The sequence below is a fragment of the Nicotiana tabacum genome, chromosome 13 (genome assembly GCF_000715075.1).
Source record: "Nicotiana tabacum cultivar K326 chromosome 13, ASM71507v2, whole genome shotgun sequence".
Lineage (NCBI taxonomy): Eukaryota > Viridiplantae > Streptophyta > Magnoliopsida > Solanales > Solanaceae > Nicotiana > Nicotiana tabacum.
This window is the reverse complement of record NC_134092.1, coordinates 115,065,846-115,137,934: the sequence shown is the minus strand read 5'-3', so window position 1 is coordinate 115,137,934 and position 72,089 is coordinate 115,065,846. Positions and strand designations below refer to the sequence as shown.

Here is a 72,089-nt window from a genome sequence, read left to right as displayed (position 1 = left end):
CAAACTAACCTTAGATTGAGAGTAGTGGCAAGCTGAGACAAAGTTCAGAGTCCAACACCAATAGCCAACAATAACTCATAACAATATAATAAAAGTGGTATAAGAAATAACTTAGAGATATAATGCTCAACTCGTTCACAGTTCCAGAAAATAGGCATGATTTTCAAGTATAATAGTGAAAATCCAAATCTTTTTCTGAAATCACCAAAATATGAGTAAATTTGAAAAACTATGATTTTTTTTTCCAAAATCTTTCAACAACATGTAAGTTGTTTCATTATCAAATGGCATGAGAAAAGTACATCTCTATGCGTAAATGTCAATGTGTATGTCAAGTCATGAATGACGCAATATCGTACGACATGAGGAAAATGCATCTCTATGCTTGTATGTCGAGTGTGCATGTCGAATGCAATGCAACACAGTGATAAAACCATATGATACTCTCAAAGTATCAATTCACTCAGTCCTCCCAATCACTCAGTCCTCATAGTCACTACGTCCTCACAGTCACTCAGTTCACCCAATCACTCGGCACTTGCACTTGGCACTCGCACTCAGTAGGTACCTGCGCTCACTCAAATTTTTTAAACAAAAGCCCAAAGTCAACCAAAAATTTAAATTTGGGCCCGCACCTCGGAACCCGACAACACTCACAAAATCCGACAACCCATTCAATTACGAGTCCAACCATACTAGTTTTACTCAAATCTGACTTTGAATCGATGTTCAAAACTCAAAAATTCACTTTATGAAATTTTAGACAAAAACATCCAATTTCTCTTTTGAGATCATCAACCAAATGACAAAAATGATGATAGATTCATGAAATATAATCAAAACCGAGTAGAGAACACTTATCCCAATCCATATGGTGGAAATCCTCTCAAAATCGCTCAAATCCGAGTTTTCTAGCTCAAAAAATGTGGAAAAAAAAAACTGGCCAATACAAATACTAAAGTGGTCGCTAAAAGTCCAAATCTCTCCGCTAAAGGTATCAAATCTGGTCGCTAAAGGTGCACACCAGAACTTGTTTGCACCATCAATTTGTTTTTCACTAAAAAGACTCTTAACTCCCTCATACGAACTCCGAATTCGACGATTCTTGCTCCTATGAGTCACAAATAATAATACGAACCTAATAGTTCAGTCGAAACTCAATTCGGAGCTGATTTTCTCAATGTGATACCAACTTCGCTCGTTAAATAATTAACTCATGCTTCGCAGTAAAAACCCAATCGCGACTTAATAAAATTAGACCAAACATTCCAGATTATTCCTATAAATCATTATCAAATTCTCGGAAGTCTCAAAATCAAATTCCGATCTCTAGAACTAAAAATTGGACCTTTGGATCATTATATGCTTATGCTCAAAAAAATGCCAACACACCAAACACGTTAAAAACCCATCTGTAACTCACCCGAGCCCCACAGGATCCCAACCAAATATATCAACAAGTCCTAAAACATGATACGAACTTGCTCGAGTGATCAAAAGACAAAATAAACATCAAAACTATGAATCACAATGAATTCAAGCTTTATAAAATCAATACTTTTAGTTTTTCAAAAACTAATGGAAAACATGCCTACACAACTCGGAATAACTTCAAATTTTGCACATAAGTCATAAATATTGTTATGAAGCTGCTCGAACTCTCGGAATCCAAATCGGGACCCGGTATCCACAAAAATCTTATTATGGCCAAATTTTGGAATTCAAAGCTTTTCAAAGTTAATAATTTTTCGGAAAATTACGCCAAATCATTTTGGGACCTCCAATTTAAAAATCCGGGCATACGCTTGAGTCCAAAATCACCATATGAAACTAACAGAACCATCAAAAATCCATTCCGGAGTCAAATACTCAAAAGTCAAATTTGGTTAACTCTTCCAACATAAAGCTTCCTAGTTGAGAATCATTCTTCTATACAAATTTCGAATCACCTGAAAAACCAAAACCGACGCTTCACACAAGTCATAATACATCATACAAAGCTACTCGGGACTTCAAATAGCTGAACAGAAAGCAAATGCTCAAAACGATCGGTCGGGTCGTTATAAAAGGATGCTTGTTCGTAATTGTAACTTTGTTCAACTGCCTATAGTCAATGCACATCCGCATGGTACCATCCTTATTCTTCACAAATAGAATCGATGCACCCTAAGGGGACATCACTAGGCCTAATGAACCCCCTTATCAAGAAGCTCATGAAGCTGCTCTTTCAATTCCTTCAACTCTGCTGGTGCCATATGATACGGAGGAATAGAAATGAGTTGAGTGCCCGGCACCAAATCAATACCAAAATCAATGTCCCTGTTTGGGGGGGATGTCCGACAGGTCTGTAGAACATACATTCGAAAAGTCTCGCACTACCGAAACAGAATCAATGGTAGGAATATCAGCACCTACATCCCCCGCAAAAGCCAAATATGACAAACACCCCTTCCCAATCATCCGTTGGTCCTTCATATATGAAATCACCCTACTGGGAACAAATCCAGAGAACCTCTCCACTCTATCTTAGGTAACCCCAGCATCGCTAACGTCACGGTCTTCGCGTGATAATCCAGAATAGCATGACATGGGGACAACCAATCCATGTCCAGAATCATGTCAAAATCAACCATACTAAGCAATAAGAGATCAACTCTAGTCTCTAATCCTCCAATGATCACCACACACGACTGATACACACGGTCCACAATAATAGTAACGCCCACCAACGTAGATACATGAATAGATGAAACTAAGGACTCACGGGGCATATCCAAATAACGAGTAAATTTGGATGATACATACGAATAAGTAGAACCAGGGTCAAATAATGTGGAAGCATCCCTGTGGCATACTAAAACAATATCTGTGATCACTGCGTCTGAAGCAACGACGTCTGTCCTGGAAGGGATAGTATAGCATCGAGAATGATTGTCACCTGATCGGCCTCCCCCTCTAGGGCTAGATATATGAATGATCCGGACGGGCACTGTATGATCCATGGCTAGCTAATGCACCACCATGAATCATATGAGCCATTTGGGAATGACAATAACTGTTGTGGCGAGACTGCCCTCCAGAAGAAGCACCACCGAAACCACCAACCACGAGGCCTATTGGCCTCCCTCTCCTCACGCTCCTGACTACGGACCTGCTCTAGCCGCCAAGCAATATCAACCACCTCGTCGAACCTAGCACCTAATGCAATCTCCCGAGTCATGACAAAGAGTAGCCCATAGTTGAGGCCATCAATGAACCTCTTAATCCTCTCCTTCTCTGTGGGAACCAACTAGATCACGTGACAAGCCAACTCTGAAAATCTCATCTCATACTGGGTGACAGACATACCCTCCTGGCGTAGCTACTCAAACTGCCTACGCAATTCTTCCCTGCGGGTCTGTGGAACAAATTTCTCCAAGAAGAGAACGTAGAACTCATGCCACGTAAGTGGTGCAGCGTCGACTGGCCTGATCAACTCATAGGCCTCCCTCCATCTGAAGGCTACCCCCGACATCTAAAAAGTGGTAAATGAGACTCCACTAGTCTCCATAATACATGTTGTACGAAGAATCCGCTGGCACCTGTCTAAGAAGTCCTGAGCATCCTCTGACTCAGCCCCACTGAATGATGAAGGCCTAAGCCTCCCAAACTGCTCTAGCCTCTACTGCTCATCGTCACTCATCGATGGACCCACCTGGGCCTGAGCAACTACAACCGGTTGGGCTGGTAGTACCCCCGGTGTCTGAAGTCCCTACACCACCTGCTCTAGAGTACGGGCGGTGGGAGTCTGAGCACCTCCCCCATCCTGAGAAGTGGCTGGTGCTGCCTGAACTGAAACCGACTGAGCAAGGCTAGGGCATACAGTCAATATCTAGGCCAAAGCCTCCCGAAGGCCTAAAATCACAAGGGGCACAACTGGTGCCTGAGTTGGTCCTATCGGCTCAACCACATTTGGAATGTGCACCTGAGCTGGAGCAACTGGTGGCTCCACATGTGCTGCTCTGGCTGCTGTACGAGCTGCACCTTGGCCTCTACCGTGGCCCCGGCCTCTCGTGGACCTAGTAGGTGGTACTGGTGTCCGTCCACCCGATACGGTAGCACGCGTCCTCACCATTTGTGAGAGAATAGAATAATAAAAGTTTAGTTTCTCGGAATTAACAAATCTGCACGACAAGAATACAAGAAAGTGAAGTTTTCCTAATGGTTCGGTAGCCTCTCAAATATAAGTACATACGTCTCTGTACCGATTCGCATACTAAACCGGATCATGACTCGTAGGACATATATAACCTAGGCTCTGATAGAAACTTGTCACGACCCAAATCTCAACACGTCATGATGGCGCCTATCACAATACTAGGCAAGCCGACAACCACAATAACTACGCATACTTAAATTGATAATATCATGAAAACAAGTCTAACACTAAAAACTTTCATAAATAGTCGATATGAATAACTGCGACTCGAATACAAAATTCCCAAGATTCAGGTGTCACTGAGTACATGAGCTACTAAATGTCAACACAGTCAAACTTTTAATACAACTGTCTAGAAAGATAGAACAACGTTAAATAGACTAAGAAGAAGTAGATTCGAGGTTTGTGGATGCCAAAGCAGCTACCTCAAAAGTCTCCAAGCAGATGAAGCTCCAACTCTAGCAACCGTCGTGTCCGGATGCACCTGGATCTGCACACGAAGTGCAGAATATAGTATGAGTACAACCGACCCAATGTACTCAATAAGTAACAGTCCAACCTAGGGCTGAAAGCAGTGACGAGCTCAGAAAAAGTACAGTCCTAATCCAGCTAATAACAATACAGATATGACAGGAAAAATGACAGCAATAACTCAGAGAAATCTCATAATTAGTTTGTACACAATACAGAAATGAAGACATACTTTCAAGTTTAACAGTTTAATCTCAACACAGATAAAATATGCCAAGTACGACTGATATGAGGAATGTTACATCTCTATAATTACATGTCAAATGTGCATGTCACATGTAATGCATCATAATGATAACCTCATGTACTCACACTCTTAGAGTACTCAATATGACTGTCTCAACTCTCACTCATCACACTCAATCACTCAGTACTGTACGATACTTGTGCTCAGTGCTAGTATGTCAGACTCCGGAGGGGTGAATCCTGCCCAAGCGCTAATATAAAGCCAATATGGTCTGTTGCGGCATGCAGCCCGATCCTATGATAATAGATAAATCATATAAGGCATGTTGCAACGTGTAACCCGATCCATAATAATAATAAATATATATAAAGCCAAGAAGGCCTGCTGCGCCGTGCAGCCCAATCCACAACCTCACTCACAACACGACTCTCGGGACACAACTTAGTCATCAATCTCTCCTGTCTCTCGGGCTCACAAATCTCATGCCAATCAGCCCAAACAATGATACATTATGTAAGAATAAATAACAACAGAGACTGAGATATAATATGCAAATAATGGATGTAACTGAGTACATAGTTGCAATTTAAGCAAATAATTCAACAGTAGAAATAACCTTTGTGGGTCCTAACAAAATAAGCATATAGTCTAAACACGATTTCTAACATGGATCACAGCTCAATATCTCTAACACACGGAGATTACATGAATAACAAAAAGATTGGGTAACTACATAGTTCCACGGAATTAACCGAGTCACAATGACTACGGTGCACGCCCACATGTCCGTCACCTAGCATGTGTGTCACCTCAACACCAACCACAAAACACGTAGTTTAGGGATTTATACCCTCAGTATCAAGTTTAGAAGTGTTACTTACCTCAAACCGCGCAAACCTTTACTCCAACAAGCCTTTGCCTCATGAATCGGCCTCTGAACGACTCGAATCTAGCCACAAACAACTTAATACAATCAACACAAGCCATAAGAATCAATTCCATGCGATAAAACTAAGTTCTTTAACAAAAGTCAAAAATTCAACTCCGAGCCCACGTCTTGGAATCCAACAAAAATTACCAAATCCGAATACCCATTCAATAACGAGTCCAACAATATCAAAATCACCTAATTCCGACTTCAAATCATCACACAAATCCCCAAATTTTTACTCTTCAGTACATGGGTCAAACCCCCCCAAATTTCACCTCAAAAGCATCAAATCTATAGGGGGAAATCAATGGGTAATCAATATTAATAGATACAAACGACGAAAAGTTGCTTACTTCTTTAAATCTAGTGAAAACCCCTTCAAAAGCCGCCTCGGTCCGAGCTCCCGAAGTCCAAAAATGAGAAAATCCTCAAAACCCTCGATTTTTATATAGTCTGCCAGGCATCTCGCACTTGCGAGCCAAAAATTCTCTTATGAGGAATTGCATCTACGGTCAAAGTTCTGCACCTGTGGGACTCACTTAAGTCCCCGACTAATCGCACCTGCGGGACCGCTTCTTCGCAAACCATTCCGCTCTTGCGGGCCTGCCCTTCAAGCCCACCTTCCGCTTCTGCAACCTCTCTTTCGTATCTGCGACCTCGTAGTGTGGAAATCTTCCTCGCACTTATGCTCCCAGGCCTCCTCCCCAAAACTCGCTCCTGCAACACATCACCCGCACCAGCGGCCACCCCTTCCGCGGGTGCGATGACACCAGACATCAGCTGCTTCAGTAAGCCTCTAAGTCCAAATTTCAATCTGTTAACCATATGAAATTCACCCGAGGCCCCCGAGACCTCAACCGAACATACAAAAAAAATCCTAAAGCATCATACAAACTTAGTCGAGGCCTCAAGTTATATCAAACAACATCAAAAACACGAATCGGACTCCAATTCAAGCCTAATGAAATTAATGGATTTTCAACTTCTATAAACGATGCCGAACCTATCAAACCAACTCTGATTGACCTCAAATTTTGCACACAAGTCAAAAATGACACAACGAACCTATTCTAACTTCTGAAACTAAAACCCGAGCCCGGTAACTGCAAAGTCAACTCTCGGCCAAACTTCCCAACTCTTCAAACTTCAACTTTTCCAACTTTAGTCAATTCAAGCCAAAATCATCTGCGGACTTCCAAATCAATATCCGGACACACTCCTAAGTTTAAAATTATCATACGGAGCTATCAGAACCATCAAAACTCTATTCCAGAGTCATTTATATATAAGTCAACATCCGGTTAACTCTTCCAACTTAGGCTTCCAACCTTGGGACTAAGTATCCCAATTCATACCGAGACATCTCCGGAACCAAACCATTCACCCCGACAAGTCACATAACAACAAACGAGTATAGAATAAGTAATAAATAGGAGAACGAGGCTACAATACTCAAAACGACCGGCTGGGTCGTTACAGAACTTTTTGCCAAGTAATTGGAATTAACTTTGAATGCTAAACCATTATCTAAAGTCCATGTCTTCTCTCTTTTTCAGTTCTTTATCATACTTTTCCTTAAATTGCAATGCTAACTTCAAACTGCATCATTGTAGTTTACAACAATCTCCTCCAATGGAGATAGTTGTACACAAGGAATAAAATAATTCAAAGAACAATAATAGATTAGTTCAAGGGAATTCATCAAGGAAAATTAATCACACTCGTCTAAGGATGTATAGTTTTTGAAAGATGTTATACTAGAACAAATTCGGGATGTTGAAAAAATAAGAAACAATAGCTTGTATGTAAGAAACCATATTAAGAATAGTCGTCACAAAGTAAAAAGAAGACAGAATACAAAATGATTTTGCAATTCTAGCAAGAAAAAAGTGAATCGATGCATTGTTTATACACCAGATTTATATCACAAACTCCAGACCACCTAGATAAAGTTATCAAAAAAATTAATTACCTACAATTAGACCTCTTTATTACATCATCATTATATAACAATTACTCATCATAAAAGTCAAAAAATTCTCGATCTTTCTATAACAACTTTTTACCTACAACAACAACAACCATCTTTATAAGAATATACTTGTTTACCCTCAAAATCGGATAACAATTGAATTTGTAAGTGGTTTTAAGGATACGTGGATTAACTTGACACAAAATAAAAAATCAGATTACAATTGAAATAAATAATGATAAAGTAAATGCAAACCGCACGAATTGAACAGTTTCAGCCTTAGAAGATTAGTCACCCTCGAGCCAAATGCACTTTGATCGATATCAAGACAGAAGAATAATAACTTAAAGAGAATAATAATGTATTGCTTTGGAATACGTGTTATATTGTCCTCAATGAATTATCAGACCCTCATTTATATAGTAGAGGAGTCCTACTTTAGGTACAATTCTATAAAAGGTAACAATCCCTTAATTTGTTGATTGTCGGTGGTTCCTTATTGACACGTGCCGAGATTCCCACTGCAACATCTTACCGGTTATGGAAATTTTGGTCTTCTGTTGCTTATGCTAACTTTGTTTCTTCGAGCTCGTTAGGTGCTAGGGTCGACTCTAGGGTCTCGGACTCAATGTTCTCGAAGACAGGTGTTCTGACCCCGGGTTCTAGTCCGGTGTGACTTGGGGTCGATCTTCAGTCTTGCATTGACATGTTCCCAGCCTGTCCTTTCATGTCATAGGCGAACTCAATCTCAACCATATACAGATAGTACCCTCAATATTTTGAATAGTAGACAACGAGAAATGACATGAGCTTCCGATCCCATTCTTCGACACCACACGACAGAAACGACAAAACCGTCGAAACGTCTCGTCAGTCAAGTCTTGATGGCATTAAATGTTTGTCAGTTGCTGGTCGGTCATCCCTGGATGCGAACCATCATTGAAAATATATATATACCCCTTCTTTTGTTCATTCAAACTTTACATCCAAGCCTTTTGCCCTCGTGTCTAAGAAATTTCAATACTTCCAAAAACTTATATTCTGGTTACGTTGAGATCTTTTATAAAAACTTTCATTCGTCTTCATCTCAAACCATCAAGTGTACTCTTTTAACTTCTTCCTTTTCCTTGATTTTTCTCCATCTTTCAAAGAAATGGCGAAGACTTCAAAATTCGTCCCCCAAAAAGAAACTCCCTCTATCTCGCGGCCGGCTATCGAGGAAGTCGTCTCGTGTACTACTGTTGAGGAACCGATACTGGAACCTCGTCTGAAAATGTTCATCCCCGGGGGGTGCGAGGTTAATGCTGATTTTAAGGTCAAAAATCCATCCTCTGTACCAGCCCGGTGTGAGGAGATCTCGAGGTACATCTGCTCGATCACCGAGGATATTCTCTCCGAAGTAAAAAAGGATTGCAATTAGGTTGACAAACATGTTGTGACCTGACGAAGCCATCACCACCCACGTCGAGGGATTTTTAAGTATTTACACTTATCCCTTCACGCTGGGCCCCTTGGACCCGGTTATCATCAACTTTTCCAAAAGATACGAGGTAACCCTTGGTCAAATTCACCCTTCTTTTTGGAGGATCATAATCCTCCTCCGTTTATTTGTAAGCAAGATCGAAGGGTGCCCTTTCACTATCGACCACCTCATGCATTTATACAATCCCCGACTCTACATGGGGGGACTGATCAAGCTCGCCTGTCGGGCTAGTAAAGCCCCGTTCTCCAGTATCGATGAATATCGGGATCGAGGTTGGCTAGGCCATTTCGTCCGAGTGAGGACCTCAGACTTGATCCCGGCCGAGCACATGTCATTCCCTGAGAAGTGGAACATGTCACGTATGTATAATTTGGCTTCCAAAATTTGATTTATCGCTTTTCTCCTTTATTCTTATTGGTGTTCCATGGTGGTGCAGCTGTTGCTCGGGTCCCGAATGCAATTCCACGACTCAAGGAGTGGGCCGAGGGCATCGTACTACAAAGGCCTTATTCCGAGCATTCGTGGTGCGATCTTTCAAAAGGTTGATGGGAGTACCGTTCCCATGGTGAGATCCCTTTCATGAGTAAATAATACTTGAGTTTCTTTTTTCTTCATTAAGTTCTCACTTGTTTTACTTCTTTTTGCAGGTTTATCCCAGGACGTCACACTGAGGCCTCTATCCGGTGGCAAGAACCTCCTCGACGAGTCCCCTGTTTCGAGATAGGGTGGTGAGAAGAAAAGAAAGAGGGCACTGAGTTATCTGAGCTCGGAGAAGAAGAAACCAAGGCAAAGGAGAGGCAGGATGGACCGTCTGGCCTCAGAAAAAGAGACTACTCAGGCGCAACTTACTTCGGCTGAGTCCCAGCTTCGAGCGGCAAAGGAAACGATCAAGGTGTAGGCTAAAAAGGTTGAGAAGCTACAGTATCAGCTAACTGTAGCCGTCTCTGATCGAGGAAATCTTGCCAAGGAGCTGGAAATGGCCAAGTCGGTGGTCGTTGTTGTTAAAGCCGATGTCGACGAAATGGTGGCCCAATATAAGGCAGATGCCGAGGCGGCCCAGGTCTGAACAAAAGATATCGTCGAGCATGCGAGGCGGCAATCCTGAAGGGAGGCCATCGAGGAGATTCATGCTCGGGGTTTTGACTTGTCGGCCGAAATCGAGAGTGATAAGGGGCTCAAAGCCGAGGCCAAGAGGTTGGCTTATACCGAGGAGGACTTTGAGGGTTCGAGCGGATCCGATGGTGGAGGAGACTACTAAGACCCTGGCGACGAGGCGAGCTCTGGTGAAGACCACGCCGTTTAAGTGCCTTGTACATTTTTTGTATTTTTGTACTTTTGTACTTTTGTACTTTTTGTCAAAGCCATTTGGCCTTTGTAAAGACTGTATATATATAATATAAGGCTTGTTTTTCCCTTCGACAATCTCTGAGTTTTGTTATGTACTTTGCTTTATTATTTATATTTGCAAAGATCGAAATACCTTAGCATGAACTAGTTAGGTCATGCTCGAAGGTTTGAACAGTCCTTGCCTTTGACATTATTTTGTCTAAGGCATTGTGGGGGTTCGGTATGCCCAGAACTTTTCCCCAAGATACTTATAATTTTTTAGATTATAATTTGCCGAGGGTAGCCTTTAGAACCGGTTAAGAAATTTTTCAAGGACTTGTTGTTTATTACGGGTCACGGATGTCTCCGAGCCGTTTTAATATAGCCATACCCTTATTAGCTCGGGTGTTGCCCAATGGGATTGTCACCTCGAGTTATCCGGGCTTGCCTAAGATAACATTCCCCGAATGGGGATGTCCGTAGCTTTTAAGGTTCGGGCGTTGCCTAATAGGTCGTGTGCCCCCCGGCTCCCTTAGCCCGAGTCGTCTGAGTTTTTTTTTGGACGCAGTCCCCGATTGGGAGTGATCATTTGAACTTGGATAAAAGCGGCCCTTGGGTTCGATACCTATAGGGGATCGAATGTAGGAATTTCCTTAAGAGGAAAGAAAAAGGAAATTTTTTTAAGGTACAAGATATTTATCCGTAAGGTAGAGATTTCTTTTTATTCTTGTGCGTAATAGTTACACATGTGTACAAGCTTTGTGTTAGGGCTCGAGTAGTCTATGCGGGCACGGTTCATTTGACCGTTTGGCCATTACAATACATCATATCGATCGATCCGAGAGCATTCAATCATAAAGTTTCTTTCCTTGCTAAAATCATTATCCGAGTGTAATGCCCCCAGTTTTCGGGGCCGATCATAGAGAGGCCTCGAATACTATTGTTGTGATCTTCGATAACGGTTCGTAACCGACCTTCAATTCTAAGTTAGCACGATTTATTGTTGCCTCATTAAAAACCTTGTCAGAAAACCCATTTGGGACAAAACCGGTTCAAGGGAAAAAGAGTGCAACACGTGCTTTCAGGACTAAACGTTATGTAGTTCTTTGACGGTCGCCTGCAAGTGCTAGTTCAAAATGAAAATAAGTAAAAGGAATAAATGGGGTCGTACCTTAGCAGTAATATCGCTTCATGGCCTTGTCGTTTGATTCTTTGGTTGCATATCAGAACCTGAGACTTGGTTCTCCGACTTCGACCGGTATTAGAGCTTTGGCACAGTAAACCATTGAGAATGGGGTGGCCCCGGTACTGGACTTCGAAGTCATACGGTATGCCCATAAGACTTCGGGCAGGATTTCATTCCATTTTCCTTTGCCGTCAGTTAACCTCTTTTTGAGGTTCTGGAGTTTCATTTTGTTAGTCGATTCTGCTTGTCCATTCCCACTAGGGTGATAGGGTGTTGATAGGATCCTTTTGATCTTGTGGTCTTCGAGAAACACTCTTACTTTGCTGCCGATGAATTGTTTCCCGTTGTCGCACACGATCTCAGCCGACATTCCGAACTGGCATATGATGTGATCCCAAATGAAATCGATGACTTCTTTTTCTCTGACCTTCTCCTATGCCTGGGCTTCCACCCACTTAGAAAAATAGTCAGTCATAAATAATATAAATTGAGCCTTACCGGGTGTCCATGAAAGGGGGCCAACGATGTCCATTCCCCACTTCATGAATGGCCAAGGTGACAGAACCGAATACAGTAGCTCCCCGGGTTGATGAATCATCGAAGCATGTCTTTGACATTCATCACATTTTCGTACGAACTCCTTCGCATCTTTTTCCATATTGATCTAGTAGTAGCTGGCTCTGGTTACTTTTCAAACCAATGATTCGGCGCCTGAATGATTTCCACAGGTGCCTTCGTGGATTTTCCTCAAGACGTACTCGGTTTCTCCCGGTCCTAGACATATCGCGAGTGGACCATCGAATGTTCTTCTGAATAGTGTTCCGTCTTCGGACAGAGTAAATCGGGCTACCTTCATACGCAAGGCCCTCGATTCTTTCGGATTCGAGGGAAGTTTTCTGGCCTTAAGATATTCTACATATTTGTTTCTCCAGTCCCAAGTTAGTATCGTTGAGTTAATCTCGGCATGGCCTTCTTCCACTACCGATCTCATGAGTTGTACGACTGCCCCCCGAGTTAAACTTGTCGTCCTTGACCAATGATCCTAAGTTAGCAAGGGCATCGGCCTCACTGTTTTGATCCCGAGGTACATGTTGCAAAGTCCATTCTTTGAACCGATGTAATGTTACCTGCAACTTATCCAGGTACCGTTGCATTCGATCTTCTCTGACCTCGAACGTCCCATTAACTTGGTTCACCACAAGGAGGGAGTCGCACTTGGCTTCGATCACCTCTTCCCCCAAACTTTTGGCTAGTTCGTGACCTGCAATCATGGCCTCATATTCGGCCTCGTTGTTAGTCAATTTCACAGTCCTAATAGATTATCTAACTACATTGCCTGTTGGTGGCTTCAATACGATGCCAAGTCCGGACCCTTTAATTCGGCCACAAAGTCTGCCAAAATTTGAGATTTAATGGAGGTCTGAGGTCGATATTCAATATCGTACCCACTGATTTCCACGGCCCATTTGGCCAACCGGCCCAAGAGCTCGGGCTTATGCATAACATTCTTCAATGGGTAAGTAGTCACGACACATATGGGGTGACACTGGAAGTATGGTTTTAACTTTCTAGAGGCGCTTAGAAAAGTGAGCGCCCTCTTTTCTAGGTGAGGGTAGCTAGTTTCGGCCTCACCTAGGGTCCTGTTAACATAGTAAATTGAAAATTGCGTACCTTTCTCTTCTCGGACCAGGACTCCACTTACCGCTATCTCTGATACTGTCAAGTACAAGTATAGTTGTTTGTCTATCTTCGGCATGTGAAGCAGAGACAGGCTCGATAGATACTTCTTGAGTTCATCCACGGCCTGTTGGCACTCCGGGTCCATGAGAAGTTATTCTTCATTTTCAATAGTGAGAAGAATCGGTGGCTCTTGTCGGAGGACCTCGAGATGAATCGCCTCAGGCGGCTATGCATCCGGTTAATATTTGCACGGCCTTCACGTTGTTCACAACCGTGATATCTTCGACGGCTTTGATTTTGTCGGAATTGATCTCGATTCCCCGGTTAGATACCATGAATCTGAGAAATTTACCTGATCCAACTCCAAACGCGTATTTCTCCAGGTTCAACATCATATTTTATTTCTTCAATATGCTGAAAGTTTCCTGCAAATGTTTTAAATGGTCCTCTACTCGCAGGGACATAACTAACATAGCGTCAATGTAAACCTCCATTGAATTTCCTATTTGTTGCTCGAACATCCGGTTTACTAGGCGTTGGTAAGTGGCACCGGCAATTTTTAACCCGAATGGCATCACATTATAGCAGTATGCGCCGTATTTAGTGATGAAGGAGGTTTTTTCCTTTTCATCTGTATTTGGTTGTACCCGGAGTAGGCATCAAGAAAACCGAGGATCTCGTGGTCGGCAGTGGCATCGATCATGCGATCGATGTTGGGCAAAGGGAAGGAGTCCTTGGGACATGCCTCATTCAAATCCTTATAGTCTACACACATTCTTAATTTATTCCCTTTTTTAGGGACTACCACTACGTTCGCTAACCAATCCGGGTATTTAACCTCCAAAATAGACCCTATTTTAAGGAGTTTAGATACCTCGTCCTTGATGAAAGCATGTTTGACCTCGGACTGGGGTCTCCTCTTTTGCTTGACCGAATGGAACTTCGGGTCCAGGCTTAACTTGTGAGTGGTTATTTCCAGCGGGATCCCTGTTATATCAAGGTGGGACCGTGAGTGCCATGCTATTTACATACCTGGTTAGGATCCCTTTGGGTTGGATTGGATTGTAGATGTCTAGGCCACTTGGTGTCCTTAATACGTCCGATAGTTGATACAATGGCGGCAACATCAACGTTAAAGTTATATTTCGATAACGTCGGTGCTTCCTTAGGCTCGATAAGCATGCCGAAATCATTCTTGCCCATGAGTCCCCGATTACTTTGACCTCGATCACTCCTCCTTTCACTTCTTATGGGGTTTCTCCCGGATCCGTTACCTCTTCGATCTCCATTGTACGGTTGATAATGATCCCTACTTGATCTCGGTTCGCGATCAATGTCTCTCCTAGCTCTATCGACGGCTCTAACAGGATAAACGGACCCCAAAAGGGCCCTTAGTTGATCATCTTCGACTCTGATTTTTAATTGATACCGGTTATGCACGTCGGCCCAAGTAACAGCCAGATATTCTATCAAGTTTTGTTTCAACTGCTGTGAAGTCACCGAGCTCCGAACATTGAGTCCCTGGGTGAAAGCTTGAACGGCCCAATCATCCGCAACTGGGGGTAAGTCAATTCTTTCCATTTGGAATCGGGACACGAACTTTCTGAGCATTTCATTGTCCCTCTGTTTTACTTTGAAGAGGTCTGACTTCCTGGTCTCGACCTTGATAGCCTCGGCGTGTGCTTTCATGAAAGAATCTGCAAGCATAGCAAATGAGTCAATAGAATTAGGAGGTAAGTTGTAATACCATATCATAGCTCCTTTTGACAGGGTCTCTCCGAACTTCTTCAACAAGACAGACTCGATCTCATCAACCTCTAAATCATTCCCTTTGATGGCACTTGTGTAGGAGGTTACATGCTCATTTGGGTCGGTCGCTCCGTTGTACTTAGGAATCTCGGGCATACGGAACTTCTTAGGGATCAGCTTTGGAGCTGCGCTCAGAGGAAAAGGTTTTTCCACGAACTTCTTGGAATCCAGGCCTTTCAATATCGGCGGTGCTCTTGGGATTTGGTCGACCCTGAAATTATAGGTTTCCACCTTTTTGTCATTAGCTTTGATTTTCTTCTCCCATGATTCTACCCGCTTTGTCAGTTCTTCGAGCATCTTTATGATCTCGGAATTAGTCCCCGATTCATTTTCAGTCGACCTTTCAGTGACCGGTTCATCCCTGCTGGTGACTTCCCGGGGTGGATCGGGTTTGACTCTGCTCGGTACACGGCTTTGATTCTGTAACTGATCTATCGCCGCCTGTTGAGCCTGCAACATTTCGAAGATCACCCATAAATTGATCTCGTCTCCTCCAATGCTTTGTGTATTTTGAGTCGCTGATTGGGCTCCACCACAAATGCTATTCTCATGGTCGGTAGGCAGGTTTGTATTGATAGCCACATGTGAATTAGCGTCAATCAGGTCCGCGGCCGAAATTCTGATAAGATCAACAAGCGGTATCTCGTCACCGAACGCTACGTCGTTATTTTCACCATGATGACCAGACTCATTGTCAACATATGGGGGTGCTGATTGAGAGTTTGACATTTTGTGTTTTAACCTGAAATTAGAGACACTTTAAAGAACAAATGTAAAGTAGTGTGTGTTATGGAGATTTATATCAAATAACCACTATTATCCTTAGCCCCACAGTGGGCGCCAAACTGTTTACCCTCAAAATCGGATAACAATTGAATTTGTAAGTGATTTTAAGGATACGTGGATTAACTTGACACAAAATGATAAATCAGATTGCAATTGAAATAAATAATGATAAAGTAAATGCAAGCCACACGAATTGAACAGTTTCAGCCTTAGAAAGTTAGCCACCCTCGAGCCAAATGCACTTCGATCGATATCAAGACAGAAGAATAAGAACTTAAAGAGAATAATAATGTATTGCTTTGGAATGCGTGCTACAATGTCCTCAATGAATTATCAGACCCCCCCTTTATATACTAGAGGAGTCCTAGTGTAGGTACAATTCTATAAAAGGTAAAAATACCTTGATTTGCTGATTGCCGGTTCCTTACTGACACGCGCCGAGATTCTCCGCAACATCTGACAGGTTACGATTATTTCGGTCTTATGTTGCTAATGCTAACAATGTTTCTTCTAGCTCGTTCGGGGCTAGGGTTGACTCCGGGATCTCGGACTCAATGTTCTTGAAGGTAGGTGTTCTGATCCCGGGTTCTAGCCCGGTGTCTTCAGTCTTGCATTGTCATGTTCCAAGCCTGTCCTTTCATATTGTAGGCGAACTCGATCTCGACCGTATACAATATTCTTTGTAAATTACCCCTCCGTAACAGCCACATAAAATTTCTAAGATTACCAATAATAAAACCAGATATTTTTAAAATTTTAATGCACCACATATATTAAAGAATAATATGTTACTTTTATAATTAAAGATTCACTCAATTCCACTAACAAATATGCTTGTATATTTTTATTCTATTGATCAAAAGTTATTATCGTATACATATTTTTTTATTGGATAAAGTTTTCAATTAATTTATTAATAATGTATTAGTATTTTTTTTGGTAATTAAAAATTTTATTTATAACCAAGTAAATATTTATCCAAACTTTAGATCAGTTATCAACAACTGACATGAGTAAATTTTTCATTCTTTCGGTTATAAAACGCTAAGATTATATTTGAATAACTTTTTAAATAAAAATAGAAATAGAGACCTCAAAAAAGCTGAGAAAATCAGCAATCGCTTATCGCCCTGACCCGAAACAAGGCCGTTCAAAATTGCAAATAAGTGAGGAATTGGGAATTGGGATTTTGGATAAACCCTAGATTAGAAATCTCTTCTCCCAGCCAGTCAAAGATTCTCAAACTAATAGCCCGCATTAACAGTCCTTACTTCCGATTCTCTATTCATCTCCGTGAAATTCACGCTCCATTTTCCCAGCGTTTTTTCTCCTCTCATCCGATATAAACTCGATGCAATTTCGTAGGCTCTACACCTCTTTATCAAATTCTAGCCGCGATCCATTTCTCCTCTATCGAAATCTCAAAAACCCTTTTGCTGTTTTTGACCCTAACCCACAATTCCTCTCAACACCAAGAATCTTGAAAAAAAGGCCAATTCTTGTAACCAAACGTTTAGTGTCATCATTTCCTGCTATGGCGGATGCAAGAAGACCCGCCCATGTCCCTATACCACCCCCTGAAACTGCCGATAAGGCTGAATTGTATCGGGCCCTCGAGGCGGCGGTGGGGTCGCCGTTTAGTTCAGGTCCATTGGTACCCGACCCTCATCCTTTGATCATTGTGGTTAGTGGCCCGAGTGGGGTTGGTAAAGATGCGGTGATTAAAAGGCTTAGAGAAGTTAGGGAGAATATGCATTTTGTTGTTACTGCTACGAGCCGGGGTAAAAGGCCCGGTGAAGTTGATGGAAATGATTACTTTTTTGTGAGTAAAGAAGAGTTTATAACAATGATTGAGAGACATGAGTTGTTGGAGTATGCATTGGTGTACGGGGATTATAAGGGTATACCAAAACAGCAAATTAGGGATCAAATGGCTAAAGGATTGGATATAGTGTTGAGAGTTGATATACAAGGGGCAGCGACGTTGAAGAGGATTTTGGGTAAATCTGCGGTGTTTGTGTTTTTAGTGGCGGAGAGTGAAGATGCATTAGTGAAGAGGTTGATTGATAGGAAGACTGAGACTAAAGAGACTTTGCTTGTGAGAATTGCCACGGCTAGGGAGGAAGTGAAGCATATGGAGGAATTTGATTATGTGGTAGTGAATAGAGAAGGGGAGTTGGAGAATTCTGTTAAGTTGATGGAGTCTATTATTGATGCAGAGAAAGCTAAAGTCAGGCAAAGAACTGCGACGATTTAGAGATTGTCTCCCTTCGAGTCATTAATTTGTTTCTTTGATTAAGTTGAGCTAACGTTATTAAAGGTTTTTTTTGTTTCCTATTTCTTCTATGGAATTGTATAACTTTGTCTGGTTGTTGCATTTCCATAGGGGACCATTTCATGCATGGATAACAGATTCTCGATGCAAAGGTTTTCCTTAAGCAAAAATTGTTTAAGTTTGGTACGTGTGTTAATCCTTGTCTAGCTCATTTTTGGTTGAGGCAGAGGAAAGGTTACTTCCTGTCTTTGATCCAAGATATAGTTGTTTGTTATGGTTATCTTTGCATGCTCTTTTTTATTCATGCAACTAGTCTTTTTAATTTGATATTCGTTCATGAGAAACTGTTCTTTGGAGGTGGTGTAAGTTTTGTCCTGAAGGAGATAGGGAAAGAAACAAAGATATTGCTCTTCTTGATTGGCATAGAACAGCCCACATAAGTTTAGGCTCGACATGGATGGCACTCCATACCTAGTTTTCATCATACTACTTATGCAGTTTTATAACATTGCCTTATTTTTCTTTGGCATCATCAGCTTTTCCTATGATTACTGTACCTACTGTCTTACTGTGAACCGGAAACAAGGCGTTTAAGGTGCAGTTTGTTGCATTTAGATGTTACTTTTCTTTTGTCTTATTAAGCCTAGCATATTGCCGTCTTGATTGAGATGATGTATGAAAGAAAGGCAAGATATTTTTTTCTCATCTGCTTAAACCTTGGTGGTAGAGTTACCTGGTACATATGTTGTTGGTAGGTAGCTAGTATCCAATGGAATAGTCCAAGTGCATACAAGCTGGCCTGGACACCACAAAAGAAAAAGAAGAAAAGGCAAGTCGTGCATATGTTAATAATTTCGTCAGTTCACATCTCTGTTCCATTGCTCCATCTGGGCTCTGATGTAATTGTCATCAATATTCATTTTGAGTAGTATAGTATGATCTTACCAATTCCGTTAGCCTATCATTCATTATTCTGCATAAAGATAGAAGATGGTCCTCTTTCTTTGGCTGTTCATTTGAATCCTAAGGGGTCATTTGGTTACCGGGATTAGGATTATAGTCCTGTATTTATCACATGTTCGATTATGAATATTAGCTAATAGCCTAATACCAGTACAAATTTTATACTAAAATGGTGGTATTACTTATCCCATATAGGATGTGGGATAATAATCCCAGGATTATAATCCTGTGATTGTTAATCCCTAGATATCCCACTTTGCAATCAAACGACCCCTAACAATTCTATCAAAAGTTTAATCTGCTCTTTTCCTGCAATTGTTGGGAAGGAAAGATAATCTTATTCTCATGCTGTGTATTTATGAGACTCTCTTTCCATATTCTTGCCAGCTTGGGATGAAAAATAAGGCTAATTATCTCATTATTCCAGACACCATGGGAAGAGTTATAGTTGAATCATTTAGCACTAGAAAGAAAGATGGAGAATTAAGCTAGAGAATAATCAGGTTCAAAGAAAAATTATCTTTTTAACATAAGAAGTCTGATAATTCAAAAGAAGATCGATGTATCAGAAACAAAAATTCAAAAGGTTTTGGTCCCCTTTATGTATTAGTTGAAAAGAAAATCATAGAGTTCTGAAAATTTCACTACAGAACCCAATGGTGCTCTTTTCTCCTAGATCTGTTACTGAGTTTGGTGCCATTGGAGCTAAGTTCCAGAGAGTTTATATGAGCTATATGATCAGAAGAATTCTTGCTGATCTTATATAGTTGTTGAACAACGATCAAGTTGTTTCCGTGTGACTTATAGGTCACGGGTTCGAGCCGTAGAATCAGTCACTGATGCTTGCATCATGATAGGCTATCTACATCACACCCCTTTGGGGTGCGGCCTTTTCTCGGACTCCGCGTGAACACGAGATGCTTTGTGCATCGGGTTGCCCTCTTTTTTTCTTTTTTTTTTAAAATGTGTAAATTTATTGATATGCCATTCTTTACTCAACGTGTGCTATTGTTTCTTACTGTCTATGTTGCTAACTTGCTATGGCCCCTTGCTGCTACTATGATGTCATTATTTAGTAGAGTCATGCTTTGAGTGACATCAAACAAATGGTATATTCTCACGTTTTGCGTTTTGAAGATCAAATCAATGAAAAAGGTATATTATTGAATTTAAAAATCCATTCATTGTGTTGCCTTTTGTTAGCATAAAAGAAATTTTCAAATTCAAGCGGAGAAAAGCCTTTACCTTTTAATGATATTCACTTTTTCGAACAAGAATCGTATATAAAGAAGACTAATGGTAGCTTGTTTGACCAAGCTTAATCAGTTTATTTTAAATAATATTTTTTCAAAATTACTTTTCAAAAAATTACTTTCTTGAAAAGCAATTTGTGTTTGGCTAATTAATTTGAAAAATACTTTTGAGTAGCAATTAATATTTGACCAAGATTTTTAAAAGTGATTCTAAAAGTGTATTATTCTCAAAATGCTTTTCATAAAAGTGCTTTGGGAAAAAGCTACTTTTTTCTTCTTTTTTAAAAAAAAATTGCTATTGCTTCTATTCAAAATATTTTTCCTTTTAAAAGCTTGGTCAAATATTTTAAATTTGGAAAAAAATATTTTTTGCCAAAAAGAAGCTTAAAGGAGTTTTCATAATTTCATATTTTTTATCATAAATAATCGCTAACAAGAATTTGGTTCTTTTGAGAGATACGATCGGGAGGAGCTAATTGGTTTACTTTGTACCGCCCGGAGGTCATATAGATCGGAATCCGGAGCGATAAGAACGAAAGAAATTTCGAAGAAGCTCTTTTAAGAATATTTCTCGCACTTCTTTAATAAATTTTCCTACTTTATTATGTCGAGAGGTATACTACTGATTATCTATGAGAAAAAGGCTTTTAAGAATGAAAAAAATCTTATCTAAGCAGGCTATAAGATTAGTAGTGTTTGTTTTATAATCCAGAAGTTTGATATTTGATAAGGGGAAGCTTCGTCAGGAAGAAATGTCAACTGTGTGATAACTGATAAGGAATTATTATTTGCGTTGTTTAATACCAATGTAGGCAATGTAGCATGCCGAATAAATATTTTAGTTGTTAGCCATAATGCTTGGTAGGGGGGAAGCTTCTTTGTGGAAAAAAGTCAACTTTATACTTATTAATGTGTAAAAATATTAGCGACAAATCTAGAATTAGATGGTACTCTACATTTTGAAAGTTTTTGAGTGAATTCTAAATATACTTAATTTATACTAGTTATTCACACACACATACACGGATGTAGGGTACATGAACCGGGTTGGTTCGACTTTTATCAAAACCAGATCAAACTAACTATATCGGTTTGAATTGGTTCGGTTTTGTTGGGTTTTTCGTTTTTTCGCATTTTTTTATTAAATAAATATTATTTCAATCTTACTTGTTAAAGTTATGGATAAAGTTTTGATAAGTGGACATATGTTTACTAAAAAATGAAAAAATTGACGAACATATGGTTTATTAAACTATTCATATGAGAGAATATTTTTTAGTTAAAACATGATAGTTATTTCCTTAGTCGTCTAATAATAAATTTTTTTGATATATGCTTTCGAGGTAATTTAATAATTAAACATAAAAATTAATATGATATCAAAATAATAATATGTTCTTTTTAATTCTAAATTATTGAAATACCATTTCAAATTCGAAAAAAAAAATCTTTATATACCAATATGGAAGAACAAAGAGATGATTGAAACATTTCAATAACACTTGATAAAAAAGTGATGCAACCCACTATTTAAAATAAATAAAAATAAATGCACTTTATATTTTTATGAAATATTACCTCCCATGAGGGGATCCCAAATATTTCTAGATATTTTTTTTTATAGAAAGTTCTATATAAAGTCTTAAAAGTATATATAAAAATTATATATTTATATGTCGGTTTTGTTCGAACTTTTTTTACTCAACACCAAACCAAATTAAACCGGTTTGGTTTGACTTTTTGGTTTGGACGGTTTTCTGATTCGGTTTTAACATCCCACACAGGTTTCGAGCACGAAATTCTGAACCGTACTGGGAGCTGTTGCTTAAATTAGTGCCATGTTGAACATTGAGCTGTTAGCTATATAACTGCATCGATTTCTATAAATATATATTAATAAGCTCTCAAGCCAGTTTTGTTCTCTTGTATGTAATCAATTTTATGACTGACAAATGTTTTCTTTGAAATAAAATAATGAACAATGGCATTAAAATGCTAGTTACATGGATCCACATTTGGAAAGAGCTACACAAATTGGCCCTTTGATGAGAAATTATGAATAATCGCTGCTTACTCGTGCTTAATTTGGACCTATCAACCTCCTTCCACCTTCAATTAATTCTAGTTAGTTCTGACTTCTGATATGAACTATAAACTCATAATTAATTTTGCAATTATGCTAGATCAGCCTTGACATGTGGGACATGGTTTCATTGTTTCGGCAACTTCTAGTATTGAATAGTTTAATAACTAAAACATTATAGAAGAAACAATAGAGAAGTTTCCAGCGCAGTTACGTTTAGGGATGGAACTACAATATGAAGTTTATGGGTTGTGAACTTATCATGAAACACATACCTTATCTTAGCTACTGAGTTAGTATATTTAGTGAATTTTCTAATACAATACAACATCTGTTAAGTATCGAGATTTACAGAGAGATTGACAAAATGTAAACTAGGGTTCATAGGTTGAGAGAAGGTTCGAGAGAAAATATATATTTTTTATATTGAGAAATGTCAATCTGGTTACAAAAATGAGAGACTCCTCTTATAAATAGTGGGCCTGACCCGGTGGCCCAATTAATACAAAACAATGGACTCAATATAGACATGGACCTAAGTTACAAGAATGACCCAAATAGTTCAGCCTTTATCTAATATTCTAACAGCTCCCTCAAGTTGAAGGGTGATAAAACCCCCAACTTGCGAAGATGAAAATGATGAGCAGGTCCAGGAATGGCCTTGGTAAGAATATCAGCAACTTGAGCATCACTGGAGACATGACCCAAGCTGAGCAGCCCATCACCAATTTTGCCTCTGACGAAAAGACAGTCCAGCTCTATATACTTAGTCCGCTCATGAAATACTAGGTTGCGGGCAATGTGCAAGGTTGCCTGGTTGTCACAATACAAAGGGATGGGAGAAGAAGAAGGAAGACCAAAATCAGGCAATAACCTGGAAAGCCAAGTGACCTCAGTTGCAGCTTTACTCATGGCTCTGTACTCAGCTTCAGCAGAGGAGAGAGAGATCACAGGCTGCTTCTTGGATTTCCAGCTCACCAAACAATCACCAAGGAAAGCACAGAAACCAGTCACAGATCTTCTACTATCAGCACAAGAAGACCAATCAATATCACAGTATACCGTCAAGGAAAGATCAGGTGAATTACTGAAGAAAAGTCCAAAATCAGAAGTGCCCTTCAAATACCTCAACAAGTGTAAAGCAGCCTGCATATGGGGAACACAAGGAGTCTACAGGAACTGGCTGAGATGATGAACTGCAAAGCTAATATCAGGCCTTGTATGGATCAGGAAGTTCAACTTACCCACCAAGCACCTATACTCTTCAGGCTTGGGCAAAGGCTCACTAACAGAAGCCTTTAGTTTCTCATTAAGAGCAATGTAACGACCCGACTTGTCGTTTTAAGAATTTAAGCCCCGTCTGGCGGTATAAAGCACTGAGCGACTTCTTATTATATGTATTGACTTGCGTGCGTGATTGAATTCAGTTACCGGATGATTTGGAGTGATTTGGGACACTTGGTCCCCAAAACGGAAGTTTAAGTCTTAGGATTTTTACCGTAGTCAGAACTATGTGAAGATGACTCCGGAATGGAATTTTGATGATGTTAATAGCTCTATATGGTGATTATGGACTTAGGAGCGTGTTCGGAAAATTATTTGGAGGTCTGTAGAGGAATTTGGCTTAAAATGACGAAAGATGAATTTTTGGAAAGTTTGACCGGGGGGTTGACTTTTTGATATCGGAGCTGGAATCCGATTCTGGAAATTGGAATTGTTTTGTTATGTCAATTACGACTGGTGTGCAAAATTTGAAGTCATTCCAGATTGATTTGATGTGTTTCGGCACAAGGTATAGAAATTGAAATTTCAAAGTTCATTAGGCTTGAATTGGGGTATGATTCGTGGCTTTGATGTTGTTTGGTGTGATTTGAGGCCTCGAGCAGGTTCGTGTTATATATTGGGACTGGTTGGTACAATTGGACGGGGTCCCGAGGGCCTCCGGTTTGATTTTGGGTGGTTCCGGACCAAGTTTGGGTATTTTGATGTTGCTGGTTGCTGGTTCTGGTATTGTTTTTCGCGTTCGCGAGGAGCCTCTCGCGTTCACGAAGAAGGATTTTGTTGTTGGGACTTTGTTCTTCGCGTTCGTGAAGAGGTTCTCGCGTTCGCGAAGAAGAAAATTTTGTTGTTCATCGTCTGACTTTAGAGGCTCATATCTCGCAATATATAAGGAATTTGGAGATGATCCAAAAATGAAAGTTGTAGCCCTTTGTTTCTATACACTATAGGCTGTCCGGGAAGAGTTTGAAAATCTCTATTGCATAGGGCTGACTTTGGAAGCTTATATCTCGTAATCTATAAGGAATTGGGAGATGAGCAACAAATGAAAGTTATAGACCTTGGAGTCTAGTTTTCAGAAAATCAAACCATTCATCATTTGAAGTTTTGTACAAAAAGTTATGACTATTATACTAGAGGCTATCTAAGAAGAGTTTGAAAATGACTTTTGAAGAATTTGTTCATCGCGAACGCGAGGGGATGTCGCGAACGTGAAGAACAAACCCCTGGGCAGAAGAATGAAGTCCAAATTCGTGCCATTCTTCCATTTTTGGACCAAGGAAGCTCGGGTGAGGCGATTTTTCGAGAGTGTTTCAAGGAAAATATTTGGGTAAGAATTCCTAACTTGATTTTGGTTAAATTACATGAATCTATTATTGTTTTTATCACTAAATTAGTAAATTGGGTTGAAAAATTTAGAAAATCCTCTTGGTTTAAATTTAAGATTTGGAGGTCGATTTGTTATTGGAATTCGATAAAATTGGTATGGTTGAACTCGTATCAGAATGGGTGTTCGGATTTTATGAAAAATATGTCGGGTTCCGAGAGGCGGGTCCCACGTTGACTTTTGTTGACTTTTTGGAATAACATTTTAAGTCGACGTATTATTATCCGGAATTATTTTCCATGAATTTTAATGAAGTTATACAATTAATTTGGATAGATTTGAGCGTCCCGGAGGTCAATTCAAGCAAGAAGGCGATTTTGAAATATCGGCATAACTTCAAAGAGGTAAGTGTCTTGCTTAACCTCGAGTGGGGGAATTACCCCTTAGGCATCGAGTCTTATGTGCCATTTGTGAAATATGAAAAGCCGTGTACGGGAGGTGACGAGTACGTACTCGGCCTTATATGTGCAAATTTTATTGAATTAGAGTCTTGGGCATATTGTGTAGTAAATTGGTTAATTGTTGGCATTTATTTTGTCATCTGTTTGCCATGCTTCAATTCGCATTTATTGAATTTATTTTTATATGACGATTTGATGTGCATGTTACCTATATATTTATGTGAATTCCGTGAGTTTGATATTTGTGGGATTTAATTTTATTATGGAATTTTTCTCTGCAAATAATTAATTAAATGAATTTAAGAAGAGGTGTTAATATAATTATCTAAATTTGGATTAATGAAGGTGTGCCCTATGTTGATTATTTTTCTATATCTATTGATTGTTTTTGGGTGTTATATACATTGTGTGGAGCCTTGGACTATTTATTGTGAAATTAATTAATTTTGGTATATCTTTGGAATTTGGTTATGGCCATTCGGCAAATTGTGATATGAATTGATTTATTATATTGTCGTGTTAATTTTCCGTGTAAATTGTTATGTTGTGTGAGTTATTATTTTGGGGAGATAAGGGTGGCATTTCACCGTTGATATTATGTGGGTATAAGGGTAGCATTGCACTATTGTTGTGTTTGTTGGAATATTATATGGGCGGAGCGATAAGGGTGGCTATAAGAGCGATAAGGGTGGTTATAGGAGTGATAAGGGTGGCTATTGTCATGGACGATATGTGATGATGTGGGGTTGTGATATTGATAATTTTTATGTGATGTTGTGATTTTCTTATGTTTATTTTTATACATTGTGCAACTTGTCTTGTCGTTGGTAAATTGATAAAAATCTGATTTATGTTGAAACTGAGTGCCTTTGGCTATTGCCAGGCGGATTATAAAATAAAATATGGGCACGAGGTGCCGTGAGTAAATAATGAGAATATTTGGCACGTGAATTGTCCGTGCAGTTGTGATATGAAATGTGCACACGAGGTGCTGTGATAAAATGATAATGATAATTGGCACGTGAATTGTCCGTGCAGTTATGATATGAAGTGAGTGCACGAGGTGCCGGGAAAATATGATGATTTAATTATGGGCACGAGGTGCCGTGGAAATATGAAAATGGGTTGAGACCCGTGTTTACGAAAAATATAAAAATGGGCTGAGACCCGTATTTTTATGATTATGAAATGAGGTGTCAAATGGTGACTTTTTATTTGAAAGAATTATATTCAAAATATTTATTTGGAAGGATTTTTACTTAGAAAGTATAATAGGAAAGAATTGTAGTGGAAATATATTTATTTGAAGAAATTATATTTGAAAAGATTTATTGAAAGAATTATATTTGAAAAATAATTATTTGAGAAAATTATGTTTGAAAGAGAATTATTTGGAAGAATTATATGTGGAAGACATTTATTTGAAGGACTTGATTTAATTGGGAGTAATTGTACTTATTAATTATTGAGGGATATTAATGGTATTCTTGTTGTCTGCTGTGCATATCACTGGTTGTTTCATGTTGCCCTATTATTATTTGTTTCCTATTATTTTGTATATTATATTGCACAGGTTATTAGACTAGTGAGTGTCTTGACTGTACCTCGTCTCTACTCCATTGAGGTTAGTCTTGATACTTACTGGGTACCGACCATGGTGTACTCATACTACACTTCTGCACATTTTTGTGCAGAGCTAGGTATTGAAGATAACGGACTTGAGCAGAGTTAAAGCGGGATCGTAAGAATTCAAGGTAGAGCTGCTTGGTCGTCACAGTCCCTTGGAGTCTTTTCATTTCATTGTATTGTTAAATTGTAATCAAATAATATTGTATATTCGGTCCTCGTGATCATTCTATGTATTCAGTTAGAGTTTGTGACTCAGTACTACCAGTCTTGGGAGGTTGTAAATTGTAATTATTTCCGTTGTTAGTTTTTAAAAAATGGCTTCAAAAATATAATGGAAATTGGCTTACCTAGTCTTAGAGACTAGGTGCCATCACGACTCCTGTGGTGGGATTTTGGGTCTTGACAAGCTGGTATCAGAGCTCTAGGTTTATAGGTTCTATGAGTCACGAACGAGTCTAGTAGAGTCTTGCGGATCGGTACGGAGACGTCTGTACTTATCTTTGAGAGGCTACAAAACTGTTAGGAAATTTCCACTTCTTTCATTCCTGTCGTGCGGATTTGTTGATTGTAGAATTTGAGCCTTTGTATCTCTATTCTCTCACAGATGGTGAGGACACGTGCTACCGGGTTAGCTGAGCAGGCATCCGCACATACTGCTAGGGCTGCAAGAGGTCGGGGCCGAGGTAGAGGCCGAGGAAGGGCACGTGCTATGACTAGAGCACTTGTCAGAACAACAGTTGAGGAGCCACCAGTAACTCCAGTTGGGGGACAGGTACCAGAAGCACCTGTTGTTACCCCCGGACATCAGGAGACTTTAGCACATTTCCTGAGTATGTTCGGTACATTAACTCAGATGGGATTGATCTCTGTTACACCAAACATTCCGCAGATTGGGGGAGTAGCTCAGACTCCTACCACAACTCCAGAGTAGCAGGTTCACGTTGGACAGGTTCCGCGTGTAGTACCGGTATAACCTGTTATTACGGTTCGGCCTGAGGTCAGGCCCGAGACATCAGAAGAAGAACAAAAGAGACTTGAAATGTTTAAGAAATATAATCCACCAATTTTCAGTAGCATAGCTACAGAGGATGCCCAAGGATTTCTAGAAAATTGTCACCGTATTCTCCGCACCATGGGTATTGTGGAAGTGAGCGGAGTTTCCTTTACTACATTTCAACTGTCAGGCACAGTGTATCGGTGGTGGCAAATCTATGAAGAAGGTAAACCAGCCGATGCCACAACACCAACTTGGGCTCAATTTTCGGAAATATTCTTGAAAGAGTTTGTTCCCCAGACTCTCAGAGATGCGTGGCGCATAGAGTTTGAACGGTTGCATCAGGGCATTATGACAGTGTCAGAATATGCTATCAGGTTCAGTGAGTTAGCCCGTCATACACCTATGTTAGTTCCTACAATCAGAGAACGGGTCCGCAGATTCATTGAGGGGCTCGATTATGATATTAAAATATGCATGGCTAGAGAGTTGCAAAATGATGCTCCATTTCAACAAGTAGTGGAGATTGCAAGGAAGATTGAGGGTGTTTTAGGCGAGAAAAAGAAGTCTAAGGAGGCCAAAAGGTCTCGAAGATCTGGAGGGTTCAGTGGATTTTACTCTTCAGCTAGAACCCATTATAGCGGAGGCTCGAGCAGTCGGTCAGCTCAGTCTGCACATCAGATTACTCGGAGTGCTCTAGTTTATAGTGCACCACCGACACGAGATTCTTATAGTGCTTATTCCAGTTATCCGGCACAGACTCAGTACGAGCAGCCGTGACCTCATAGGGGTTGTTATGAGTGTGGTGATACTAGGCATATCATGAGAGATTGTCCCAGACTTGGGAGGGGTGGATTTTATCATAACACTCCAGCTACAAGCTTTATTCCAGTTAATACTCCACGTGTACAGTCAGTTATAGGTGGAGGACAGGCGGGTAGTGGGCGCCTAAGAGGTGGAGGCCCGACCCGTTGATATAATCACTATGATATTGGCTGAGGCCAATGCACCAGATAGTGTCGTTACAGGTACGATCCTGATTTTATTATAAAAGGATATTTTTCTTAATTTGATTCGGTTCTGAATATTGAGGTGAATCCTCCTATTATGCTCCACTTATGGGTGAGCTTCGTAAATTTGTGACCCACTTATATGTTTATCCCTGTTGGGAGATTTAAAGATGTGAACCCATGTCTGTCATTTTATTTTTGTACACCATTGAGGGCTATAAGTCCAAAAGTAAAATTTTATTATTCAATACAGTTGGTTTTGATGTGATTTCGGAATAATTGATTTTAATTTTTATAAATTATATGCCCTACCGGTATGAGTGTTAGTTATGTGTTATGAAAAATATTTACGAAATTTATTTAAAAGAAGAAAGAAAGGAAATTGAAATTCAGTTGGCACAATGTGCAAAATACTTGTGATTCGGAGTTGAGGACGAGATCCTCGCATTTTTACATGATGTGAAATATTTAAACCGGCCTACAAGCCACGGTGGAAGTTATTTAAGGACGAGGTCCTTATGGTGAAATATTTATGAGTTTAAAATTCTCCCTTTGTGAAATATAATTTGTACAATAATATTAATAGGGAGTCATGCCTGTTAGGCTTATCTGATAATTCTTGTATATTTTCTGTGCATATTCACCCATTTTCGTGCTGTAAACATTTAACCTATAAAATGAGTGCCCAGGTGGCGTTAAATGTGACTCGTTAAATCGGGCAAATAGTTATGAGGTCTTCATGCCTCACATTATGTTGTCAGTGTTGTGAAATTTTTTTTTGAAATGAGGTACTGGTTAATATGAGATTAATTGATGATGCTGGAATTAATTATGAACAACTTTTAAGACCTGAGATGTGGTGATGAGCATACATATGATATACTTCATATCCTGATATCGTAATGATAATGCAATGCTTGTAATGTTGAAATCAGTGTTATTGATATATACCTTGTGGATGTGTTGTTAGGAGTCATTTTGGTATTACTCTGGCAGGTGGATAGGCCTATTTACAGGGGAGACTCTGCCGAAATTTTCTTTAAAATTTGGGAGTTAGAAACAAATTTGGGAGATTGATATGTGTGAAAGAAGAGATAAATTATGTTATCTGTTTGAGGACGAATGATCCTAAGCGAGGAAGAATGTAACACCCCAGAAAATTTTTGAAGTACTTCAACACTATCAAGAAAGTTGATGTGTGCATAGGCACGAGTTGCTACAGTCAGTTGAGATTAATACCGTGCGTTGATGAAAAATCGGACTTTCTGAAAATGTTTGGAGTGTAAAAAATTGGTCTTAAGGTTCACAAATGTGGATAAAAGAAATAATCTCAAATGAGATGGTGTTGTCGGACTTACTTCCAATGCAGTAACGTGGGACCAACCGTGAGTATATGTGTAAAAGTAAAAATCATCAATTCGGTAACCTCAGAATAATTATTAGCACGTTTGAGGACGAACGTTTGTTTAAGAGGTGGAGAATGTAACAACCAGACTTGTTGTTTTAAGAATTTAAGCCTCGTCTGGAGGCATAAGGCCATGAGCAGCTTCTTATTATGTGTATTGACTTGCGTGCGTGGTTGAATTCAGTTATCGGATGATTTGGAGTGATTTGGGACACTTGATCCCCAAAACGGCAGCTTAAGTCTTAGGATTTTTACCGTAGTCGGAACTGTGTGAAGACGACTCCGAAATGGAATTTTGATGATGTCAATAGCTCCATATGGTGATTATGGACTTAGGAGCGTGTCCGAAAAATTAATTGGAGGTCTCTAGAGGAATTTGGCTTGAAATGGCGAAAGATAAATTTTTGGGAAGTTTGACTGGGGGGGAGGGGGGGTTGACTTTTTGATATCGGGGCTGGAATCCGATTCTGAAAATTAAAATAGCTTCGTTATGTCAATTATGACTTGTGTGCAAAATTTGAAGTCATTCCAAATTGATTTGATGTGTTTCGGCACAAGATATAGAATTTGAAATTTCAAAGTTCAATAGGCTTGAATTGGGGTATGATTCGTGGCTTTGATGTTGTTTGATGTGATTTGAGGCCTTGAGCAGGTTCGTGTTATGTATTGGGACTGGTTGGTACGATTGGACGGGGTTTCGGGGCCTCAGGTTTGATTCGGGGTGATTCCGGACCAAGTTTGGGTATTTTGATGCTGCTGGTTGTTGGTTCTGGTGTTGTTCTTCGCGTTCGCGAGGAACCTCTTGCGTTCACGAAGAAGGATTTTGTTATCTGACTTTAGAGGCTCATATCTCGCAATCTATAAGGAATTTGTTGATGATCCAAAAATAAAAGTTGTAGCCCTTTGTTTCTAATATTCCGAAAGGTAAACCATTTGTCATTTGGAGTTGTCTACAAAAGGTTATGGTGGATACACTATAGGCTGTCCGGGAAGAGTTTGAAACTCTCTGTTGCATAGGGATGTCTTTGGAAGCTTATATCTCATAATCTATAAGGAATTGGGAGATGAGCAACAAATTAAAGTTATACCTTGGAGTCTAGTTTTCAGAAAGTCAAACCATTCATCATTTGGAGTTTTGTACAAAAAGTTATGACCATTATACTAGAGGCTGTCTAAGAAGAGTTTGAAAATGACTTTTGAAGAATTTGTTCATCGCGAACGCGAGGGGGTGTCGCGAACGCAAAGAACAAACCCCCGGGCAGCAGAATAAAGTCCAAATTCATGTCATTCTTCCATTTTTGGACCAAGGAAGCTCGGATAAGACGATTTTTCGAGAGTTTTTCAAAAAAAAATATTTGGGTAAGAATTTCTAACTTGATTTTGGTTAAATTACATGAATCTATTATTGTTTTTATCACTAAATTAGTGAATTGGGTTGAAAATTTTAGAAAACCCTCTTGCTTTAAATTTAAGATTTGGAGGTCGGTTATTGGAATTCGATAAAATTGGTATGGTTGAACTCGTATCGGAATGGGTGTTCGGATTTTATGAAAATTATGTCGGGTTCCGAGAGGCAGATCCCGCGTTGACTTTTGTTGACTTTTTGGAATAAAATTTTAAGTCGACGTATTATTATCCGGAATTATTTCCGATGAATTTTAATGAAGTTATACAATTAATTTGGATAGATTTGAGCGGTCCGGAGGTCAAGTCAAGCAAGAAGGCGATTTTGGAATATCGGCATAACTTCAAAGAGGTAAGTGTCTTACTTAACCTCGAGTGGGGGAATTACCGCTTAGACATCGAGTCTTATGTGCCATTTGTGAAATGTAAAAAGCCGTGTACGCGAGGTGACGAGTACGTACTCGGGCTTATATGTGCAAATTTTATTGAGTTAGAGTCTTGGGCATATTGTGTAGTAAATTAGATAATTGTTGGCATTTATTTAGTCATCTGTTTGCCATGCTTCAATTCGCATTTATTGAATTTATTTTTATATGACGATTTGATGTGCATGTTACCTGTATATTTATGTGAATTCCGTGAGTTTGATATTCGTGGGATTTAATTTCATTATGGATTTTTCCTCTGCAAATAATTAATTAAATGAACTTAAGAAGAGGTGTTAATATAATTATCTAAATTTGGATTAATGAAGGTGTGCCCTATGTTGATTATTTTTCTATCTCTATTTATTATTTTTGGGTGTTATATACATTGTGTGGAGCCTTGAGCTATTTGTTGTGAAATTAATTGATTTTGTTATATCTTTGAAATTTGGTTGTGGCTATTGGACAAATTGTGATATGAATTGATTTTATTATATTGTCGTGTTAATTTCCCGTGTAAATTATTGTATTGTGTGAGTTATTATTTTGGGGTGATAAGGGTGGCATTTCACTGTTGATATTATGTGAGTATAAGGGTGACATTTCACTGTTGTTGTGTTTGTTGGAATATTGTCTGGGCGGAGCGATAAGGGTGGCTATAGGAGCGATAAGGGTGGCAATAGGAGCGATAAGGGTGGCTATAGGAGTGATAAGGGTGGCAATATGAGCGATAAGGGTGGCTATTGTCAGGGACGATATGTGATGATGTAGGGTTGTGGTGTTGATAATTTTCTTGTGATATTGTGATTTTTTTGTATTTATTTTTATACTTTGTGCAACTTGTCTGTTGGTAAATTGATAACAATCTGATTTATGTTGAAATTGAGAGCATGTGGCTATTGCAAGGCAGATTATAAAATAAAATGTGGGCATGAGGTGCCGTGTGTAAATAATGAGAATATTTGGCACGTGAATTATCCGTGCTGTTGTGATATGAAATGTGGGCACAGGGTGCTGTGATGAAATGATAATGATAATTGGCACGTGAATTGTCCGTGCAGTTGTGATATGAAGTGAGGGCACGAGGTGCCGGGGAAATATGATGATTTAATTATGGGCACGAGGTGCCGTGGAAATATAAAAATGGGCTGAGACCCGTATTTTTATGATTATGAAATGAGGTGTCACATGGTGACTTTTTATTTGAAAGAATTATATTCAAAATATTTATTTGGAAGAATTTTTACTTAAAAAGTATTATAGGAAAGAATTGTATTGGAAAGATATTTATTTGAGGAAATTATATTTGAAAAGATTTATTGAAAGAATTATATTTGAAAAATAATTATTTGAGAAAATTATGTTTGAAAGAGAATTATTTGGAAGAATTATATGTGGAAGATATTTATATGAAAGACTTGATTTAATTGGGTGTAATTGTACTTATTAATTGTTGAGGGATATTAATGGTATTCTTGTTGTTTGCTATGCATATCACTGGTTGTTTCATGTTACCCTATTGTTATTTGTTTCCTATTATTTTGTATATTATATTGCACAGGTTATTAGACTAGTGAGTGTCTTGACTGTACCTCGTCTCTACTCCATTGAGGTTAGTCTTGATACTTACTGGGTACCGACCGTGACGTACTCATACTACACTTCTGCATATTTTTGTGCAGAACCAGGTATTGAAGATAACGGACTTGAACAGAGTTAAAGCGGGATCGTAAGAATTCAAGGTAGAGCTGCTTGGTCGTCGCAGTCCCTTGGAGTCTTTTCATTTCATGGTACTGTTAAATTGTAATCAAACAGTATTGTATATTCGGTCCTCGTGATCATTCTATGTATTCAGTTAGAGTTCGTGACTCAATACTACCAGTCTTGGGAGGTTGTATATTCTAATTATTTCCGTTGTTAGTTTTAAAAAAAATGTCTTCAAAAATGTAATGGAAATTGGCTTACCTAGTGTTAGAAACTAGGTGCCATCACGACTCCTATGGTGGGATTTTGGGTCGTGACAAGCAAGAGGACAAACGACAGCAGAAGAAGCAAAAGAATCTAATAAGTCATGAACAAACTTCTTTTGATGAAGAAGAACCCCAGAATCAGAATAGAGAACCTCAATCCCCAAAATATAATTAAGAGAACCAGGGTCCTTAATTCTGAACTGTTCATGCAGAAAGCCTTTTAAGGAAGAAATCTTAGACAAATCAGTCCCAGTAAGGATGATATCATCTACATACATAGCTAAAATGACTAAAGAAGTCCCAGAACCCCTAGTAAATAGGGAGTAATCATTTAAAGAATGAGAATATCCTCTAGAACAAAGGGCCTGAGATAATTTAGCATACCATTGTCTGGAAGCTTGTCTCAAACCATAGAGGGACTTAAGTAGCTTGCAAACCAAAGGAGAAGAAGAAGAACAAGAAGGAGGAACAGATAAACCAGGAGGTACCTTAATAAAAACTTCCTCAACAAGATCCCCATGTAAGAATGCATTATTAACATCAAATTGAAAAAGAGGCCAGTGTTGCTTGACAACAACAACAATTAAAGATTTCACAGTGGACATTTTAACAACAGGAGAAAAGGTTTCATGAAAACCAACCCCCTCAACCTGAGTATCACCCCTAACCACCAACCTAGCCTTATACCTTTCCAGACTCCCATCAGCTCTATATTTTACTTTGTATACCCATTTGCAGCCTATAGACTTTTTACCAGGGGGTAACTCAACAATATCCCAAGTTCTATCAGCCTCAAACTCCTTTCTCATAGCATCCTGCCACTCAGGGATAGCAACAGCCTGAGAGTAAGTGTAAGGCTCAGGGATGTGGAGTTGTGTAGTGGTTGCATTGAAGGAAACAGACTCAGAGCTTGAAGGACCAGGGAGAGATGCAGAAGGAGGAAGGGTAGGACATACATAATCCTGAAGATAAGCAGGAACAGTATGAGGCCTACTAGATCTTCTAATTTGAGGAGGAGATGAAGGAGGAACAGAAGGGGAAGAGGAGCTAGAGGAAGGAGAGAAAATGAAATCAGGGGAACCTGAGGAAGGAGAAGGAGGAGTAGAGATGAGAGAGGAATGGGGAGAATAAATAGGAACAAGAGAAAATAGGGGAGAATGTGAATCATCAGAAAAGTGACTAGGAACAAAAGAAGAAGGCATGCCAGGAGATGAGGGAACAAAAGATTTTGAGAAAGGAAAGATGTGCTCATGAAAAGTCACATCTTTTGAGACAAAACAGGATTTAATGGAAAAATTATAAAGTTTATAACCCTTTTTGGCAAAAGGGTAGCCAATGAACACGCATGGGATAAACCTAGGATGAAACTTGTCTCTATGGGGTGTGGGCACAGATGAGTAGCAAAGGCAGCCAAAAGACCTGGGATGAGAATATAGAGGGGCCTTACCAAATAGTAACTCATAAGGACTCTTGTGTTTGAGAAGAGGTGAAAGAAATCTATTTACTAGGTAAGTAGCAGTAAGAAGACAATCACCCCAGAATTTAATAGGAAGGTGAGATTGAAATAAAAGAGCCCTGGCAGTCTCTAACAAATGCCTATGTTTCCTTTCAACTATACCATTTTGTTGAAGGGTATGGGGACAAGAAGTTTGATGAATGATCCCTTTTTCAGAAAAGAAAAGAGAACCAGAGGAACTGGAGCCAAACTTTAAAGCATTATCACTTCTCACAGTCTGAATTTTAGTTTGAAACTGTGTTTTAACCATAAAGATGAAAGCTTTTAACAAATCAAAAGCATTGCTCTTTGCTCCCATCAAATGTGTCTAGGTAGCCTTAGTATAGTCATCTACTATAGTAAGAAAGTATTTAGAACCAGAATGAGTGGGAGTGGAGTAGGGACCCCAAGTATCTATATGTATAGGCTGAAACGGATGAGTGGACTGAATAGAACTATCAGGAAAAGGGAGCCTAGTTTGTCTTGCTAAGGGGCAAATGGGACATATGAAAGACTGTTTGGAGGATAGTCCATAATCAAGGCCAGAAATAAGTTTCATTTTAGAAAAAGGAATATGTCCAAGTCTATAATGCCAAACAACATCAGATTTATTGATTTTATTTGAATCAACCATGGTATTTATAGATGAATTATCAATAGCAGCATTATTAGACACTACAGGTAGAGAACAAGCAATAGAAGAACAAGAATTGACATTAACAGATCCAACAGGAAAAGTGACATGTTGGAACAACTTGTAAAGTCCATTGTGCAGTCTACCAAGCACCACTGGCTTCCTCACTGAAGGGCCCTGGAAAGTGCAAGCAGACTTGGTAAATTGTACAACATCATCACAATAAGACAAAAGCTTGTGGACAGATATGAGATTATGTTTAAAACTAGAGATGTAAAGAACATTATGAAGGATTAAGTCGGGAAATAAAGCTAAATAACCAACATTGGTAACCTTTACTTTATACCCATTTGGAAGAGACACAAGATAAGGAATAGGAAGAGTGATTATAACAAAAAGTAAACTCCTGATTGAAGTCATAAGATCAGTAGCTCCAGAGTCTATTATCCAAACAATGCCATTCATACTAGATAACATACAAGCTCCATAAGAAACACCCTCATAAGGCATAAACTTACCAGCAAAGTTAGCAGAATCCAAGAGAGGTGGAGAGTGTGGGGAAGCAGAGATTTGGGATTGTTTTAATAAGATCATTAGCTAAGAGTATTGATCCTTGGTAAGGCCAGGTATCACAGAAGACTCCTCATTCTCAACAGGACCATCAGAACTACCAGGCACAGAAGAACCACCAGAGGATTCATGCTCAACATGTGCAGCAGTTCTGCGAGGGGGAAGTCCTTTGTTGAACTTGAAATTGGGAGGATATCTATGCAATTTATAGCATTTTCTATAGAATGCCCAGGTTTCTTGCAATATTTTCATATGAGAGAAGACCTGGGAGCCTCAAAAGGAACCTTGGAAGGAAATGATGGCTCAGAAGTCCCAACATTGAATGAAGCATACTGTGTGGAGAATTGGGAGGCAAAAGACACATGCCTCTACTTCTCATCAGATAATAAGATGTTGTACACATTTCCAATAGATGAAAGTGGTTTCATTATTAAAATGTTGCTACGAGTTTGTATGTAGGTATCATTCAGACCCATAAGGAACTGATAAACCTTCTACTCTTCATCCTCAGCAGCCTTACCCCCACAAGTACAAACTCTAACCTTATAAGAAGTTATTTTATCCCAAAGTTGTTTGATTTTATTAAAATAAGAAGCTATGTCTAAAGACCCTTGAGAGATATGTGCTAATTCTTTCTTTAGCTCAAAAACTCTGGCCCCATCAGCCTTACCATATCTCTCCTCCAATTCACACCAAATATCTTTAGCATATTCAGAGTATTCTAGGCTACGAGATATTTCTTTTGACAAGGAATTAACCAACTATAACACCACAAGATCATTACAACGTTGCCACTAACGTGCCAGAGGAGATCCTGGAAGTGGCTTTGTAGAGGTGCCATTGATAAAGTCAAGTTTATTACGAATGGAGAGAGCAAACAAGATGTTTCTCCTCCAGCTGCCATAGCAGCTTCCATCAAATGAACTAGAGACCAAAGAGGTTTCCAGCACATCTGATGGATGTACATATAATGGATGACATGGATGTGTAAAATCATCTTCATGAAACACAGTACGAGATGCAGTAGATGAAGAAGAAGGTGTAATACAGGATTATCATTCGTCATTGAGAGGAAATATATCAATAAGAAACAATCAACGATTCAACAAACAAACTTATGAAATATGAAGAGAGAACTGGTTTACCCCCCTCTTTTGCAACCGAAAAGAGAAAAGCCTTGTGAACAAACTTCTGGTGGCTCAGCTAAACACCAACGAGAAAACCCTAGCTCGAATCAGATGAACAAATCAGCCAGGTACAGTCAAACATCCAGAGAAATAGTAAAATCCAGCAGAAACATACGACAATGAGAAGAAATCATCCAACGAAAACCAAACAAAACCCTAATCCAGTGCGAATGGAGTCCAAACGAAAAACTCGATGAAAACTAAAGAGGTTAACATCGATGGGAAGCTAATGATATGATCTACCAGAATCTACGCTCTGATATCATGTTAAGTATCGAGATTTACAGAGAGATTGACAAAATGTAAACTAGGGTTCATAGGTTGAGAGAAGGTTCGAGAGAAAACAGATATTTTCTATATTGAGAAATGTCAATTTGGTTACAAAATTGAGAGACTCCTCTTATAAATAGTGGGCCTGACCCGGTGGCCCAACTAATACAAAACAATGGACTCAATATAGACATGGACCTAAGTTACAAGAATGGCCCAAATAGTTCAGCCTTTATCTAATATTCTAATAACGTCTAAGTAAAAATGGCGGTTTTGTCTAATCCTTACCTAATAAGCTAGTTCCGCCTGTGGTCCCGTTGGCCAGTAATTGCTATTCCTAGTTCTACACTCTCTAGTAATTATCTGATAGGATATGCTTTTTCTTCTGTTACATCTTCAAGCATAAACGGATCAATTCTTCTAAAATTTTCTTCTTCTTCTTCTTCTTCTTCTGTGTCGCGTACTTGATATGTTCAGAGCAAACAAATTACATATATAGATAGGTAAACGATTTTGCTTTAGTTACTTAACTACGAGTTCTTTTATCCTCTTTATCAACTTGCATGTTTACCTTTCACATTTAACATAAATGACTAAATTTTAACTACTACCTTAGTACTTATGGTACGTTATGTGTGTTGTATATATTTTTCATGGATATTGGTATAAATATAGGATACTCTTGAGTCTTGATTCACAAAATAGATGTTCTTACTATTTATTTTTCTTTTCTGTTTTATTTAAAAAACAAAAACGAATGTGAGTATAAATCAGTTTTGAGAAGAGTTACAAAGTCAATTTATGACATATTCATGATAAATCGAAAACTAACCACGTATGGTAAAGTATACAATATTATATAAACTTATAGGTTCTATTTCTGGAGAGATTAAATTAACTACAAAAAAAACTTACAGTACTCATGTTGCACCAAATTAATAAATTCAAAACATGTGTATTGCATGTAAACATTTATTTCTTAATTAAGATTAAATTATTATGTGTTCTAATTTAACTAGATAACAAACCAGTGACCTCGATATTATCAAACCTCAACGTTTGCCGTTGAGTTAATTTTCATTCCTTATCTATTTTTCCAATAGAAGCATATTCCACGAATCAATATAAGATGATATATATACATCTTCAACTCTCTTTTTATTTGTTATAGTATATAAATTAAACGTGACAATCCCAAAAGTAATTAAAATTTCCAAGACTTCTTGTTATTTCCAAATCTGGCAATTGGCATAATTGCCGTCATGCCTTGTTACACGGAGTTTTTTCAGCTTCACACGTTTAGACAAAAAGAATGTACAAAGATCTTTGCCGGCTTATATTTTATTTATTTGCATTTTCAGTCTTATATAAAAAGAGGAAGGGTTAAATTCTCCTTCATTTTTGTGAATGAACAGAAATATGGCGAAATTTTTCTTCGTTCTCCTTCATATCACTGCGCTGTTGCTCAGCGTCCAGCAATTCGGTGGTAAGTCATAGATGTTGCCCTTTTTCTTTTTATTTTAATTTTTCTTTAAGCTAAATTTATGTCAAACTTACAAAAAAGAAAGAAAAAACAAAGAAATCATTTGCTAGGTTGGTGTTCTAGCCTCTAGGATAAATGTTTGCACTCGTTTTACCTTATAATTATATTCAATATTAACTTACCATTTAAAATTGGGAAACTACCGGTACCAGCTATGTCCATTTATAAGTAGCTTATTACAAAAATTGGTCAATTCATAAAATATTACTAATATTAGCCAAATGTTACCAATATTAGCCAATTAGCCATTTCTAGCCAAACAATGTCAAATTTTTATTTGCTTTTGAGTGGGTGTTATTAGAATAGATTGGGTACATCTTAAGGAGTTTGAATCTCAATTTTGGGATGAATTGGTGGAGTTTGAGGTGTTTTGAATTGAAAATTCGAAGTAAAAGATGAATATAAAAAAAATGATGTGTATCACACTGTGTATCATTTGTGTATCACATATGTATCATATCTGTATTAAATGTGTATCACATGTATATCCATGTGTGTGATGTGTGTGTGATACATGTGTCGCAGAAGTATTTTTGAACTCGATTTTAACTATGAATTTTGATACCAAACCAGTCCAAATCACCTCCAATCTTCCTCAAGTTTTGTATATTGACTTATCTATATGTTTTAAAAGAATTTCAACCATACACACTAATAAAAAAGGTCATTTTTTGCTTAGATTTTTGGAATCTTGTATATTTTTTTGTATTTCATCACCTTGTTTGCTACCTCATCCATGAATTTCCTTTCCGTCGTCTTGCATCTAATGTTACTAATCACGCTTAAAAATATGGAAGAAGATATTTGCGTGTGATTTTTGAAGAGAAAGAACTTTATTTATTTGGATTTTCAAATATGATTAATGGTCAGAGGTTGATAACGTATGACTTATTTGAGACATTTATGTAAGATAGGGAAAGTTAAAAGAAAAAGAAGTTATATAAAGTATAAACTTTTGTAATTCCTTATTACGAACTTCTTTAGCAATAATAACACTCTTCACTAATAAAATTAGTCGCAACTTTGTTTTCGACAAAAATAGACGCGGCAAGAATTTTAGCCTCCTACAAACTTTTTGGATTGATGTTTTCAACGGACGGAAATTCTTAGCAATTGCGATTGTTGGACTAAGCGCTAGTAACAATGTACATGTCAAAATAAAATAAACCTATTGATAACGTAGAATATCAGTGTAAAATATATTGATAGAGTAAAATTTCTTTATATCGTTACACTATATAAATTAAATACTTAAATCTTTATTAAAAGAGTTTAATTTATGCGCATTAACAATTTATAGTTAAATATTTTATATGATCATACTAAGATCATGACATATAACAACTAGTAATTGTATAGAAATAGTAAACCAATGTTAATGACCTTGAAATATAATGTAAATAACATGGTAAAACAAGATAAAATACATTGATACTTGATAGTAAAGCAATCCTCCTAGCTCCCCTAAATTTCGTTTGTGTGTGAGAATGTGCTTTTTCAAGTAACGAGTTTTACTTATTAGAACGGTACTTATTATTACTATCTTTTAGCTAATCATGTAGTGTAGAAATTCTTTCACATTATTCATGTATATATAGCTCCCTTTTGGAACCTATTTCTCAATTTTTAGCTAAATTCAAAATTATTTCAGATGGAAAGAAGGTAATGATGGAGTATATTGGAGCAACAGGCAAGCCAATAACATTTGATGATGTTCCAATAGATGAGGGCATTGACTTTCATTTCATTCTCAGCTTTGCCATTGATGCAGACCATTTAGGGAACCCACAAAATGGTAACTTCTCACCATATTGGGCATCAAACCTAACCCCAGACTCAGTTGCATCAATCAAATCCAAATACCCTAATGTTAAAGCCTTGGCTAGCCTTTCGGGTTGGAGTTTAGGTCAAAAAGTCCTTAATTGGTACTGTTGAATTGTCTGACCATATTATCTAAAAACTTAACTATTAGAAAGAACGAAACTTTAAATTATTTAATTATATTATGTCTCAACAGGTACAAACCAGCCGACACTCACCGATGGATATCGAATGCATTCACTTCCCTCAAATCTATTGTCAACACTTATCATCTTGATGGCATTGACATTGACTATGAAAGATTCCCAAAGCACAATGAAACTTTTACTTATTGCATAGGGGAGTTAATAACTCTCTTAAAGAACCAAAGTGTTATTTCTGTAGCAACAATTGCACCATATTATCGCACGGTTTTACCATACATAGAGTTGTACAAGAACTATGGGGATTTCATTGATTATGTGAACCATCAATTTTATACAGATAAAGTTAGAACACCAAGAGGTTATTTGAAGGCTTTTATTCAAAGGAGTCAACAGTTTGATAAGGAGAAATTAATTCCTAGTTATGAAGTGAATGGGAGAGGGATTCAAGGGAATGCATTTTTTGATGCTTTGAGATTGTTGGAAAGTAGTGGATTTCATGTCAATGGTGCCATGATATTCTCAGCCGATGCTTCTGCTGAGGATAATTACTACTATGAAAGAAAAATACAAGCATTCTTGCTCAATTCTATTAGTGTATGAACTATGAAGTAGATTACTACTATTTATCGTCTACATGCAAAATAAATGTGATAGAAGGTCAAAACGAGAAATAAAAAGAAAAGTTATAGCAAATAAAACGAGTAATATATACTTGATATGATTCTGATGTTACATTTTGAATTATCAATTATTGTTAAATTAGCACTTTAGATTATAGTCTATATATATTATTTATGTATATCAAGAGGTCTTCCGGAGAGTTGTATTTTGTACATGATTGTACTACGAGTCCTGTAACGATCATATGATCAGCGATGAAATTTCAAGTCTTTGATTTTTTCTAATTAAGTTTGTCTAATGTTTTTAACAGTTTTCTTGTCTTCTATTTCTTCCATGGATTGCATAACTTTGTTCCTTTGTTGCTTTGCTATAGGGGGCCATTTTAAGCATAAATAATAAATTCACTATGAGAGGGATAATTTTATGCAAAATCTGTTTAAATTTAATACTTATGTTAACCCTATTTAGCTCATGTTTAGTTGAGGCAAAATAAATGTTAATTACTTCTTGTCTTTGATCTGTTACAAACACTAATAAAAGCAACTTCGGCAAAGAAATAGATAGAGCAAAATATTAGTTAATATACAATGGATCTAATAATTGTAAAATTTAATTATCCACCATAAACCTTAAATAAGTAGTCCGAAGCCACTATACATTTTTTAAAATCTTATACAATGATATACTTGTTATAAGGACAAAAAAAAATAGCACAAAGAGATTGACAAGAACATGAGAGAAAGATATTAAAATAAACCTTCGGTCTTTTTTCCTTTACATAAATCCAAATCAGAGATAATGTTATCTACATATCCTAACTTTTACCGTCTTATCTCCATTTCCTATCTTCTTCTTATTTCTTTCTCGGCCATGTATAAAAATCGCTTACGATAGTTTACCCTAAGTAATTTTCTGGATATCCCCTTTTATAGAACAAGAAATCTAGGCAAGTAACACATTACTCTTTTTAAATTTAAAGTTAAAGTGGGTGAGAATTGGCATAAGTTTCCTAACTTATTTTCAAATATAAATGTAATGACCCAACCGGTTATTTTGACTTTTAGAACCCCGTTCCCCTAAAGAATACTCTCCGTATGTACTTTTATTAATTTATGACTTGCGGGGATAGTTGGTTCAGAATTTAGAAGTGATCAGGTTGAAATCGGAACAATTAGTTCCTTAGTTTGGCTTTAAAAGGCCAAGTTTGACTTCGGTCAACATTTTGAGAAAACGACTCCGGAATCGGGATTTGACGGTTCCAATAGGTTCGTATGATGATTTCGGACATGGGCGTATGTTCGAATCGGGTTTTGGATAACCCGGGAGCGTTTTAGCGCTTAATAGTGAAAATCAACTATTTGAAGGTTTAAAGTTTTTTAAATTTGGTTTGGAGTAGGTTTTGGAGTAATCGAGGTCTGTTTAAAATTCCGAGTTTGGAAATAGTTCTGTATGGCGATTTAAGATTTGCACACAAAATTTGGTTTCATTCCGAGTTGTATAAGTATGTTTCGGCTCGTTCGGAGTAAGTTTGAAGAATTTAAAATTTTTAAGTTGAATCAATTTGGTTTGAGGTATGATTCTTAGTTTTGATATTGTTTTACACGTTCCGAGTGTTCGAGCAAGTCCGTTTTATGATTTCAAACTTGTTGGTATGTTCGGGCGGGGCCCCAGGGGCCCCGAGCGTTAATCAGACGAGGCTCGGACTAAGTTGAAAATTGAGAGCCAAAGCTGAAGCTCCCCAGTTCTGTCAGAACCGCAGACGCGAAAAAAGGGCCACACCTGTGAAGGCGCATGTGCGAAGGAGAGAAGCGCAAGTGCGGAGAAGGCGCAGGTGCGACGTACAAGTCGCAGAAGCGGACTCGCAGATGCGAGCCGCTGACCGCATAAGCGAAGGGACGGCTTAGGGGGAAAAACCGCATATGCGATACCTTTTCTACTGATGCAGAGCCGCAGAAGCGGCTAGCTAGCCGCAAATGCGAAACCACTGCTTGGCAGAATGGTTAAAAATCGGGGCTCAGACATTTTTGAGCCCATTTTTTTCCATGTTTAGGCGATTTCAGAGCTTTTTGAGAGGGGATTTCAACTAGTAATTGGAAGGTAATTTAATTCTACATACCTTGAGTTAAATACATAGATTATGGATAGATTATAACTGATAAATCTTGGAAATCAAGGGTTTAGATAAAAAACCTAGATTTTTATAAAAATGAGATTTTAACCACGAAAATGATTATGGAATTGGATAAAAATTAGATATTTGAGTTTTTGAGATTATGGATAACATTTTTCTCCGAATATTTTTGGAATTCGGGCACGTGGGCCCGAGGTGAATTTTAAAATTTTTTATCATTTTGGATAGGGTAATTTATTTAATATATGAATTTTGAATTATTGAACATGTATCAATTATTTTATATAACTTTTGGATAGTTTGGGATTTTTCGGCCTCGAATTGAGATTTTACGCGATATTTGATCGGAAAAGTGGACTTTGAGACAAGGTAAGTCTCTTGTCTAATCTTGTAAGGGAGAAATGACCTCATAGGTAATTAAATTAATAATTGTTGCTAATTGTGGGGGGCTTCGTACGCACGGGTGATGAGAGTCCGTGCGTAGCTACTATTTATGCTAAAGTTCGGGTAGTTTAGGCTCAAATCATGAATTACTCGTGTAAATTGTATTCATTATTTAATTAAATTATTTGAAACATATTGTGAATTGTTAGGGAAATATAGTAAAAGATGGAAATCTAATATACTTAATTTTTCTGCATAAATTATTTAATTGTTAAAAAACATTGTGCATCCTCTCGTATTAATCTATCAATAAATAAACTCTCATTCCGGAGGTACATAAGAAAATGTCCTCATTTCTTGTGGAGCGGGTCGAACACCTCGGCAGTATAGATGCATCTATGGATCGCGTCGCACGTCTCTCGGTAGTGTACACGACACTCTGAATCGGGCCGTACGACCTCAGCAGAAATCGTGCCTAATAATAATAATAATTATACAATACCTTGATATTTTAATTGCAACTTGTGAATTTAACTAATAGATTAGGAATTGTTTCATTCGAAGAAATTTAATTATTTCTGTTGGTTAAATAAAATTATTGTTAACTCTGTGAATCATGTTGATTTAAATATTTCTATTTTTATTTTATTTATTATTATTGACCCTTAGTGAGTGTCAAAGTCGACCATCTCGTCTCTACCTCTTCGAGATTAGGCTTGATACTTACTAGGTACACGTTGTTTATGTACTCATGCTACACTTGTTGTACTTTTTATGCAGGACCTGAGACAGGTACTATAGTTGGACCTATTGGCGCGCACCCACGATATCCAGAGGTTTAGTGGTGAGCTGCCCTTCTGAGCTATTCCGCATCAACCAGTGCTTCTTCCTGAAATTTTTATTCTGTCTATTTTATTCCAGACAGTATTTGGAATTTTTTGTATAATCTACTAGATGCTCATACACTTGTGACACCAGGTCTTGACACACACACTAGTAGAATGTTTGGATTTAATTCTGTTCTTGATTATTTTAATTTACTAAATCTTTTCATATTGTCTAATTCCTGCAAGTAAGAAGAGTTTAATTATTCGGTTAATTTTTAAAAGAGTTTAATATGGTTTAAATCACTAGTTGGCTTGCCTAGCTGTATCGTTGGGCGCCATCACGACCTATAGGTAAAATTGGGTCGTGACAATATGGTATCAGAGCACTAGGTTCACATAGGTCTCACAAGTTATGAGCAGACCTAATAGAGTCTTGCAGATCGGTACGTAGACGTCTGCACTTATCTTCGAGGGGCTATAGGGTGTTAGGAAACTACCTTTCTTCATATTCCATCGTGCAATTGATGTAGTGCTAAATATCTTTCTCTTATTCTCTCACAGATGGTGAGAACGCGCCTAGGGAAGAGCTACTCCCCCAGTTGTTAGAGGCCGAGGGAGGGCTCCAACCCGTGGTAGGGGACGAGGACGTCCCAGGACTGTTCCAGTTAGGCCGCCAGTGGGTCCAGCAGAGGATCCCATCATTGAGGAACATGGCGAGGTGCCTGTGGCAGAGCCAGCTCAGGTGGATTTCACATCTGCACTGGGATTCCAGGATGTCATGGGTCGTATGTTGCGGTTCATGGACACTATGACTCAGACCGGCTTATTTCCGGCAGACCCAGCCATATCTCAGGCGGGAGGGAGAGTACAGACTCCTACCGCACAGGCTCATGGCAAGGAAGTTGTTGTATATCAGACCCAGGGTGCACTACCCGTGGGTGGAGCCCAACCAGTGGCAGCAGCTACACCTGAGCCCAGGCCAGCTACAGCCGCCGATCCGTAGAAACTATTGGATAGATGGACTAGACTACATCCTCATGTCTTTGGGGGTGAGCGACATGAGGATCCTCAGGATTTTATTGATCGGTGCAGGGATAGACTGTACAACATGAGGATATTGGAGTCTCCTGGGGGTTGACTTTGCTACTTTTTAGCTAGAGGGTAGGGCCCGTAGATGGTGGAAGTCTTATCTTCTTGGCAGACCAGTAGATTCTCCTCCCATGACTTGGAACAGGTTCACCCGTATTTTCTTGGACAGGTATATTCCACCCTCCCAGAGGGAAGAGTTGCGATTTCAGTTTGAAAAGCTCCAGCAGGGTCAGATGTGAGTGATCGATTATGAGGCGAGGTTCTCTGAGTTATCTCGCCATACACTTATGATACTCCCTACTGAGGCGGAGAGAGTGTGGAGGTTTGTTGCGGGTTTACATACTGGCATTCAGGCCACTATAGCTCGAGAGGTTGAGATGGGTACTTCTTATGAGCTAGTCGTGGAGATAGCCCGGAGGATTGAGGGTGTGAGTCAGCGTAGCCGAGAGCAGGTTATGAGAGATAAGCGGTTTAGATATTCTGGAGAGTTCAGAGGTACTCCATCTGGGGGTAGAGGTCAGTTCATGAGAGGGCAGTCCAACAGGCCCCCATATCCAGCAGCATCGCCTCCTCGGGGTCCTCCAGTGCGACCTTATTTCAGTGCTATGCCAGAGAGTTCTTATCGCCCACAAACTATTCAGGGTTCTTCCAGTGGGCATTCAGGTCACTAGGGCCAGACTCTTAGTCAGCAGCCCATCGCACCGAACAGTTATTACGAGTGCGGGGATCCGAGTCACATGCGGAGATTCTGCCCCAGGCTTCAAGGTAGACCAATGCAGCAGGGTCAGCAACCTATGATTACCGCACCAGTTGCTCCATCAGTCGCCCGACCACCAAGAGGTGGAGGACAAGGGGGTAGGGGTCATCCTAGAGGTGGAGGTCAGCCAGGCGGAGGCCAGCCCGTTAGCGCTCCAGCTCAGTTCTATGCTTTTCCGGCTAGACCAGATGCAGAGGCCTCAGATGCCCTGATTACAGGTATTATTTCTATTTGCGGCAAAGATGTCTCCGTATTATTTGATCCAGCGTCTACATATTCCTATGTGCCGTCTCTATTTGCTCATTTCTTGGGTGTTTCTTGTAAGTCCTTGAGTACTCATATTTATATGTCCACTCCTGTGGGCGATTTTGTTGTTGTGAATCGGATCTACCGATCCTGTATTATTACATTTTGTGGTTATAAAACTAGAGCAGATCTCCTATTGCTTGAGATGACTAACTTTGAAATCATCCTGGGCATGGACTGGTTATCTCCATATCATGCCATCCTAGATTGCCATGCCAAGACTGTTACCTTGGCTATTCCAGAATTACCTAGGTTGAAGTGGAAGGGTTCGTCTGTTACTGCATCTAATCGGGTTATTTCTTTTATGAAGGCTCAACACATGGTTGAGAAGGGTTGTTTAACTTATCTAGCCTATATTCGGGATACTACTGCAGAGACTCCGACTATTGATTCAGTGCCTGTAGTTCGGGAGTTCTCCGATGTATTTCCTTCAGATCTTCCAGGCATGCCACTTGATCGTAATATTGATTTTTGTATTGATTTGGCTCCAGATACCCAGCCTATATCTATCCCACCGTATCGCATGGCTCCAAAAGAATTGAAGGAGTTGAAAGAACAGCTTGAGGAGTTACTAACCAAAGTGTTCGTCCGACCGAGTGTATCGCCTTGGGGTGCACCGGCTCCCCCTGCAGAAATACAACAAACATGGGACAGCCGGGAACGATGACCCTTCTCAAGCCTGAGGCCCTATTATTTGTGAAGAAGAAGGATGGAATGATGCGAATATTTATTGATTATCGTCAATTGAACAAAGTCACTATTAAGAACAAGTACCCGTTGCCGCGTATTGATGATCTATTTGACTAGTTGTAGGGTGCTAGGGTGTTCTCTAAGATCGACTTGAGGTCAGGGTATCATCAGTTGAAGATTTATTGGGATGTTCCGAAGACTGCTTTTTGGACTAGATATGGTAATTATGAGTTTCTGGTGATGTCCTTCAGTTTAACTAACGCCCCGACAACGTTTATGGATTTAATGAACAGGGTATTCAGACCATATATTGATTCGTTTGTCATTGTATTCATTGATGATATTTTGATTTACTCGCGCAACAAGGAAGAACACGAGCAGCATATAAGAGTGGTGTTTCAGACGTTGTGGGAACAAAAGCTATATGCTAAGTTCTCCAAATGTGAGTTCTGGATAGAGTATGTAGCATTTTTGGGGCATATTGTATCGGGCGAGGGAATTAAAGTTGATCCCAAAAAGATTGAGACAGTTTAGAATTGGCATCATCCCACTTCGGCGACTGAGATCAGGAGTTTTCTGGGTTTAGCAGGTTATTATCGTCGGTTCGTGGAAAGTTTTTCATCTATTACAACACCTTTGACCAAATTAACCCCAGAAGGCTGCTCCGTTCTGATGGTCTGATGATTGTGAGGTGAGCTTTCAGAAGCTCAAGACAGCATTGACTACATCACCAGTGTTAGTGTTGCCTTCCGGTTCGGGATTTATACAGTGTATTGTGACGCTTCACGCATTGCCTTGGGTTGTGTATTAATGCAGGAAGGATGAGTTATTGCATATGCTTCACGTCAGCTGAAGCCCCACGAGAAGAATTATCTAGTGCATGATTTGGAGTTAGCTGCGATTGTTCACGCTCTTAAGATTTGGAGGCATTATCTTTATGGGGTGTCTTGTGAAGTTTACACTGATCATCGCAGTTTGCAGCATTTTCTCAAGCAGAGGGACCTAAATTTGAGACAACGCAGAAGGCTTGAGTTATTAAAAGATTATGATATTACTATCCTGTATCATCCGGGCAAAGCAAATGTGGTTGCAGACGCCTTGAGTAGAAAGGCGGAGAGTATGGGTAGTTTGGCTTTCATTTAAGCAGAGGAGAGGCCATTAGCTTTGGATATCTAGTTTTTGGCTAACAGACTTGTGCGGCTGGATATTTCAGAGCCCAGCCAATTTCTTGCATGTGTTGTGGCCCAGTCTTCACTATTTGAGCAGATCAAGGCTTGCCAGTATGATGATCCACACTTGATGGTTCTTCGAGAAACGGTACTACGGGGTGGTGCCAAGGAAGTTACTATTGGCGCAGATGGTGTTCTGTGACTCCAGGATCGTCTATGTATTACTAATGTGGATGGACTGAGGAAACAAATCCTAGAGGAGGCACACAGTTCTCGATATTCTATTCATCCAGGCACTACGAAGATGTATCATGACCTGAGGCAACATTATTGGCGGCGACGAATGAAAAAGGACATAATTGAGTATGTAGCTAGGTGTCTAAATTGCCAGCAAGTTAAATATCACCAGAGGCCAGGTGGCCTACTTCAGCAGATGACTATACCAGAGTGGAAATAGGAACGCATCACTATGGACTTTGTAGTTGGGTTACCGAGGACCTTGCGGAGGTTTGATGCAGTTTGGGTCATTGTCGACAGGTTGACCAAGTCGGCACACTTTATTCCTGTTGTGACTACGTATACTTCAGAGAGGTTGGCCCAGATATATATTCAGGAGATAGTTCAGTTGCACGGTGTGCCAATTTCTATCATATCAGATAGAGGCCCTCAGTTTACTTCACATTTCTGGAGAGCAGTACAAAGTGAATTGGGGACTCGTGTAGAGCTCAGCACAGCATTTCATCCGCAGATCGAAGGGCAGTCAGAGCGGATAATTCAGATTTTGGAGGATATGCTCAGGGCATGTGTGATTGACTTTGGAGGTCAGTGGGATCGTTTCTTTCCTTTGGCCGAGTTTTCTTATAATAACAGTTACCAATCCAGCATCGAGATGGCTCCATTTGAGGCTTTATATGGTCGGCGATTTTGTTCACCCATTAGATGGTTTGAGCTTGGTGAGGCTAAGTTATATGGTACTGATTTGGTGAAGGATGCCTTGGAAAAGGTAAAGTTGATTCAGGAGCGACTTCGTACATGACAGTCCAGACAGAAGAGTTACGTGGATCAGAAAGCGCGTGACTTATCTTTTATGGTGGGTGAAAATGTTCTCTTGAAAGTTTCGCCGATGAAGGGAATCATGAGATTTGGGAAAAAGGGGAAGTTGAGCCCAAGGTTTATAGGCCTATTTGAGGTGTTGAGACGAGTTGGGGAGGTTGCTTACGAGCTTGCTTTGCCTCCCAGTCTATCAGGAGTTCATCCAGTTTTCCATGTATCTATGCTCCGGAAGTATCATGCCGACTTGTCACATGTGTTAGACTTCAGCACAGTTCAGCTAGATAATAGCTTGGGTTATGAAGAGGAGCCAGTTGCCATTGTTGATAAACAGGTTCACCAGTTGAGGTCCAAGAGGATTTCTGCATTAAAAGTCCAGTGGAGGGGCTAACCAGTTGAGGAAGCGACTTGGGAGGCCGAGGAAAACATGCGGAGCAGATATCCACACTTATTCACCACTCCATGTACAATTCTAAACCTGTTCGAGTACGAACGTTTGTTTAAGAGGTGGAAAATATAATGACCCAATCGGTTATTTTGACTTTTAGAACCCCGTTCCCCTAAATAAAACTCCTCGTATGTGTTTTTATTAATTTATGACTTGCGGGGATGATTGGTTCAGAATTTGGAAGTGATCGGGTCAAAATCGGAACAATTGGTTCCTTAGCTTGGCTTTAAAAGGCCATGTTTGACTTTGGTCAACATTTTGAGAAAATAACCCCGAAATTGGGATTTGATGGTTCCAATAGGTTCATATGATGATTTCGGACGTCGGCGTATGTTCGAATCGAGTTTTGGATAACTCAGGAGCGTTTTAGTGCTTAATAGTGAGAATCAACTATTTGAAGGTTAAAAGTTCTTTAAATTTGGTTTGGAGTAGGTTTTGGAGTAATCGAGGTCCGTTTGAAATTTCGAGTTTGGGAATAGTTCTGTATGGTGATTTAAGACTTGCACGCAAAATTTGGTGTCATTCTGAATAATATAAGTATGTTTCAGCGCGTTCGGAGTAAGTTTAAAGAATTTGAAATTTCTAAGTTGAATCAATTTGGTTTGAGGTATGATTCTTAGTTTTGATATTGTCTTACACGTTCCGAGCTTTAGAGTAAGTCCGTTTTATGATTTCAAACTTGTTGGTATATTCGGGCGGGGCCCCGAGGGACCCGAGCATTAATCGGACGAGGCTCGGACTAAGTTGGAAATTGAGAGCTAAAGCTGAAGCTCCCCAGTTTTGTCAGAACCACAGACGCGGAAAAAGGGCCGCACCTGCGAAGGCGCATGTGCGAAGGAGAGAAGCGCAGGTGCGGAGAAGGCGCAGGTGCAACGTACAAGTCGCAGAAGCGGACTCGCAGATGCGAGCCGCTGACCGCATGAGCGAAGGGCCAACTTAGGGGGGAAAACCGCATCTGTGATACCTTTTTCGCATATGCGAAGCCGCAGAAGCGGCTAGCTAGCCGCAGATGCGAAACCACTGCTTGGCAGAATGGTTAAAAATCGGGGCTCACACATTTTTTAGCCCATTGTTCTTCCATGTTTGGGCGATTTCAGAGCTTTTTGAGAGGGCATTTCAACTAGCAAATGGAAGGTAAGTTAATTATACACACCTTGAGTTAAATACATAGATTATGAGTAGATTATAACTGGTAAATCTTGAAAATCAAGGGTTTAGATGAAAAAACTAGATTTTTATAAAAATGAGATTTTAATCACAAAATGGTTATGGAATTGGATAGAAATTAGATATTTAAGTTCTTGAGATTATGGATAACGTTTTTCTCCGAAAATTTTCGGAATCCAGGCACGTGGGCCCGGAGTGAATTTTAGGAATTTTTATCATTTTGGATAGGGTAATTTATTTAAGAGATAAATTTCGAATTATTGAACATGTATTAATTATTTTATATAACTTTTGGATAGTTTCGGATTTTTCGGCTTCAAATTGAGGTTTTACGCGACATTTGATCGGAAAAGTGAACTTTGAGACAAGGTAAGTCTCTTGTCTAATCTTGTAAAGGAAAAATTACCCCATAAGTGATTAAATTAATAATTATTGCTAATTGTGGGGGTCTACGTACGCACGGGTGACAAGTGTCTGTGCGTAGCTACTATTTATGCTAAAGTTCGGGTAGTTTAGGACTCAAATCATGAATTACTTGTGTAAATTGTATTGTTTATTTAATTAAATTATTTGAAACATATTGTGAATTGTTAGGGAAATATAGTAAAAGATGAAAATCCAATATACTTAATTTTTCTGTATAAATTATTTAATTATTAAAAGAAATTATGCATCCTCTCGTATTAATCTATCAATAAAAAAACTCTCATTCCGGAGGTACATAAAAAAATGTCTTCCTTTCTTGTGGAGCGGGCCGAACGCCTCGGCAGTATAGATGCATCTATGGATCGCGTCGCACGTCCCTCGACAGTGTACACGACACTCTGGATCAGGCCGTACATCCTCGACAGAAATCGTGCCTAATAATAATAATAATTATACAATACCTTGATATTTTAATTGCAGCTTGTGAATTTAATTAATAGATTGAGAATTGTTGCATTCGAAGGAATTTAATTATTTCTGTTGGTTAAATAAAATTATTGTTAACTCTGTGAATCATGTTGATTTAAATATTTCTATTTTTATTTTATTTATTATTATTGACCCTTAGTGAGTGTCAAAGTAGACCATCTCGTCTCTACCTCTTCGAGATTAGGCTTGATACTTACTGGATACACGTTGTTTACGTACTCATGCTACACTTGCTGCACTTTTGTGCAGGACCTGAGACAGGTATTATAGTTGGATCTATCGGCGCGCACCCACGATATACAGAGGTTTAGTGGTGAGCTGCCCTTCTGAGCCATTCCGCAGCAACCAATGCTTCTTCCTGAAATTTTTATTCTGTCTATTTTATTCCAGACAGTATTTGAAATTTTTTGTATAATCTACTAGATGTTCATACACTTGTGACACCAGGTCTTGACACACACACTAGTAGAATGTTTGGATTTAATTCTGTTCTTGATTATTTTAATTAAGTAAATCTTTTCATATTGTCTAAATTCCTGCAAGTAAGAAGAGTTTAATTATTCGGTTAATTTTTAAAAGAGTTGAATATGGTTTAAATCACTAGTTGACTTGCCTAGCTGTATCGTTGGGCGCCATCACGACCTATAGGTGAAATTGGGTCGTGACAATAAAAGGCACAGAACTAGATGTTGCAAGCATGAGGGCTTCTCCCATAAGGTTTGTTATTTTTCAAGATATGATATTTAGCTCCAAAGATTAGTTATTCCAAATCTGTTACTTATACTAAATTTACATTGTCCAGAAAAGGAGAAAACAAAGTAAAGTTATTTACCAATTTGGAGGAACCTCTCGTGGCGACAGTATTAGGGGCAACTGATATAATTGTGTGAGGCTTCTTTTTAATTATCTCTCACATTTGTGGACTCATATCTTATACATCTGGGTTCACAAAATTCTGGAACCACAAAATTCCAAGACAAAAAAGATGCCTCATACAATTAGTGTCAGTTGTGTGAGGCCCAAAATAAAAAATTTAATAAATAAATAAATAAACACAACCTAGTCAACAGATTTGTCAAGTTCTTTGGTCAAAAGGCCACTTAAATTTATGACAGTTTAATTTAAAAGAGCCGTGGAAAGGTTCTCATTCGTTGAAAACATTAAAAATAAAATAAAAAGACATAGAGCAACCAGAATAAATTAAAAACAGACATAATTTAAAGATAAATGACTCATTATAGGGTCATTACAGGAAAAAATTACCAAATTAAACATAAAATTATACTAGTACTAAATTAAAAAAATAAGACAAACTAGCAGAAGTGGGGAAGAAGCATCATAGTCTTAATATTGTTTGGATATTCTAATATTGTAATAAGAAAAATTAAATTATGGTGGATGTCTACTCTTCCTCCATTATCTTTCTCCGTGATCTTCATCTCAAATTCTTAATGACATATTCAATGACATATTTTTCTTCATTTTTCATGCCTATATAAAGGCCTTATAATAGATAGGAAAATACACACAATTGAAAAAGAAAATCGCTTCCTTCTCTCTATCTCTATTTCTTATTCATGTTTTACTAAATTGCTTTTATTTCATAACACGTTAACACGAATTGTTATTTTATTTGATACTTAGTAAAAAAGACGAAAGAGGCAAGGAATTGATTTTGGAGATAAAGTTGTTAACATTGGCTGTTTTCTTCAAGTAAGATGCCACACTTAATTTATGATTTTCATTTTGTTTCACTAATGTCCAAGCCTTTCATTAGATTTTCAGGGAGCTTTGCCAAGTGATAAAGGTAAATTTTGCATTTCATCTCGTCCGAGATATTTGTGGTAAGATTGATTTTACCATTACAAAAGATATATGCACATGCAATTATAAACAAAAAATAAATATACTACAAAATGCTAGGCGTCTATGGCATATAAATAAAACAATAAATGTATTGGTGACACTATTATGTTTGTGATGATGCCATATGTTGTATACTGTTTAATTTATTTCTTCTTATATGTATTAGTTTAACATTTTTCATCACCTCATCAGTTAAACATGTGATCGTACAATCTCAATCTGGTCAAACTCTATATCTTCTTGTCCCGTTAAGTACTTGCATTTCACATAAATAAGGAAAAGTAATGCTAAAATAAATAATTTTTCAGAAAACTGAGTAGATTTCGTTGTTTTCTTATGGCAAAAGGCATTGTTTACCTTTTTAGTTAATGAAGAATACATATAAGAGATTTTGTTTGTTTTCTTTATATTTGACCATGTCATGTATTATTGTTCATGAAAAAGGTCTATGCTATTTCTAATTAAAAATTCGAAATGATAATATTTTAAAGGCTATGGGTGATTCTCAGTTGCACTTTGGCCTATTATGCTATTGGTTGAGGGTAAGACGGTGGGTTCAAGTCCTATCGCACCTTGAGGGTAAGACACTGGGTTTAAGTCCTAGTACACCACGATAATAAGACGTTGGGTTCCAGTCCCGGCGTATTATGACCTAACATACCTTTATATGGATAAGACATTGGGTTTGAGTCTCAGTGCACCATATTGATGATATAATGATGACTAAAGAAAAATAATGTATTTTTCATGAAAAAGCATGAAGCTTGTCCCACTTGATTTGCTCCATTCTTGAAGCTAATGTGATAGCGGTGCATAATAACTCTAAATGAAGAGAAGTGGTTGACCAATGAACATGGGCGTGCCAAAGACCAAAATAATAATAGTAATCATTATGGTAATTGTAAAAAGGAGAACAATAAGGATTCTCAAAACAATGAAGGAAATGTGTATCAATATGGTCTGTAAATATGAGGTACGTTCAGACGATTATAGTCCATTTTTTTGAAAGAATACGACTTGTAATAAGCATTATAAATGCAGACTCATTCCTGAAAGTGAACGTCGAAATATATATATGTGATATGAATTATGCATAAGAATGTGATTATGCATGGTTGAATAAATACAACAACTCAACTCTATTGGGAGGTTCGAGAGGAAGAAAGATAATGAACATTAATGTGTGGTTACATGAATATGTTATTGGTCGCGTACATGAGGTACGCCGAAAATATTTTGCCATCTCTTATAAAAGGTTATTAAAGGCAAAATTAAAGCAAGAAATGATTTTGCTTATGATGATTTTGACTATGACAATCATTATGATATGATTGTATCCGTGAATGAGACATTCAACATATGGATGGTGTGACAAAAGATCTTGTAGTACAAAATCAATTAAAAGCTTTGAAAGAGTTAATTTGTTACTACCCGTATGAGTGAAATTGTTCATGATATTGATATTGTAGTAAGTCTCAAAAGAAACTTTTTGGGTTTCAAATATATTAGTCAAAGTGGTTGGCATATTAAGACTATAAATGAAGGGAAGATTGATTATCTTCATATTACTTTAATCATACCGGATAATAATAAAAGGTCACCCGATTTTTCTTCTATTTGTACTACACAAGTATAAGCATGATGATGGAATCATATGCCACAAGTAAACTAGAGGTTTAATGAAATAAATATTAGTTGGCATGACTGGTTGTCCATCCCGGTTCAATTCTGATGCTAAAATTATTTGAGAATTCACATTGGCATATATTGAAGAAATATAAGATTATTCAAGAATTCTCTTGTGATGCTTATTCTCATGATATACAAGTTAAGGTTGGGATCGAATCCTTGATTTCTGGAATGAATAAAAGGTGACAAATATATGGGTCCAGTCACCAACCATGTGGACCTTTTATTATTATATGATTTTAATAGATGCATCTATTCTATGGTCACATGTGCATTCGTTCAACTTGTATTTTGACTTTTGCAAGGTTACTTGCTCAAATTATTAGAGCAAAATTCCAGAATATAAATTATAATAATTTATCTTGAAAATGTTGGTTTAAATCTAAGTTGGTTTAGTTGAAATTGTATGCAATGAATGAATTATTATGAATACATATAGATCCTCGTACAGGAAAATATGAACTTGAAGTTCAAGTGATAATTCACTTGCAAATTATTGCCAGACGCATTTGCTGACCCAAAGTTAAATGTTATATTTCAGTTGCTAATGCTCCAAATAGAATAACGTCCCTGGTGGACAGATTTTATGGCACGCATAAAGCGTAATAGACTAATCGGTTCCAAAGATAAAACAAGGGATAAATGTTCAAGATGGTCATAATAAGGAGGCAAGTGCTCTAGAAGAGCACCACGACATAACACTTCATAAGACCTCATGGGAGAGGCTCGGGTACCTGAAAATAATGAGATAAAGATATCTCAATAAGTTATGTCTTTATTGGGTAATAATGGAACTGACATAAAATGATTGTAGACGATATTGTTAATATAATATAGCGCTCAATATTATTTACGAGGATCTTGAGCTCAAATCTGTCATAAAATTTGGACAAATAAATGATTGGCCAAATAAAAAATACGCAATGAAAATTGACTTTACCTGAAAAATGTGAAGTTGGGCGGATAATCCCAACACCTGAAAGTATAAAGCCTGCAGAGGTATAAATATGTTCTTGTTCGAAAAAAGTCAAGTCGATAGACATAAACACGGCTTGTGTCACAAGAAGATTTTAAATATCTTGCCATTGATTATATAGAGACATATTCTCATGTGGTGGATATAGTCATTTCAGGTTTTAATCTGGCAATACATGAAAATTTTGATATACGTATAATAAAAATCATTGAAGGATTTAAATTGTTCTGAAGCATATTAAGGTTTTCAAAAAATTTATTAAATAAAACTTCAAAAAAATTTATACGGATTGAAACAATCAGGGCGCATGTGGTATAACGGCCTGATCAGTGAGTACCTGTTGAAAGAAGGGTACTAGAATTATTCAATTTGTCCTTGTGTCTTTATAAAAAGATCTGGATCTGAATTTGTTAGAATCACTGTGTATGTTGATGATTTAAATATCATTGAAACTCTTGGGGAGCTTCTTAAAGCAGTAGACTGTTTAAAGAAAGAATTTGAAATGAAAGATCTTGGAAAGATAAAATTTTGTCTTGGTCTACAAATTGAGTATATGAAAGATGGAATTTTTGTCCATCAATTAGCATACACTGAAAAGATTTTAAAGTGATTCTATATGGATAAAGCACATCCATTGAGTACCCCGATAGTTGTGAGATCACTTGATATAAATAAAGATCCATTATGACCTCATGAAAATAATAAAGAGCTTTTTGGTCCTGAAGTACCATATCTTAGTGCAATTGGTGCACTAATGTATCTTGCTAACACTACAAGGCCTGACATAACTTTTTCAGTTAATGTCTTAGCAAGATATAGCTCTGCTCCTACAAGTAGACGTTGGAATGGAATCAAACACATATTGCGGCATCTAAAAGGGACTACCGATATGGGCTTATTTTATGGCTATGTGTTTACATGTGGAGGAACTGCCATTTCTTGGTAATCGACTAAGCAATCAATCGTGGCTACTTCATCTAATCATACTAAGATAATTACTATTCATGAAGCAAGTCGAGAATGTGTATGGTTGAGGTCGATAATACATTTTATTCGAGACAAATGTGATTTGAAGTGTGACAAACTACCACATTTTTTTATGAAGACACTGTAACATACATAGCCCAATTGAAGGGAGAATTCATAAAAGGAGATAGGATAAATCACATTTCACCAAAGTTATTTTCCACACATGATCTTCAAAAGAATGGTGATATCAATGCGCAACACATTCATTCAAGTGATAATATGGCTGATTTGTTCACCAAATCTCTACCGACGTCAACCTTCAAGAAACTAGTATACAAGATTGGGATGTGAAGGCTCAAGGATGTGAATTGATGCTCTCATCAGGGGGAGTTAATACGCGTTGTACTCTTTTTCCCTTACAAGATTTTGTCCAATTTGGTTTTCCTTGCAAGGTTTTTAACGAGGCAACCAAAAGGTGTATTTCTAAATATATGTACTCTTTTTCCTTCACTATGATTTTTTTCCCATAGGATTGTTTCCTAATAAGGTTTTAACGAGGCACATTATTTATGGACATCCAAGAGGGAGTGTTATAAGAAAAATCAAATTATGGTAGATGTCTACTCTTCCTCCATTATCTTCCTCCTATGTTTAATGACATATTCAATGACATATTTTCTTCACTTTTCATGCCTACATAAAGGCCTTGTAATAGATAGAAAAATACACACAATTGAAGAAGAAAATCTCTTCCTTCTCTCTATATTCTCTATTTCTTATTCGTATTTTACTAAATTGCTTTTATTTCATGACAAATATCAAAATGAAGATGATTATTTGATGTCTTCCTTTAAAGCTCACTGTGCACACCCACTACTATTTGTTACCATCGCCACCGGCAGTCATATCAACTTCATCCGAAATTTATTCCGGCGAGAACACAATGTAGGACAAAAAGTCATAAGTTGGTAAGAATATACAAAAAACTAGATAGTAGTGCCTAGAATATGCTTAAAGGCAGAATTATTTAACCATAGAATCAGTAGAACCTCCTTCATCATTGCTAGCTATTGTTTACCTAGAAAATCAACTGGTGTGAGGGTGTGTCGTTGTTGAAATGTTAGTTAGGGTGTTAGAAGGTACAACTGGATGCCAGCTGTATTAAGTTAGTGGAGCACTAGTTAGCTAAGTAGACACTTAACTAATAGCTTACTTAGTATATATATACATCAATGTACAGTGTATTAACTAATTTTAATAGAAAATGAAAAGAATCACTTTCTCCTCTGTATCTGCGTAACTGCTTCTTCATTTCCCTAGTTCAGCAGCTCAATCTAGATCTAGGATTTCATCATGGTATCAGAGCACACATTGAAGATCCACACATCGTTATCAAATTCCTAGAGTCTTAGCTCCATCCAGTAATTGAGTTGGAGCAAGTTGAAGCAATTTTTCGATATCTTCGAAACTAGGGCTTAATCGACAACCAACAACTGCATTTCCTCACTTATTCTTCATCTAAGCTCGATTATTATTCAGCAATGGCAATCGAGAATGAAGAAATTGATACAAGTGCAGCAACAGTCGGAGGAGGTCCTATCTTAATCGATCAACATTATCCACTGTTCCTTCAACCATGCGATACCCCACGTAGTTCTCTAATTTTAGTCAAATTAGCTAGACCTGAGAACTATACAATGTGGAGTAGTACAATGCGTGTGAGTTTACTAGAAAAAAGTAAGCTAGGGTTTGTGGATGGTAGATACCCTAAGGAGAAGTTTAATATAACTCTTCATGAATTGTGGGAAAAGTGTAATGCCATAGTACTCTCATGGATCATGAATTCAGTAAGTGCTGAATTGCTAAGTGGCATGGTGTATGCCTCAAGTGCTCACAAAGTGTGGATGGATCTCAAAGATAGGTTTGATAAGGTCAATGGATCTCGTGTGTTGTATCTCCACAAACAGATTGCCACTTTGACTCAAGGAATATCCTTTGTGTCAACTTATTTTTCTAAGTTAAAAGAACTTTGGGCAGAGTTTGAAACTCTTATGCCATGCCCTGGGTGTGGCTGTGAGGAGTCAAAGAACTATGTTGAGCATTTCCAATACCAAAGGCTATTGAAGTTTTTGATGGGGTTGAATGAGTCCTATTCACAGCCTAGCAACCAAATATTGAACATGCTGCCCATACCTTCTATTAATAGAGCCTATACTATGATTATTTCTAAAGAGAGCAGAAGATCTATGTGTCAGACATCTTGAATTGCTGAAGCAACTGAGGGAACTGCTTTGTTCAGTAGCAAAAATATAGGTATACCAAACAACAGCACATGTCTATTCAGTGGGAAAGGTCATAATAACTCAGGAGGCTCTACAAGAGAAAATAACTACTCTGGTGGACAGGTCTATGCTGGAGGAAACAATTATAGACAGAAAAGGAACTCTCTATACTGTGATTATTGCAATTTTAAGGGACATACCAGGGAGAACTGCTATAAGCTAAATGGATATCCCCCTGACTTCAAGACTAAGAAAAAATTTGGCTCGGGGAATGCAGTACATCATCATGTTCAGGACGCATCAAATAATACAGGAAATAGCCAAGCTGCTACTGCTAATTTTGTAGGTTCTTCACAGGTACAACATAGTACTACAACTGGACAGGGGACTCAGAATGTGATGCTCAACATTCCTCAATTCACTCAGGAGCAGTATCAACAGATAATTCAGCTATTGGGTAAAGGAAGTGAAGGCAACAGTACATGTACATCAGGATCAGCAGGTATGGCATCTTGTGTAATGAACTCAGAAATGTTGGCTAAGTGGATAGTAGACTCAGGAGCTTCGAGTCACATGGTGCATAGCCTCAATCTATTGATTAATCCTAAGTTGATTGCTAATAATAAGGGTGGTACAATTCAACTTCTTACAGGAAACATAGCTCACATCAGCCATATAGGATGCTCCTACATTGTTCAGGGTCAGAGGATTAGTAATGTCCTACACATACCTGATTCAAATACAACTTACTCTATGTCTCAAAGCTAACTAAGAAGATGAGATGGGCAGTGATGTTCTTCCCTGATTTCTGTATTTTTCAGGAACTCTTCAGTGGACTGGTGAAGGGGATTGGTAGAGAAGATGATGGGCTATATATGTTCTACTCTGGAGATTTCAATACAACCGGACTTCAAGTTCCTAGTACAATTCCTAAATCTGTAGTTCCTAAACCAGCACCTACTATAAATATGATCACAAATCACAGAATAATGGATGTAGCCTTGTGGCATAAGAGATTAGGGCATACACCTGAAAAGACTTTGAGGAGCATTATTGTATTTCAGAATTGTGCATGCAAAAACACTACGGAGTCATGTACTGTATGTCCTTTAGCTAAACAAACCAGGCTTCCTTTTTCTTTGAGCACTACTAATACTAATGTTTGCTTTCATACATTGCATGGTGATGTGTGGGGACCATACAGAGTTTCTACCTATGATGGCAAGAAGTATTTCCTTACTCTTGTAGATGACTGCTCTAGATACTGTTGGATATTCTTGCTGCCTACTAAGGCAGAAGTGATTGTTGCTCTTAGATCCTTTCTTCTAATGATTCAGAATGTGTATTCATCTTCTGTGAAGATCTTTAGGTCAGATAATGGGAGTGAATTTCTTAACTCTCAAGTGGCTGAGTTATTAAGATCTAAAGGAATTATTCATCAAACCTCTTGCATATATACTCCATAGAAGAATGGAGTTGCAGAGAGGAGACATAGATATATTTTAGATGTTGCCAGGTCTCTAAGGTTTCAGACAGTTGTTCCTCTTCGATTTTAGAGGGAGTGTATTACCACAGCTGTGTTTATCATCAATAGACTGCCCTCGACTGTGATTCAAGGAAAATCTCCTTTTGAAGTTTTACTTAGTCATGCTCCTTCCTTAGAACATATGAGAGTGTTTGGCTGTCTTGGTTATGTTACAGAGGTGAGGAAATATGATAAATTTGCTCCCAAAGCAGTCCCAGTTGTCTTCTTGGGCTATTCTATGACACAAAAGGGTTACAAAGTGTATGGTATTCACTCCAAGACCTTCACTATCAGTCAAGATGTTGTGTTCAAGGAATATGTGTTTCCTTTCAAGTTTGCTCATACTACCTCCTCTATATTCCCTGTATTGGATCTTACTTCTGTTCTCCTCTCTTCTCCTGAAAACAAGTCACCCTCTCAGCACTCTCAGTTTTCTCCTTCTACACCTTCTACTCCTTCATCTTCTTCACCTGGTGGTGAGTTTCCTCTCCACACCACATCAGGTAAAACTACAGCAAGTACTGGTGAAACTTCATCTGCTGGTGATCATGATGTTTCAGTGTCTCTACCAGCTGAGCCACGCTTGACCTTATCTTCACCATTGCCTTCTCCTGAGGCTTCTCTTACCAGAAGGTCCAGTAGAGATAGTAAACCTCCTATTTGGATGAAGGACTATGTCACTCATAACAGAGGGAAGGCTCATTTCTGCTATCCTATTTCCACCTGTGTCAGCTATGATAATGTCTCATCATCCTTTGGTAGTGCCTTGGCAGCTTATTCTGCCATTATTGAACCAAAGACATTTGCTGAAGCTGTCAAAGATCCTAAGTGGGTTGCTGCAATTAAGGATGAAATTTCAGCTTTGGAGAATAACAACACCTGGAGTATAGTTGCTTTACCTCCAGGAAAGATGCCCATTGGTTGCAAATGGGGTTTTAAAGTTAAGTACACTTCTTCAGAAGAGGTAAAAAGATATAAGGCTTGACTTGTAGCCAAAGGTTACAGTCAACAAGAGGGTCTAGATTGCACTAAAACCTTCTCTCCAGTGGCTAAAATGGTCACTGTGAGGTCTATTCTGGCCATGGCTGCTGCCAAGCAGTGGTTCATCTATCAGATGGATGTCCACAATGCATTTTTGTATGGAGATTTGCTTGAAGAAGTCTACATGGAAGTTCCTCCTGGTTTTGCAAGACAGGGAGGGAAACAAATGGCTTGCAAACTTCATAAGTCCTTGTATAGACTTAAACAGGCCCCTAGACAGTGGAACAAGAAGCTCACAGATGCATTAGTTCAGCTTGGATTCACTCAAATTCATTTTGACTATTCATTATTTACAAAAAAAGGTGTAGACAGAACTGGTACTAGTACTAGTCTATGTTGATCATCTACTGGTAGCAGGAAGCAGTCCAATCCTAATCTTACAAACTAGAAATGATTTAAAGCTCAAGTTTAAGAAGAAGGATCTGGGTGAACTTAAGTTCTTTCTAGGAATAGAGTTTTCCAGGTCAAACCAAGGGATTGTAATGAGCCAAAGGAAGTATGCATTGGAGTTAATTGCTGAACTGGGACTTGGTGGCGCCAAACCTGCTGGTACACCGACCAGCTCTAAACTCACCTCTGTTGAGTTTGATAGTTTCATTAGCAAAAGCCCCTCTAATGAAACTGATACAGAAGACAAAGAACTGGAGAATGTTGGTCCTTATCATAGGTTGATAGGTAGACTTCTGTATCTTACCATGACTAGAATTGATATCTCATATGTAGTTCAGGTACTTAGTCAGTTTATGCACAGACCTAAGCCGTCTCATATGGATGTTGCTCTAAGAGTTGTCAAGTACATCAAGACAGCTCCAGGACTTGGTCTACTGATGCCCTCAGAAGGATCTGGGAAACTTGAAGCTTATTGTGACTCAGATTGAGGTAGTTGCTTACAAACAAGAAGATCAATAACATGATATGCGGTTAAGTTTGGTAATGCATTGATATCTTGGAAGTCCAAGAAACAGGAAACAATTGCTAGAAGTTTAGCTGAAGCAGAGTTTAGAAGTATGGCTTTGACTGTTGCAGAATTGACTTGGCTTACAGGATTATTCTCAGAGTTGGGTGTGAAGGTTACTCTGCCTATAGACCTACACTGTGATAGCAAAGCTGCAATTCAGATTGCAACTAATCCTATTTTCCATGAACAAAACAAACATATTGACATTGATTGCCCCTTTGTAAGAGAAAAGATTGTACAAGGGTTGATCAAGACACATCATGTACCTACCAAAGAGCAACAAGCTAATTTGCTTACTAAGAGTCTTGGGAAAGCACAACACGACTATTTGATATCCAAGCTGAGGTTGAAGGATCTGTTTCAACCATCACCTTGAGGGAGGGTGTTGAAATGTTAGTTAGGGTGTTAGAAGGTACAGCTGGATGCTAGTTGTATTAAGTTAGTGGAGCATTAGTTAGTGTGATGACCCAAAAATATCATCTTTAATTTAAACATTAATTTCTGTGTTTTATGAAGATATTGGGAGCTTACCTGCTATGCGTTACGTATCACCTGAATAGTTGATGTTAATGTCGTTCATTTTCTAGAAATATATTGCTTATGAGGGCACTGCTAGTATTGTTTTCATGTTATGTTACGTTGATTGGATTATGTATGTGTGGTTAGGATTGGTTTCTGGGATTCTCTGGTAGGTGGATAGGCCCAGTTACAAAGGAAACTCTGGCAAAATTTTGGAAATTTTGGGAGTTAGTAAAATTTGGGAAATTGAAATGTGCGAAAGAAGAGATAAGTTATGTTATGTGTTTGGGGGCGGACTCTACTTCTCATTCGAGGACTATTAAAATGATGGACACCTATTGGATATGATAATAAGTGTACGAGGCATATTATAAGTGATATGGGGTCTAAGAAAAGTCCTAAGTCTAAGCCAAATTGGAAAGTTTCATAATATACTAAAGTTCCAAATGAGTACGCACAAGACTAAATTTTGGATGAGGCTATATACATATATATATAAAGGGTTATGTGATGGACAGCCTATGAAATGAAATATCTTCAAGTCTAGTTTCTAACGATTCAAACCGTTTGTCATTGGGATATGTATACAGAATGTTATGCCCATTTTATTGGACATGTGACATATGTGCGCCCAGATGCGCGGTCGCGCATATTTGAGACTTTCTGCCTCAGGTGCACGGTCGGATGCGCGGCCACTTGCCCAGGTGCGCGGCCGTGCACGTAAGAGCTCATTTAATACCCCCAAGGCCGAGTAGGGAGAGGGGTTAAGTCATTTTTGAGCTAAAATCTGATATTTTTAAAGAGAAGTGGGAGTGTTCTAGAGATAGGAAGAAGCTCAAGTGTCTTGTTCATCAAATCTTGCTCAAGCCTTGAAATCCAACAAGAAATCTCTCAAGTTCTTCATCTAAGAGGTAAGGTTTCATACCCTAATTTTTTAGTTCAAATGGGTAAAGCTTGGGTTGAAAATGGTAGAAATCTTCAAAGATTTTAATTTAAGATTTGAAGGTTCATTTGACATCGTAATTTGATAATTATTGTACGGTTGGACTCGTCTCGGAACGTGTGTTCGGATTTCGTAAGTTTTTCTGAGATTCGAGACGTAGGCCCTACTGATGATTATTTAGATAAATTTTGGATTTTAATCTGGAAAATTAGTAAATTCATATGGAATTAATTCCTACGATTTGTATTGAGTATATTGGATTGTTTATGACTAGATTTGAGGATTTCGGACAGGAATTCGCTAGGCAAGGGTTTATTGGATTTTTGAATTTGGTTGCAAAGCGAGGTAAGTGTCGTGGTTAACCTTGACTTGAGAGAATAGAACCCTTAAATTATTTATTATGTGAAATGCATGTAAACGGCGTATAGGCGAGGTGACGAGTGTCTATACGTCGTAAATCAATTGTTTGCATAATTACTTGAAAAATCATAAATCATTTTAAATCATAAATTAATTATTATATTAATTGTTTCTCTCATGTTCTTTGCTCAATATCATGCCTTGAATCCATGCTATAATTGCTGATTTATGTGACTTAATTGCCACTTGATGTTTAGCATACTAATTATTAAAATGCATATTACATCCTTAACTTTCACAATTAATTGTTACTTGTCATCACTTATTTCGAATAAATCACAATTATTGTATGCTTGTTGTCTTATAATTTCATATTAATTATTGCATTTATTGGAATAATTTCTTTTATAAGAATTGGTAAATGAATATATTGGAGGAGCGGGTTGCACACCGCAACGGAAATGAAAGTGAATATATTGGAGGAGTGGGTTGCATGCCGCAACAGAATTGATTGAAATGAATATATTGGAGGATCGGGTTGCACGCCACAGTAGAATTGATTGAAAAGATATATTGGGAGCGGGTTGCATGCCGCAACCGAATTGAATATGAATATATTATGGGATCGGGTTGCATGCCGCAACGGAAACTGATTGAAATAATATTTGGTTATGACTGCCGAGTTGGCTTCAACTGTTGAAAAGAGACACATGTTTTATTTCTATTATTGTTATTACGTACAAGTTAATGTATGTGACCTGTCTTAGCCTCGTCACTACTTCGTCGAGGTTAGGCTCGGTACTTACTGGGTATATGGGGTCGGCTGTACTCATACTACACTCTGCACTTCTTGTGCAGATACCGGAGTTGGTCCCAGCGGCGTATAGTAGATTTGCTTAGATTCAGCTATTCGCAGGAGACTTGAGGTATAGCTACATGGCGTTCACAGTTCTGAAGTCCCCTTCCACTTTATCATAGCTGTGTATTTTCTTTCAGACAGCTTTATTTTATTCAAACCTTTATTTGTATTATTCTAGTAGCTCGTGCACTTGTGACACCAATTCTGGGATGGTATTTAGATATCGCTACTAGCTATTGCTTTTGCTTTGCATCTTTCTTCTAGATTTCATGGTGTTCCTAATTTTCTTATGATTGTTGTGGTGATACTAATATTGTCTCCCTTTTCTTTACATCTTTCTTCTGGATTTCATGGTGTTCCTATTTATCCTATGATTGTTGTTGTGATACTAATATTGTTTCCTTTTTGTCATTTTTTTCATTTTGTCTTTTTATTTTTTTGAGCCGAGGGTCTTTCGGAAACAGCCTCTCTACTCCTTCGGGGTAGGGGTAAGGTCTGCGTACACACTACCCTCCCCAGACCCCATTAGTGGGATTTTACTGGGTTGTTGTTGTTGTTGTTGTTGAATTATATTTGATTAGATTCAATTTGTTTGGAGGCAAGTTTTAAAAATTATTTTAAAATGGTTAATATTATTCTAACGTTGGCTTGTCTGGCAAGTGAAATATTAGGCACCATCACGGTCCCGAAGGTGGGAATTTTGGGTCGTGACAAGTTGGTATCAGTGCACTAGGTTACATAGGTCTCACGAGTCATGAGCAAGCTTAGTAGAGTCTGAAGGATCGGTACGAAGACGTCTGTACTTATCCTTCAGAGGCTACAGAGTTTAGGAACAATTCCACTTCTTTCATTCCTTATAGTGCGACATTGATCTGGCTTAAAACATATATCTCATATTCCTTTGTATCCACTCGTGTATGACATTGCGTACTCGGTATCAGTTTTGTGTCGACAGTTCGTGATGCCACAGATGGACAACGAGGGAGCCAGAGATTCTCAAACATTGCCTCAACGTGTGGTTCCGACTGAAGTTGCGGACGTATTGAGAGATCACCTAGTGAATCATGTGGGGGGTGCAATAGACCTTGGAATCTGGTTGATTTATACGAGTTGTAAAGGTTAATATTGTGGATCATCGGACGTGATGAACTATGACTTCGCGCCGAGTGGGGGAGTCCACTATCAATGGATAGATTGCGGGATATATATATATATATATATATATATATATATATATATATATATATATATATATATATATATATATATATATATATATATATATATATATATATATATATATATATATATATATATATATATATATATATATATATATATATATATATATATATGTGTGTGCCAAAAAATTTACACATATTTAAGGCATGAGATTTTGTCGAGGATAAGGTTGGGACTTGCGGTATGTATGCCTACTTAATAATCCTATACTTCAGTACCAAAGGAGTTAGAGAAACAACTTTAAATTTACAGAAGGTCTACTCAGCGTGGACGTTATGGTTACGGATTTTGGGGTGCTTCGGAGGAAGTACAGTGGTTGACAAGATTCTGGGCTATGTGGTTCGTGCCAATATTTGTCTGTATGGAGCTCTATTTTATGATCATTGTGTATAAATAGGGGTAAGGGTTACCCCAAAGAAGAATCAAAGAGTATGTTAAGAAATGGGTCAACTCAGCAGTGTTGAGTCAGCATAACAAAAGAAGAAATTGGCCTTACGAGAGATAATTCTCCACAGGTGTTCGTGGCAAGCCTATGAAGAGGGCATACCAGCCAATGCAACACCGCCCACTTGGCTCAGTTCTCAGAGACGCTTTTGAAAGATTTTGTTTCCCGGACTCTCCGTAATACGTGGCACATAGGGTTTGAACGGTTGCGTCAGATCACCATGACGGTGTCAGAATATCCCATCAGGTTCAATAAGTTAACCCGTCATATTCCTACTTTGCTTCCTACAGCCAGAGAGCGAGTCCATAGACTCATTAAAGGACTCAATTATGATCATAAAATTTTGTACGACTCGGGAGCTATAGGTTGATACTTCATTTTCGCTAGTGGTAGAAATTGCCAAGCTATTAGAATGTGTTCGGGGTGAGGAAAAAGGAAACTAAGGAGAACAAGACGTCTCGAGATTCTGGGGGATTTAGTAGATTCTACTCTGTGGGTATAAATCATTATGGCGGGGGCTCGGGCAGTCAGCTAGCCCAGTCCGCACATTGGGTTACTCGGGGTGCTCTAGTAAGTTCTTTTAATGCACCACAGACATAAGTTTCCTATAATGGTTATTCTAGTTATCTGGCACAGACTCAGTATGAGCATCCAAACCTGAAAAGGGGTTGTTATGAATGCGGTGATACTAAGCACAACATGAGAAAATTGTCCCAGACTTGGGAGAGACACATTTCATCAAAGCACTCTTGCTACGTGCCCCATTGAAGTTACTACACTACCCACACGACTAGTTAGGGGTGGAAGACAGGCGGGTAGAAGGCGTCCTGGAGGTGGAGGCCCAACCGTTGATATATTTGTTTTATGATATGGCAGAGGTCGCTACATCAGATAGTGTTGTTACATATACAACCTCGATTTAATATAAAGGAATAATTTCCCTAACTTGATTCAGTTCTGAGTATCGAGACGAGTCCTCCTATTGTGCTCCACTTATGAGTGAGCTTCGTAATTCTATAATCTACTTATGTGTTTACTCCTTTTGGGAGATTCTATGGAGATAACTACGCCTATCATTCCATGTTGGTCACTAATAAGAGCTGTGAGGCTAAAGGTGGCTTTCTGTTACTCATTTCGGTAAGTTTTGACGTAATTTTCGGATAATTAATTACAAATTGTGAATTATATGCCCTACCAGTGTGGGGTTCATTATGTATTGTGATTTAGTGTAACCAAAATTATTTAAAAGGAGAAAAATAGAATTTTTCGATTGGCACGATATGCATACTACTTGTGATTCAGAACTGAGGACGAGATCATCGCATTTTAATATAAATTGATATGTTTAAACCGGGCTACCAGCTGCGGTGGAAGTAATATAAGGACGAGATCCCTGTGAGGAAAGTTCTTGTGTTTAAGTTCTCCCTTGTGAAATTAAATTTGTACTATAGCAATAATAGGGAGTCATGCCTGTTAGGCTTATTTGAAAATTTTTGTATGAAATTCTCTGTGCATATTTGCCAAATTCGTGTTGTAACTATTGAGTTTTAACCTACGAGGTAGGTGCCCGCTCAGGTGACATTAAATGTGACTCGTTAATTCGGGTAAATAATTATGAGGTCTTCATGCCTCGCATCTCGTTATCAGTATTGTGAAGGTTTGAAATGAGATTTTCGTTAACATGAAGTTAATTGACGATTCTCTAATTGATTATGAACAACTATTAAGACCAGATTGACCCAGAAGGGTGCTCCATTTAGATGGTTAGATGAGTGTGAGTTGAGCTTTCAGAAGCTCAAGACTGCTTTGACTACAGCGCCAATGTTGGTATTACCCACAAGTTTAGGATCTTATACGGTGCATTGTGATGCATCTCGCGTTGGGCTTGGTGCAGTATTGATGCAAGATGGCAGGGTGATTGCATATGCGTCACGACAGTTGAAAGTTCACGAGAAGAATTATATTGTTCATGACTTAGAATTGGCAGCCATTGTTCATGCGCTGAAGATTTGGAGGCATTACCTTTACGGTATCTCGTGTGAGGTATTTACTGATCATCATAGTCTACAATATCTGTTCAAACAAAAAGATCTCAATTTGAGGTAGAGAAGATGTTGGAGTTGTTGAAGGACTACGATATCACCATTTTGTATCACCCCGGAAAGGCTAATGTGGTGGCCGATGCTTTGAGTAGAAAGGCTGTGAGTATGGGAAGCCTTGCTTATATTCCGATTTGTGATAGACTGTTAGCTGCAAATGTCCAGACTTTGGCTAAACAGTTCGTGAGGTTAGATGTTTCAGAACCCAGTAGGGTTCTAGCCTACACAGTCGCTTGGTCTTCTTTATATGAGCGCATCAGAGAGTGACAATATGATGATCCTCATTTGCTTGTCCTTAAGGACACGGTGCGGCATGGTGGTGCCAAGTAGGTTGATGTGGGAGATGATGGAGTTCTGCGTATACAGGACCGTATTTATGTTCCTAATGTGGATGGGCTTCATGAATTAATTTTTGAAGAGGCCCACAGTTTCCGGTATTCTATTCATCCGGGTGCCGCCAAAATGTATCAAGATTTGCGGAAACATTATTGGTGGAAGAGAATGAAAAAGGATATAGTTGCATATGTAGC

General features: G+C 38.4%; 3 protein-coding genes across 3 annotated transcripts; all 3 read left to right on the top strand.

The window, feature by feature from the left end:
* The first annotated feature begins 17,171 nt into the window (after positions 1 to 17,171).
* LOC107792253 (guanylate kinase 2, chloroplastic/mitochondrial-like) lies at positions 17,172 to 18,553 on the top strand. Its single transcript, XM_016614446.2, has one exon. The coding sequence runs from the start codon at positions 17,441 to 17,443 to the stop codon at positions 18,344 to 18,346; it is 906 nt and encodes a 301-aa protein (XP_016469932.1). The 5' UTR covers positions 17,172 to 17,440; the 3' UTR covers positions 18,347 to 18,553.
* A 21,550-nt stretch (positions 18,554 to 40,103) lies between these two features.
* On the top strand, positions 40,104 to 42,964 carry LOC107802584 (chitinase 2-like). Its single transcript, XM_016626113.2, has 3 exons — positions 40,104 to 40,208; positions 41,917 to 42,190; positions 42,283 to 42,964. The coding sequence occupies exons 1-3, from the start codon at positions 40,130 to 40,132 to the stop codon at positions 42,830 to 42,832; spliced, it is 903 nt and encodes a 300-aa protein (XP_016481599.2). The 5' UTR covers positions 40,104 to 40,129; the 3' UTR covers positions 42,833 to 42,964.
* A 20,271-nt stretch (positions 42,965 to 63,235) lies between these two features.
* LOC142168309 (uncharacterized) lies at positions 63,236 to 64,078 on the top strand. Its single transcript, XM_075228974.1, has one exon. It carries the CDS (start codon positions 63,236 to 63,238, stop codon positions 64,076 to 64,078), a length of 843 nt encoding a protein of 280 aa, XP_075085075.1.
* Positions 64,079 to 72,089: the final 8,011 nt, after the last annotated feature.

What these genes read in the sequence shown, in the direction of transcription:
- LOC107792253 (XM_016614446.2), top strand. Translation starts at nt 17,441, where the DNA reads ATGCAATTTCGTAGGCTCTACACCTCTTTATCAAATTCTAGCCGCGAT.
- LOC107802584 (XM_016626113.2), top strand. Translation starts at nt 40,130, where the DNA reads ATGAACAGAAATATGGCGAAATTTTTCTTCGTTCTCCTTCATATCACT. An exon ending in CAGCGTCCAGCAATTCGGTG is followed by an intron (nt 40,209 to 41,916) that starts GTAAGTCATAGA and finishes AAATTATTTCAG; the next exon opens with ATGGAAAGAAGGTAATGATG. An exon ending in GGTCAAAAAGTCCTTAATTG is followed by an intron (nt 42,191 to 42,282) that starts GTACTGTTGAAT and finishes ATGTCTCAACAG; the next exon opens with GTACAAACCAGCCGACACTC.
- LOC142168309 (XM_075228974.1), top strand. Translation starts at nt 63,236, where the DNA reads ATGAGAGTGTTTGGCTGTCTTGGTTATGTTACAGAGGTGAGGAAATAT.